The sequence below is a fragment of the Oncorhynchus mykiss genome, chromosome 11, assembly GCF_057628025.1.
Source record: "Oncorhynchus mykiss isolate SJ-2025 chromosome 11, ASM5762802v1, whole genome shotgun sequence".
Taxonomy (NCBI): Eukaryota; Metazoa; Chordata; class Actinopteri; order Salmoniformes; family Salmonidae; genus Oncorhynchus; species Oncorhynchus mykiss.
Genome location: NC_143032.1, coordinates 23,939,954 through 24,012,042, shown reverse-complemented (window position 1 = coordinate 24,012,042; position 72,089 = coordinate 23,939,954). Strand labels below are relative to the sequence as shown.

The 72,089-nt window shown below is 41.9% G+C and overlaps 4 protein-coding genes across 13 annotated transcripts in view; 2 read left to right on the top strand and 2 right to left on the bottom strand.

The window, feature by feature from the left end:
• The window catches only part of pde1ca (phosphodiesterase 1C, calmodulin-dependent a), a 111,197-nt gene extending 105,643 nt beyond the window's left edge, over positions 1-5,554 (top strand). For both annotated transcript variants that reach the window (XM_090189768.1, XM_021620554.3), the window contains one exon: positions 1-5,554. This exon is cut by the window's left edge and continues 230 nt beyond it. The gene's annotated coding sequence lies outside the window, so the exon portion shown is untranslated.
• Positions 5,555-10,052: 4,498 nt separating this feature from the next.
• On the bottom strand, positions 10,053-11,742 carry ppp1r17 (protein phosphatase 1 regulatory subunit 17). 2 transcript variants are annotated; one of them, XM_021620551.3, is made up of 4 exons: positions 11,645-11,742; positions 11,078-11,232; positions 10,504-10,680; positions 10,053-10,241 (listed from the first exon to the last, which is right to left on the bottom strand). In XM_021620551.3, exons 2-4 carry the CDS (start codon positions 11,154-11,156, stop codon positions 10,171-10,173), a joined length of 327 nt encoding a protein of 108 aa, XP_021476226.1. In that variant the 5' UTR covers positions 11,157-11,232; positions 11,645-11,742; the 3' UTR covers positions 10,053-10,170. The 2 variants fall into 2 exon arrangements, with proteins under 2 accessions (XP_021476226.1, XP_021476227.1); XM_021620552.3 differs by having other exon boundaries at positions 11,078-11,196; positions 11,645-11,715.
• Positions 11,743-25,458: 13,716 nt separating this feature from the next.
• On the bottom strand, positions 25,459-49,803 carry itprid1 (ITPR interacting domain containing 1). 8 transcript variants are annotated; one of them, XR_016484427.1, is made up of 16 exons: positions 48,568-49,803; positions 40,762-40,807; positions 40,444-40,484; positions 38,525-38,578; positions 36,702-36,750; positions 35,582-35,659; positions 35,115-35,317; positions 34,199-34,707; positions 33,945-34,005; positions 30,610-30,722; positions 28,611-30,386; positions 27,586-27,713; positions 27,196-27,307; positions 26,586-26,909; positions 26,397-26,451; positions 25,459-26,092 (listed from the first exon to the last, which is right to left on the bottom strand). XR_016484427.1 is itself a non-coding variant. In XM_021620548.3 (16 exons), the coding sequence occupies exons 1-15, from the start codon at positions 48,686-48,688 to the stop codon at positions 26,404-26,406; spliced, it is 3,642 nt and encodes a 1,213-aa protein (XP_021476223.3). In that variant the 5' UTR covers positions 48,689-49,803; the 3' UTR covers positions 25,459-26,092; positions 26,397-26,403. The 8 variants fall into 8 exon arrangements, 6 of the variants coding, with proteins under 6 accessions (XP_021476223.3, XP_021476224.3, XP_036791108.2 ...); XM_021620548.3 differs by having other exon boundaries at positions 26,607-26,909; XM_021620549.3 differs by having other exon boundaries at positions 25,459-26,451.
• An 18,385-nt stretch (positions 49,804-68,188) lies between these two features.
• On the top strand, positions 68,189-71,589 carry neurod6a (neuronal differentiation 6a). The gene is made up of 2 exons (XM_021620546.3): positions 68,189-68,372; positions 68,840-71,589. Exon 2 carries the CDS (start codon positions 68,844-68,846, stop codon positions 69,906-69,908), a length of 1,065 nt encoding a protein of 354 aa, XP_021476221.1. The 5' UTR covers positions 68,189-68,372; positions 68,840-68,843; the 3' UTR covers positions 69,909-71,589.
• The last annotated feature ends 500 nt before the right edge of the window (positions 71,590-72,089 follow it).

Below are 72,089 nucleotides of genomic sequence, written 5' to 3'. Positions count from 1 at the left end.
ACACTACACTCTTAGAAAACAAGGTGCTATTCAGATCCTAAAAGGGTTCTTCGGCTGTCCCCATAGGAGAACCCTTTAATAACCCTTTGTGATTCCAGGTGGAATGCTTTTGGTTCCAGGTAAAACACCTTTCCACAGAGGGATCTACATGGAACCAAAAAGGGTTCTTCTATCTATGGGGACAGCTGAAGAACCCTTTAGGAACCCTTTTTTCTAAGAGTGTAGTTCCACTTGTGTCTGTCTCTGGTGGAATCCTTCTTTTCCGTCCACTTTTTTTCTCCCAAATCAAAGTGGAACTTGCCGGTCCATGTGTTACCATGGTAAATGTGCTGGTTTCAAATTAGCACAAACATTGCGACCTTTGCCATTTCCTGAGCCATGATGGACCTATTGGCTCTTTCTTCCAACTGGAGAGGGGCAAGCACATGCACAGGCTGGTACATGAGAGGGTAAGGCTAAAGGACAGGACAGTGCTGCCCTGTGTTGCCCTGGCCTCCACACTAGCTAGGCCCTCCCAGAGGAGCTTTCAGTTTGATCTGTGTATCTTCCTCTGCTCCTACTCATCACAGCAAAGTTCTGGGGGATGGAAGATTGGCCTGGTTTGCATTTGGACCTTCAGACCTCTCTGTGTTTGTACAGGATGTGCATCTGTGTGTGTCGAGCAAAATGTAAACAACGGCGAATTTAAGAAGGGTGTTGAAAGATTGGTGACATAGAACTGTTTTTATTATTTCCACCAGTGTAATAAATTGTTATTTAACTAGGCAAGTCAGTTAAGAACAAATTCTTATTTTCAATGACAGCCTAGGAACAGTGGGTTAACTGCCTGTTCAGGGGCAAAATGATAGACTTGTATCTTGGGGATTTGAACTTGCAACCATTCAGTTACTAGTCCAATGCTCTAACCACTAGGCTACACTGCCGCCCCAATGAGAAATGTACATGAGTAAAGTACAACGACATTTGTCTTGTTTATATTGCATACATAAAATATATAAGATAAATGATTGTTAGATTTGTTTCGCTTTTCCATTTAATTTTGCAACTAGAATGCACTTTCTAACTAGCACACATCACATAAAGTGAAATGAAGTCATGGTTACCCGTTAACATACAATCTAAATATGAAATCTGAAACGTATTGGCTTCATCATTGAAACGTCTTCTTAGAGAGAAATAACACAGATTTAGTAATACTAAGAAACAATATTGTGTACGGTAATGTATATAAATATAATGATGTATTGTGTTGACCTATGATTCTCTAGCATTAGAATTGCCATATGTTTATTGTAAATCTAAAGAAATAAGTAATGTCCAGAGAACCATGATTGATTCATAAGTTGTCTCTAAATAGTATGTCATGTTATTATTTTTTACAATGTACTGTAGGTGATTTATGTTTTCCACAGTGCAGGTTTGATTGATTTCCAACCATCAAAACGTTATTGTGATGACATCATTCGACTGTTATTAAGCCAGGCACAACAACCATATTCATTTTACGGGGCGGGGGATATAAACCGTTTATAACATGTTACAATGCCAAAATATACTGCATATGTGTGCTTAGGTTTCGTTGCTTACTTTTCTCTCTAGTTCGTGGTATTTCTAGCTAGGGGAGTTCCCTGGTTGCCAGAGTATAATATGTATTTATTGTACATAACATTTCTATGTTATTTATGAATTATTGTGTATAGTTCTCATTTTGAATGTCTTAATGTGGTCGACAGAGAGAAGTAACGTTTCTAAGACTTCTGATGTACAGTGTCTCTGCTGAATCTCTGCTCCCCAATGACATGGATGAGTGGGTTAATGTTTCATTATTTCAAAGTAGTGTGAATTTGTCATTATGAGTTGGTTATTTGCGCTTTGCACTTCAACTCCAGGACTTCTTCTGACTTTACTTTAAGAGACTGCAGCTCAACACAATATCCTCATATCCTCAAGTCTTTCTTTATCAAATGCATTGGTGTATACAACGCATGAGAGTTTTCCAGCATGTGGATAAGAATTGGGTTGAGAGAGTCAGTTGATTCCCACTCAACGTTCAACTGTGATGTGAAAACTTTGTTGAACAAACGTGGAATCCGATTGATCCATCTTGATTTACCAATACATACGTTTTCTACAAATCATTCACAGCATGTAAATATAATTTCAGTTTTTTTGTGTTAATAAATTAATTTAGCATTAACAGAATTATTATATCTCAAAAACAAAGTAAAACACAGAAAACAAAACAAACAGAACAAACTCAAGGTTACTACACGTAATGAAATGTAGAAAGTAAAGAATCAAAATATTTAATGTTGTGTTCAAGAAGCAGACTTATAGTACATGTACAGTATTGACTGGGTCATCTTTGGGGTTTTCCAAAATGGCCTCCAGGTTCACTGTGTAGAAATTCCTGTTGCCTTGACCAAAGATAGAAAAACAACAGATATTATAGATATGCTAGAGTTCAAATAAAACTCAATCTACAAAAGGGTAAATACTTCTGTTTTAAGCTCCTCAAAATGATTTATTTTGCTCCAGAAGGAAGAATCTTTGCCTTAAAATAGATATGTCTTTACTACTCACTTCAGTGTTGCCCTGTAGAGCAGTCTATATGTCTCAATCTAGCTAGCTTGCAAGCTTTTGTGACATATTTCAGCACAAGATCTTGTCAGTGTTGAGTGATTGTAAATACTCTGTGGCAGCTATCCCTTTCCATGATTTCTCCATGTTGTTTCTTGTGATACAAAGGGATAGGGTCTGTGTTACCTTTTTTTTTTTTTTTACCATTACATATATTTGTATCTGACCGCTACCCTGTGGTACTAGTTCTGTCATTCGAAATCGTACTTAGTCATGCCTGTTATCTGGACTGTGGAACAATGTCATAGTGAAGAATCCCTGGAGAACGTAAAAACATGCACAGACCCATTCTTATGGCCCCATTCTCACGCCTTCGTTTACTATTTTATGACATGCAATCTTTGTGAATTTGCGCTCCCTTTACTTCAACTCAAAACCAGCAATCTCATGCCTTCCTGAAACAGCGTCATATATTGTCAGATATTAACATTTTGATCGGTCAACATACTGTGTGTGAAGGGTTTAAATGGACATGTGTAAATGAGGATAAGCTGATAGGTGAGTATAGAATCTATAGATCATAGTTTTTTGTGAATTGGTGTGTGAGTGGGTATATGAAGTGCAGTATGCTTCTATGTTCTATTGCTAGGGGTTAGTATAGGTTGATATCGAAGTATGGCGTTATTGATAACAACCTATTGCCAGTACAGTAAATTTGAGGCACACGGTTTAGTAGTGCCAGTATAGTCATTTCTGTGACCCCCACTTTCTCTATGACCAACTCATCAGCAAACCCTGGGATGAAATCACCACAGACGAAACCATGTTCATCTCGTTTTGTTTTGTTTCCGACATATATCCCCCTTATTTCAGTTTTTTTTACTGTGCCGTGAAATACTATTTGCCCTGTCTGATTTTCTGCAGTATTGCACATTTTCACAATGAATTTGGTCAGATCTTTTTGTGGGTTGTAGTCACAGGAGGTTGGTGACACCTCAATTGGGGAGGATGGTCTCGTGGTAATGGCTGGAGCTGAATAAGTGGAATTGTATCAAATACATTAAACATGTGTTTGATTCCATTCCTTTTGCTCCGTTCTAGCCATTATTATGAGCCGTCCTACCCTCACCAGCCTCCGCTGGTTGTAGTGGTATATAGAGGGAGTCTGAGAGAAAAAAATGAAGTAACCAAACATGCACTCTTCAGGTGTGAAAAAGTTATTGCCGCCCCCCAGTTAATTTCACCCAATTAAAGGGATAATTACAGTCAGCTGTTTGAGTCCTTCGGTTAACAACCAGCCCTGATTTGGGCCAGCACTGCCTAATATAAATCTGACTAACTTTGGTCCTTACCATCAGATTGAATTTGTCAGAGCACAGGTTTTAGAGGCACATCATTCCACGATCAAAACAAATTCCTGAAGACCTCCAGAAAAACGTTGTTGATGCTTATCAGTCTGGAAAGGGTTACAAAGCCATTTCTAAGTCTCTGGGGCTCCACCGAACCACAATCAGAGCCATATTGTCCAACGGGACAATGTTTGGGACAGTAGTGAATTTCCCAGGAGTGGCCGTCTTGCCAAAATCTCTCCAAAGAACTCTAGAAAAACATCCAGGGATATCTAGCCTCGGCTAAGGTCAGTGTTTGTGATTCCACCATCAGAAATACACTGGGCAAAAATGGGATTCATGGCAGAGTAGCAAGGTGGAAACCATTGCTCACTAAGAAGAACATGAATGCTCATCTCAAGTTTGCCAAAACATTGCCTGGATGATCCTCAAGAGATCTGGAACAATGTTCTATGAACAGATGAGTCAAAAGTATAACTTTTTGGCTGACATGGGCTTTGTTATGTCTGGTGAAAATCAAACACAGCATTCCACATTAAGAACCTCATACCAACGGCCAAGCATGGTGGTGGTAGTGTGATGCTTTGGGGATGCTTTGCTACATCATGACCTGGATGCATTGCCACCATTGAAGGAACCAGTAATTCTGTTATATTTATTTTATATTTTTCTACCCCTTTTTTCTCCCCAACTTTGTGGTATCCAATTGGTAGTTACTGTCTTGTCCCATCGCTGCAACTCCCGTATGGACTCGGGAGAGGCGAAGGTCGAGAGCCGTGTGTCCTCTGAAACACGACCCTGCCAAGTCTCCCTGCTTCTTGACACAACGCCCGCTTAACCCAGAAGCCAGCCGCACCAATGAGTTGGAGGACACACCGTATACTTGGCGACCATGTCAGCGTGCATTGTGCCCGGCCCGCCACAGGAGTCGCTAGTGCGCGATGGGACAAGAACATCCCTGCCGGCCAAACCTATTGAGATGTGGCAGGACCTGAAATTAGCTGTTTATGCTTAAAAACCCACAAATGTCACTGAGTTGAAGCAGTTCTGCATGGAGGAGTGGGACGAAATTCCTCCACTCACTGTGGGAGACTAATTGATAACTACAGAAAACGTTTGGTTGCAGTTATTGTAGATAAAGGTGGCATGACCAGTTATTAAGTATAAGGGGGCAATTACTGTTTTGCACGGGGCCATTGGGTGTTGAAGCGTTCTTTAATAAATAAATATGTCTAAATGGTTTATTATTTGTTCACTCAGGTTCCCTTTTATATAAAATTAGGTTTTGGTTGAAGATCTGAAAACTTTCAGTGTAAAAAATATGCAAAAATACAGAAAATCTGACGGGGAAAATACTTTTTCACAGCACTTACTTTATGTATTTGAAGCCATAACAATGTTGACTTTTTTTCTGTGAGTATTGCTTAAAGGGGTTTCATTTGGTAATCATCAAACCGGTTGTCCTCATGTTTTTTCCCACTTTTTTTGTCTTATTTTGTTTGAATTGAAGATTTTATTGATCACACACCAAGAACAAACTGTGCAGCAGGCCATGTGGTGGTGTTTGTTCCAACGCTACGTTAGTGCACTGTTGTGACAATAAATCTGAACTCAAAGGGCTCAGATCATGACTCAGTGTCTTCATTGTGTCCAGTTCAAAACTTTTTGTAAAACCTATTATGTAGTAAGCACACAAGATGTTTGTATTGTCAGTACTGTATGTGTGAGGTCTAACACCAGACTACCTATAACAGAATAACCCATAAAAGTACCCTACAATGGTTTACAAAATAATAGAATAAACAATAGATAGCACCACATCAGATCTGGGTTCAAATACATTTGTGTTTCGTTATTTGTTATTTAACAAATTATTTGCTGTGTTTTTTTAGTATTTTCAAATAATGTGGACTAAATCAACTGCTTATATTGGAAATATTTGAAAGTATTTTCAAATAATTTCCTATAAATAGCCTCCTATTTGAAAGTATTTTCAATGACTTATTTCAAATACTATTTTCAAATGTCTGGATTTGAAAATAGGAGTGTATTTGAGTCAGTGTTTTTAAGTATTTTCAAATACTTTCCAGGTGTATTTCCAAATACATTCCAGTATTCAACTACTTGTCTTTCAAAAAAAAAATACTTGAAAGTAATTGAAATACCTTAAATAGTATTTTAACTCAGGTTTGCACCACATACACATATACTGTATCTGCATATGAGGATAGAGATGTGACCATGTATAAAAAATAAAAAATAAAAATAAACAAAATAAAAACCTTGACGATGGTTTTTCCCTGACAACTGACATGGTGACCTTTTCTCTTGCAGACTTGTCAGGCTCGGAGGGATATGACCTGATTCGCTACTACAAGAGACCCAGCTACTGTGCCAACTCTCACCTGGCACTACCCTCCAGAGAGAAAGAGAGGGAGAGAACCGAGGGCAGGCCCATCGACCCCAGGAGCAGAGTCAGGAAGCTTCAAAGCATCTCCCTGCGCTGGAGTAAGTGACATCACAAGAAGTGACCTCACAGGAAGAGACCTCACAGGAAGCGACCTCACAGGGAAATGACATCTGTAGACGTTGCAACCCACGTTGTTCTCACTTAAACTTATACTGGTGACAAGGCAAAGCTGTACGTAGACAACAGATTATTCAATTAGGATTTTATATATAGTAGTTAAAGAGGAAGTGACAGTGTTTTAGACCCATTCAATCTTGTTAAAATATGTTTATCTACACCCCCCCTGGAAGACGTTTTCATGTTTGGGAATGACGTTGAGTCAGGTATTTGTGAAAATTTGGGCAATTAATAGACTCCCCTGTAAATAAAAAATAATAAAAAAATGTCAATCTTGTCCAGGCCCAGACTCTACACAGACCTGTGAACCATAACCAATCTGAGCTACAGTCGGCCTATATGCAAATAAACCATTGCCATATGAGGGGATTCGGTTAATGCCACGGGCATGCCCCGCCCCCCTGGGTGAACCTGGTTAGCATTGATTGCAATCTATTTGGAACCGGGCTGCCTCCCGGGCATGAGCCATGTGAAAACAAAAGTGACATAGGTTAACTAGAGTCGTGGCCTGCACAAAAATCAAATTAGCATAATAAAACAATCCCCGTCGCAATCTGTTTAAGCTAGATAAATCTTTTTTTTTAGCATGGGCGCGGCTCAATCCACCACATCCACTGATGTTGGCCTTCCGCTACTGCGGTGGAGGGTGGCAGAGCTACAGTAGTGTTTATCAGACCAGGAGACATCCCGGAAATCTGTCTGAAACATCTGCAGAGTACAAACGGTTTAGGCTAGAAACGAATGTACACCACTATGGAAAGCTGAGACACTCAAGAAAAATGATGATGCCCACTGGGCAAAAACTTGCTGAATCAACGTTGTTTCCATGTTATTTCAGCAACAAAAATGCAATGTGTTGACGTTGAATCAATGTGGAAGACTGATTGGATTTGAAAAAAAGTAAATCAACATAAGGAAATTATGGCTTTTTTTCACCCAACTTTGAACCTAAATCCAACGACATGGTGAAATTCTTTGTGGATTTCACATTGAATTAAGGTTATTTGTAAATCAAAACTAGACCTGTGTTCTCTGTTTTGCTCTAAGACCCCCACAAGCTTCACGGGACTTGTCTGAAGTTGGTACCACAATGTGCCAACTTCTGTCTGTAGTGTCCGAACTGTTTGGGCTACCCCACCATTGAAAGCTAAGACTATCGCAAACACGTACAAGCCTCACAAGACACGACTTAAGGGAACCCAGTTCAGAGCCAAAAAAATGAATGGAAGTCAATAGGGCATTTCCACATTAAAAAAATGAATCCTGAGCTTTCTTATATCTCTCAGATATAAGACAGACACTTCAAAACATATTTTCTTTTCATTTAACTGCCAATGCGTCTCTATGGGCTAATAGCAATAAGGACCAGGGTTGCTACAAAACATGTGGTGAGCTGGCATTTGCCCCAGCACTTTTCATTTAATTTAATATTGACAAAATAGGCACAAAGTGCTGTTTTTTTAATATTTTTTTTTACAGATTTTTGCTTCATGGTTTGTCTACTCATGCACAATTTGTCCTTCACATCGGAGTGCTGCGTGCCTGTCTAGACCAATCAGATTCAAGAAAATTGCAAGGTCGCGCGGGCCAGGCACAATGCACAAAGCTTAAGGCGCTCTCCACTTTCCTCCGGTATTCATTTAGCAAAGGGGATAAAGCATCACTCCAGTCAGACACAAGCAAAAACTCTTTACAAAAATGTTGTAGCTGCCTACACCTAAACATTAGCGATCTGACATGCTGTGTTGCATGCATGCTGTGTTGCAGTCTGATCAAATGTAGGCTACTAACAACACCAACTGCATACCGTCTACTATGCCCTGTCCCTCTGACCAGGGTAAACTATGTGGGAATATTTTCTATTTATGGCTAATTTGTTTGTGTTACAAAGAAATGTTAATGAGATCAAATTTGGTAAATATTCAAACATGGGCTGACTAGGCTACCTAGACTTTTTCCCCAAAGAAATATTAACTGGAATAAAGCAATAAACATAATAGCTGACATAGACTGTGAGTAACTTTTTTATTGGGCCTACAATTGAATAGTGCAAGCCTACGCAATGCAAATCTGAATAAAGCAAGCGCAGCCCTGTGAGTTCTATTGTCCAATTATGTTGCTGTCTCTGTGCCTGTATCAGTGATGGCTGGTGGGAGGAGCTAGAGGAGGACGGGCTCATTGTAATAGCGGGAACGGAATCAATGGAATGGTATAACACATCAATCATATGGAAACCACGTTTGACTTTGTTCCATTTATTCCATTCCAGCCATTGCAATGAACCTGTCATCCGGTAGCTCCTCCCACCAGCCCTCTACTGGTCTGTATGGAAGAAACCCCCCCCCCCGTTAGTCTAGCTTTAAAGGCACCCACCAGATGTAATTCCTGCCCTAGATATTGTCTATTATATTGACAAGATAGTCAAGTGATCGCTCTAACAATGGAAATATATGTCAAAGATGAAACACATGGGAGGAGGAGAGATCAGATGGGACCATTCTAGCCCATGAGAGGACAGATAAGCGCATGAACAATAGGCCGTAGAGGACTCGTCTTTGCATCTGTGCCTTTATAGCATCTGGGACAGCATGGGCAGCACCATTGAGGCTCTCTCTATTTTAAAGTAGTACATTTTCTTCTTCATTGGCTGATTTCTCTGGCTCGGAATAGCGACCCAGTTGACTATTTTAAAATTGTGGAAGTCCTCAATGGAAATGTCCATGCTAAAACGGCTAGATCCATAATGAGTCCTCTATATACTGTATCTCTATGACAACAAGCACAACTCTGATATTAACACATTTTTTTCAAAGTGGCCTAAATCCCACATGCGTCCACTTACATCAGTGCATTCGTAACAACCTAACCATTATGAAACTTCTATTAAATCAAGTAAGCCTCTTGTAGCAAATTAGCGATGACATTTATTGTTGTCCAAATTTGATACTCTTATTGACTTCCATACAAAAGTTATTCAGTTCGTGGACTTATTTACACAAACAGATTTGGGCAGATTAAAACCTCTCGCTTTGCCTCTTCCTCTCTGCCCTAGAGCAAGAATGCTTGTTTAGGTTGCACCTCTGATGAATGAGGCAGGCTACTTATACATGTTTTAGAATTGGGGGTGGGAAAGAACGTCATGGTGATTTCGACGTGGACTGGAGAAACATCAAGAAATAGGGAACTGACAGCTGTCAGTGTAGATAGCTAGCATGCTAACCTTAGCTAGCATCATCTGTTGTTGCTGGGTTTTTTTCTAACTACACCATATTCAAAAGAATAGCCAGCTGGCTAGGCTGGTTCTGGAGCTGGATTTGACATAACCATTTAGGGAAAACTTTGCCACAGATGGAAACCAGTAACTTTGACTTTTCATTCTATTGTTTTCTCCAACGTTTTGGCATCTTCCATAAGACATATGCTATTTTTTACATTGTAATGGCCACGGTGCAACCTTTGGCTAGAGACAGTATATTACATTGAATGCATGCATTGACAACATCTTTATACCTTGTTTATGAAAGATAACAGCCACACATTGTAGAGCTACTTTTAATAAACATGTATAAGCTACATATTAGTAATGTGACAACAGGAAACAACGATGTCAACAACAACAAAAATTGTAGGCAAGAATCTCTCCTCCAATGACTTCTAGTTCTTTCCATCCTTCTCTTCATCCTCCATGTGAATCATTCTCTTCTCTCCTTTCACCATCCTCACACCTGATGAAGGCAAGTGACTCAACACATAAAAAAGAATGGTAAAAGATTCATACTGAGAATCTGTTACGACACCAACATCAATTTACAAGGTCACAATGTACAGAATGTCACCCGTATAAATACATTACTGTCCATAATTTAAGCATAGAGGTTACTTACACATCCTGTACATTACGTCAACATATTAAGCCAAACCACTATTTTACAGTTCACTTCAAGTCTCATTTAGTCTCTAACAGTAACACAAGAGAGTGAGACTGACCTGGTATGAGTGGAGGAGTGTTGAGGACGGGCGTGTCTTTCCTGCGTGGTTTCTTCAGTTCCTGCTCATCTGGCTGCTCCTCGGGGTGCACTGCCTCAGGACAGTGTTTCCCCTGCACAGCTCTGGTCATCCCTGCCCCCTCCTCTAGCAGGGTCCTCACAGGCTCCACCATCTGATCTGTTACACAGAAATATAACATACATGTTATTTATATTTATACAGTAACTATGAGATATGTGTTGTTTTGTTGCTATTGATGAGTTAGTCACAAAAATGGCACGGAAACTTGTGGTTTCAAAGAATAGTATTGCGTATTCGATTCCATACAGATATAATGTTGTGTAAAGTGGTGGTATTTCATAGTGTGTGTGTGCGTGCGTGCGTGTGTGAATCTACACATACATAATCCCCATCACGAATACACAGAGGCATTGTGTGACAGTAAGCAGACCTGGCTGCTGTCTTACCATCTGTCACTGTGTTGGTTGGTCCCAGTGGAGATCTGCTCTCTCTCTCTCTCCTTTTCTCTCCTTTCTCTTTCCCTCCCCCTCCCCTCTGTCTCTCAGATACTCACAGTGGTGCTCCTGTCCACCCGTCAGTCTGTGTTCCGCTGTCTCCGGGGGCGACCTCACACAGCCACAGCCTGTAGACATCTTCTCCTCCTCTTCTCTCTCTTATCCTTTTTCTCCCAGTCTGGACCCAGATCAGATAACACAGCCCAGTCTCAGTCTGGACACACATAGATCCATTATTTATGCTCATGTCAATAAGGGACTTCAACACATCAGGGAAACTGTAGTCTGAGATTGTCTAGCTTTGAATGATTCAGTTAAAAGTAGATTTTGACTGATAAAACCCCTTTCTGTTAATGCTATGCTCTAGTTTGCTCTAGTTCAACTGACTGTTGCAAGTGGATAAATTGGTAAACTGGCGAAAATCTCCTTGCCAATTAGAAACATGAATATAAATCACAATTGCATAAATACATCTGTAATGTTATAAAAGACTCACTAAAACTTTTCACAAGCGCTACAAAGCAATGATAATGCCATTCGGAGGAGAGAGTAATAAACACAGAATAGACAGAGACAGACAGGAGCTATAGAGAGAGACAGATAGAGATGTAGAGTGTATATCTCACCTCAGCTGTGCAGTGAGCAGACAGGACAGAAGGAGTGAGTGCCGGGCCAGATCAAAGCCATGGTGTTAAGTAGCTCGGAGGAGGAGCATCATCACCACCCATCCGCCCAGTCCACCGTCTCCATTAGCGCCCGTTGTCACGGTGACGGGAGCCCTCTTATCCTGTGTCTGCTGGACCGCTGTCCAAATGGTATGATGAATTTGAATGGGATCTTAATTAGCAAACTTCAACAGGTTCAATGACAGCAGCAGGGGAGGGGGGGGGGGGGGGCGGGGGGGGCTTTATGTAGGAAAGCAAGGGAGGAGGAGGAAGGTGGAAGGAAGAGAGGGGAAGAAAACAGAGCAGAAGAAACGGAGAGAGGAATAGGAGACGGGACAGTGGCAGAGGAAAGAATGAGACAAAATTGGAGGAAAGGGAAAATTAGGAGAATAAAAAAGGGTGACATGGATAGGTGGAAGGGCAGATAAGTTAAATGAAGAGCAGATGTTTTATATAACCAGGCAAGTCAGTGAAGAACAAATTCTTATTTACAATGACAGCCTAGGAACAGTTAACTGCCTTGTTCAGGGGCAGAACGACTCATTTTTACCTTGTCAGCTCAGGAATTCGATCCACCAACCTTTCGGTTACTGGCTCAGCGCTTTAACCACTAGGCTACCTGCCACCCCAATGGAGAGCAGATCGGTTAAAGGAAGATCCCAGATGTCATGGAGTAAGCTTACGCTACCCGTTCAACCAACCCCTGCTTTTCGTTATTGATATCCGCTGGATCTCCTCTGTCATCCCATGATATTATCTTTCGATATGAGATCAGTGATATTTCCCCTGGGCACAATACTACATGCGATATGACTAATATCCCGTGTCTAATTTCACAGCGCTAAATTATTCAATTTGATTGTTTTAGTCAACTTTATTTTGCAATAGCTTGGTGGCTTTTCTGATTAAATGTACATAATAGTTCTCAATTTCATCCAGGTTTCAACTAAATATCTGCAACAGTGCTTCAATGTTTGTATTTGGTGTTTTATTTGGATCCCCAGTTAGCCGCTGCCAAAACACAACAAATATAATACATAAAACGACATAATTCAATGCTAAAGACAAAATGCACACAAAAAAATACATGCAATTTATGCACATCTAGCAAGTGGATGGGTTATCTTGGCAAAGGAGAAATGCTCACTAACAGGGATGTAAACAAATGTGTGCACAAAATGTTTGTTTTTTGTGTGCATGGGACCAGAACTACTGCGTTAATATTTTTTGTTCAGTATATATATATATAAATGTCTGTCTCTTCACAGTCCCCGTCGTGCCTTAAGGTGTTATGTTATCTGGTTTTTGAATCTTGTTTTATTGCTAATTTGAGTTACCTGGGGTGACAGAGAATTCCGTCTATTCATGGCTCTATTTAATACTGTGTGTTTCCCAGCCTCTGTTCTGGACCTGGGAACTGTAAAGAGACATCTGGCTGCATGTCTTGTGTGGTACAGATGAGTGTCTGAACTGTGTGCCAACTGCTTGAACAGACAGTTCAGTACCTTTAACACATCAACACCTCGCACAACGACCAATAGTGATGCAGTCAATCTCTCCTCAACTTTGAGCCAGGAGAGATTTACATGCATACTACTGACATCTAAAGTGCAATATGTGCTGCTCTGTTCTGTTACATTCACATGTCCTTTGCCACACAACTGGGCAGTAGTCCAGGTGCGACAAAACTAGGGCTTGTAGGATTTAGATCAAGAAAGCAGAGAAATGCCTTATCATGGACAGACCTTTTCCCATTTTAGCAACCATTGAGTCTACATTTTTGACCATGACAGCTTGCTATCTAGGGTTACACCCAGTAGTTTAGTCCCCTCAACTTGCTGAATTGCCACATGCAATAATACATCTAAATGAGGTTTAGGGTTGTGTGAGTGATTTGTCCCAAAAACAATGCTTTTAGTTTTTAGATAACACCAGCCCACTGATAGTTACCCATTCTAAAACTGTCTGGATCTCTATGTTAAGGGTGTCAGTGATTTATATTACTGTTGTAGCTGACATGTATACAGTTGAGTTGTCAGCACACATAGACTCACAAGCTTTACTTAACTTCACTAGGGTAGGGGGCAGCATTCTGAATTTTGGATGAAAAGTGTGCCCAAATTAAACTGCTTGCTACTCAGGCCCAGAAGATAGGATATGCATATAATTAGTAGATTATATAATTGGTAGTCTGTGAGTATCACAGAACTGATATGGCAGGCAAAAATCGAGGAAAATCCAACCAGGAAGTACTATTATTTTGAAAGGCTGTTTTTCCATTGAAAGCCTATCCACCATACAAATACTTAGGACCCAGTTCAGTTCGGTCTCTATGGCTTCCTCTAGAGGTGGCCAGTCTTTAGGCATTGTTTCAGGCTTTTACTCTGAAAAATTAGGGAGATACAGCACTTTCAATCAGTGGCCAGTTCAATCATCAGCCATGCGCCTGATCGGGAACGCGCCTTTCTCATTTCTCCTTTCCTATTAACAAAGCTTTTTATTGATTATTTATGAGAAAATCAACCGGACGATTGATTTTAAACAGCGTTTGGCATGTTTCTACTAACTTTTAGTGTAATTTAAAAAAAAAAATTGTCTGGACTTGCCCTTAAGCATTCGGATTACTGGACAAAACGCGAACAAAAAGGAGGTATTTGGTCATAAAGAGGGACATTATTGAACAAAACAAACATTTATTGTCTAACATGGAGACCTGGGAGTGCCACCAGATGAAGATCATCAAAGGTAAGTGATTAATTTTAATGCTATTTCTGACGATTGTGACACTCTCCTTGGCTGGAAAATGGCTGTATGGATTTCTGCGGCTAGGTGCAGACCTAACAGAATCACAAAGTGTGCTTTCTCCGTAAAGCCTTTTTGATATCTGACAGCGGTTGCATTAAGGAGAAGTTTATCTATATTTCCATGTATAAGACTTGTATCGTTTATCAATGTTTATGATGAGTATTTCTGTAATTTGATGTAGCTCTCTGCACTTTCACCGGATGTTTGTTTGAGACAATGCATTTCTGACCATAACGCGCCAATGTAAACTGAGATTTTTGGATATACATATGAACTTTATCGAACAAAACATATGTATTGTGTAACATGAAGTCCTATGAGTGCTATCTGATGAAAGGTTAGTGATTAATTTTCTCTCTATTTCTGCTGTTTGTGATTCCTCTTTGGCTGGAAAAATGGCTGTATGGTTTTCTGTGACTAGGTGCTGACCTAACATAATCGCATGGTGTGCTTTCACAGTAAAGCCTTTTTGAAATCGGACACTGTGGTTGGATTTACAAGAAGTGTATCTTTAAAATGGTGGATAATACTTGTATGTTTGAGGAAATTTAATTATGGGATTTCTGTTTTGAATTTGTCACCCTGCAATTTCACTGGCTGTTGTCGAGGTGGGACGCCCACTTCTACCAGAGAGGTTAAGGTCGGTGGAAGGTCATTAGTACACACAGAAAACAATAATGCCCCAAGTCAGCTGCCCTGTGGTACACCACACTCAACTGAATTTTTTTTAGAGAGGCTTCCATAAAAAAATACACTGTGTTCAATTAGATAGGGAACTCTCAATCCATGATAAAGATGTAAATCCATAACACCTACGTTTTTTCAGTAATCAATGATATCAATAGCTGCAATGAAATATAACAAAACAGCTCCTAAAATCTTCTAATAATCAATGTCTTTCAGCCAATCATCAGTAATTTGTGTCAGTGCCGAGCATGTTGAGTGGCCTTCCCTATAAGAATGCTGAAAGTCTTAATTATTTCTCTGTAAAATATCATTGGTTGATTGAACTTCTGCTTATTTGTAACTAAATCTAAAAAAGCAATGGACATTTATCTGACATAGTTGCCCAGTTATGAAAAACAAATGTAAATGGTAGGTTGTGCCACATGACCCTACATAATCCTTCTATAGGGGATACCATTGACTACATTACCAAGTTGCTGAGAGCATAGAAGCCTATTCTATTTGTAATAAATGTATTACATAACCTGTTGTCTGCTTATCACAAATAAACCACTCATGTTTCAATCAGGCGGGGCCCTTTGAAGTCTGATGGGAGACTGGGTTGTTGATGTGTTCTTGTCACATGGCATTTTCTCCTCTAGTATCAAGCACTGTGCAACTATGAAAAAAAAAATCCCCCAGATAAAATTAATGAGGCTACGCTGTACCACTGTTTCCGAGTTCCCTAGAAAAACACAGATTTGTTAACGCTATTCTTGCACCATTACTACAGCAAAAATAGATTTTGTCTAGCCCAACAAGGTGAAAATAAAAAAAATATCGTCCTATAGAGACAGAGTAATTGCATCTTTGTAGGCACCAACTCCACCATTGTTCGTTGAACAAAGCCTATGTAGAAATGAAATGGCATTTTTGTAGGGTTTTTGGATAAATGCCAAAAATACGGTCTGTGGTTAACATGAGCTTAGGAGATTTTATACGGTTTGTGCAATCAGATAATCGTCATCAGCTAACGCCACTTTGTGAATTTTTAACCATTAATGTAATAATAAAAAAAGCACATGAAGGCTTCATAATTCATAAAGGTCAGGCTGACTGATATTCTCTCATGGAACAAAACATAAGATCTCCTAAGATTGGTGTTAACCTCAGAACCTTATTTTCTGTGTTTCTCTCTAAACCCTATAATAGAGTTTTTAAACCCTGAGGCGCAACATCGCAAGACCTCCGGGAACACGTGTGTACCGTAGACCCACGGAGCCAGGAAGCAGGTGCATATGGTGAGTTACAAAACGAGAGAAGCGTCTGGACATGAAAACGGAACCAATACTGCCTGACTCTACGGAGTGCTAGATAAAGGGGAAGTAATTAAGGGTAATGATGAAGTCCACGTGTGCGAAATGAGGCGAAGGTGTGCGTAATGAAGGTCGCCAGGTGTGCGTCTTGATGGGTTGCCAGTACCGGTGGTTATTAAACCGGCGAAGTCAAGCGCCGGAGTGGGATTAGACGTGACTTTTCCCCCCCACCCCCTTTCCCACCAGTGTGCGGCTCCATCCGCAGGACAACGCAGGCCAGGGAGAAGTCCACAAGGGCGAGGACGGGAAATATCTTGGATGACGTTGGGATCTAGAAAGTTGTCCACTGGAACCCAACACCGCTCCTCTGGACCGTACCTCTCCCAGTCCACCAGGTACTGGAGGCAACCCCCATGACGTTGGGAGTCCAGGAGGGGAGGGGTGGCGTTCTGCCTGATCATTCTGATGGTAGAAGGCACGCTGGAGCCTCAGGTGGGTGGCGTTCATACCCCCTCTGGTACCACTCGTCAACTGCAGGGGCCTCGGTCTGGCTCGGAGTCCACGGAGCCAGGGCCAGCGGATATCCCAGGACGCACTGGAAGGGAGTCAGCCCGGTGGAGGAGTGACAAAGTGAGTTCCCACTCAGCCTGTCGGTCCTGGTGTTGACTCCTTAGGAACCCTCCCCAGCTTCTGGTTGGTCTTCTCCACCTGCCCGTTAGACTGAGGCTGGTACCCGAATGTCAGGCTGACCGTGGCCCCCAGCTTCTCCATAAAGGCTTTCCAGACCCTTGACATGAATTGGGGACCACAGTCGGAAACAATGTCCTCCGGAACGCCATAATACCAGAAAAATAGTGCTAGAATAGTGCCTCAGCGACCTGGAGAGCAGTAGGTAGACCAGAGAGGGATAAAACGGCAAGATTTGGAGAATCTGTCAACATCCAGAATAGTGGTAAAACCATCAGAAAGGGGGAAATCTGTTACAAAGTCTATGGACAGATGTGACCAAGGCCACTGATGGAGGGGAAGGGGGAGTAGTTTACCTGCTGGAGCAAGTCGGTGAGATTTGGATTGAGTACATACCGAACATGAGTTGACATAGTGGGCAACGTCCTGCACCAAGGTGGGTTACCAGTGTTTATCGGATAGGGATTAGATGGTGCAGGTGATACCTGGGTGTGCCCAACCCAACGGCAAGGGATGTGTGCACCCAGGTCAACAGCCGATCGCTCACCCCGTGGGGATGTAGATGCGCTCTAGAGGGCAGGAGCGGGTTCCCTCTCCAGAGTCTGGCGGATGTCAACATTCCTAAACACGGGGCCAATGATATGTGAGGATTGCTTGATGGGCTGGAGGACACTCACAGGACCCTCCACCGATGTTGAACTACAGGGTGTGGGAAAGCAGTTCCTCCAGCATCCTGGTCCCCAGGCGGTGATTCTCATCTTTGACCAGGAGATGGTGGGATTATTGAGTTGGAGCCATGGGAGGCCGAGGCTGACTTTGTGTATGATTGCGGCAATGATGAAGACGGGAAGGTTGTCCTGGTGCTTGGGTCCCACGGTGAGGGGTGCTGTGATGTGAGTAATTGTGCCGGATCCCAATGGTCGCTGTGGTATCCCGGGAGGTCTGCCCCGGAGGTTGGTGATAAAGGAGAGGAACGTGCTGCGACGTTGGCTCCCTCTGCTGGGAGTACACAGGCTGGTCACCCCGACCCTGATGGCTCCAAGTAGAGGTAATTAGGGGAGAGTGCCAATCAGCCATGCAGGCCACATATAGGGGGCACGTGTCACACCGCGAGGAGAGACAGACACGGAGCAGAATCTGAGATGAAGGGCTGAGCCAAACCTACATTACTTTGATGCTACGTTTATTTTGTTGTCTAGTGAAGTCGTGTTTTCTGACTAGAGCCTCCATGTCTCTGTATTAATCTCTGTCCACTTAACCCAACACCCCCCGGTTTACCACATCACATATCCAGGAAAAGGAGACCAGAATGAAGTTATGTTCAGCGAGGTGGAGAGGGCCAGGTTGATGAAGTTCCTAGCAGCACCGGAGTCCACTAGAGCTATAGAGACAACTGATAAGGGACAGCCAGTGAAATTGACACCAGAAAGGGTTTGGCGGAAAGTGATGATGGAATACTCACTCCTACCCTGGGAGATGGAAGGTCATGGGGCCACCCCTCTGCTTTAGTGGACCCCGGGTTAGGACGCACCGGCACCGCTGAAGCCCCTCCTGGCCGCAATAGGAACAGAGCCCCAGCTGTTTCTGGCAATGCCGCAGAGAGATGCATGGCCTCTTTTTCAGGAGGGATGGCCTCCTCCAAAGGAGGGATGGCCATCGAGATGAGACCGTCCAAGACTAGGTTGTCATCTCGACATGCCAACTCCATCTGGACCTTCTTGCGCAGTCCACTGCGGAATAGAGTGCGGAGCTCTGGCTCATTTCATCCGCTGGAGGCTGCCACAGTCCGAAAGGTAAGGGCATACTCCACAGTGGTCTGGGCACCCTGCTGTAGTTGAAAAAGTTGCCCACCTCCCTCTCTGCCGTCTGGAGGATGGTCGAAGACTGCCCTGAAACTCTCATTGGAATCCAACTCATCCTCTCCTCCTCTCCTCTCTCCCAGGTCGTAGCCCACTCCAACGCCCGTCCGGTCAGCAGGGAAATTACCGTGGCAACCTTGGACCTCTCGGTGGTGGGTGGGAGCTCCCGTCTGATAGGGGAAATAGAGGGAGCACTGGAGTAGGAAGCCACAGCATTTCAATGGAGTACCGTCATACTTCTCCGGAAGGGAAAGTCAGGCATCGCTGACTTGGTTGGAAGGCTGGGTAGGCTGGGGGACTGGCTCACTGTGACAACTCATGGTAGGAGGCTTTCCGTCAGAAGTATGGAGAACTTCACTGGTGGTGGAGAACGCGGAGGACCGCCTTCATGGTCATATATAGTAGAGCCAGCTGGTCGTGGTATTGATAGAGTAAATTAATCAGTTCCTCGACCATCTGGAAGATGGTGTAATCATCTCCTGCTTCCATCATTTCTGAGGCAGTATTCTGTAAATGTAGACGCAGGGAGTCAGGAAGCAGGTGTAGATGGTGAGTTTAATAATAACAAACATGGCGTGATACAAAACAAGAGAAGCGTCTGGACATGAAAACTGAACCAATACTGCCTGAAGAGTGATGCTAGTTAGTGCGAGATAAAGGGGAAGTAATCAGGGTAAGGAATGAAGTTCAGGTCTGCCTCATGATGAGGCGCAGGTGAGTGCAATGAGGGTTACCAGGTGTGCATCATGATGGGTTGCCAAGACCAGTGGTTAGTAAACCAGCGATGTCGAGTGGGGTAGCGGGAGTAGACTTGACAGCTTGCGAAGCAGACCAAGCCGGGGTTTGGGGTTGGAGAGGTGAAATGTTCTTCCTTAGTTGTTCATTCTTCTCAAAATCTAAAGGCACAACCTAGATTCGAGCCAATGTCTTAAAGTAGTAAAGCATGTTATTACTCCAACCTTGTGAAAGTGACAAAATGACACATTTTCATTTTCGTCAAAAACAACTTCATATCAAGGGTGTGCATTTGATATCACGGCTTGCACATGCACAGTTCTGCACGAGAGACTGCATTTTCGCATCCAGTAAATTATTTGAGAGCAGAGATTTTAGTTCGCCTGAAATACATGTCAAGACTCAAGACTCAAGACTCAAGACTCACAAATACACCGGGTCACCACACAGGCATCTTTTCTCCCTCTGACACCAATTTTCCAGTTGCTCTCCAAAATCCATTTTGGAGAGCAACTGATTACAATAATAATTCCATAATGGGGTATTTCTAGCCAATGAAAATAGCCTGTAGCAGTCTACGGAAACACTTGCCATGTTTTTGGACAAATCAGGGCTTGACTGGTTTCTAACCAAATTTTGGAACATAGAGATGAGGGGACGGTGAAAGGTGAACGATGGCTGACAAAAATAGAGGTACGTTCAATAGTTTTTCAAGAGAGAAACTAGCTCTCCAACTAGCTAGCTAATCAACTATGATTTCAATATTGAAATAGGTAGTTATTTAGTCTATCAAGGAAGCTAACTAGCTAATGTTAGCTAGCTAACTAACGTTTAGCCATGTGTTTTAACTGAAGCCAAAGCTGCTGTCTATTAGTTAGAATGATGATTCAATACTGAATGTGTGTGATAGGCATAGTTTCTCTACTGAAAAACGAATCAAACTCATCTCTTTTTGTCAGCCATCGTTCACCTTTCACTGTATGGTCAAACATGTTAGAGAGCAGTCAAGCCCCGATTGGTCCCAAAAAATTCAGTAGACTGCTACAGTGCCTTGCGAAAGTATTCGGCCCCCTTGAACTTTGCGACCTTTTGCCACATTTCAGGCTTCAAACATAAAGATATAAAACTGCATTTTTTTGTGAAGAATCAACAAGTGGGACACAATCATGAAGTGGAACGACATTTATTGGATATTTCAAACTTTTTTAACAAATCAAAAACTGAAAAATTGGGCGTGCAAAATTATTCAACCCCTTTACTTTCAGTGCAGCAAACTCTCTCCAGAAGTTCAGTGAGGATCTCTGAATGATCCAATGTTGACCTAAATGACTAATGATGATAAATACAATCCACCTGTGTGTAATCAAGTCTCCGTATAAATGCACCTGCACTGTGATAGTCTCAGAGGTCCATGAAGAACAAGGAACACACCAGGCAGGTCCGAGATACTGTTGTGAAGAAGTTTAAAGCCGGATTTGGATACAAAAAGATTTCCCAAGCTTTAAACATCCCAAGGAGCACTGTGCAAGCGATAATATTGAAATGGAAGGAGTATCAGACCACTGCAAATCTACCAAGACCTGGCCGTCCCTCTAAACTTTCAGCTCAAACAAGGAGAAGACTGATCAGAGATGCAGCCAAGAGGCCCATGATCACTCTGGATGAACTGCAGAGATCTACAGCTGAGGTGGGAGACTCTGTCCATAGGACAACAATCAGTCGTATATTGCACAAATCTGGCCTTTATGGAAGAGTGGCAAGAGAAAGCCATTTCTTAAAGATATCCATAAAAAGTGTTGTTTAAAGTTTGCCACAAGCCACCTGGGAGACACACCAAACATGTGGAAGAAGGTGCTCTGGTCAGATGAAACCAAAATTGAACTTTTTGGCAACAATGCAAAACGTTATGTTTGGCGTAAAAGCAACACAGCTCATCACCCTGAACACACCATCCCCACTGTCAAACATGGTGGTGGCAGTATCATGGTTTGGGCCTGATTTTCTTCAGCAGGGACAGGGAAGATGGTTAAAATTTATGGGAAGATGGATGGAGCCAAATACAGGACCATTCTGGAAGAAAACCTGATGGAGTCTGCAAAAGACCTGAGACTGGGACGGAGATTTGTCTTCCAACAAGACAATGATCCAAAACATAAAGCAAAATCTACAATGCAATGGTTCAAAAACAAACATATCCAGGTGTTAGAATGGCCAAGTCAAAGTCCAGACCTGAATCCAATCGAGAATCTGTGGAAAGAACTGAAAACTGCTGTTCACAAATGCTCCAAAATACATCCATGTGGGAACGCGGCGTATTTGTGAGCGCAGTCATTTCTAAGTCTTGACATGTACTAAGTATTTCTTCAGGTGAACAAAATCTCTGCTCCAACAAAAAATATTTACTGCATGCAGAAATGCAGTTCTGTTCGCTCAGTCAGCAAGATCTCAAGTTTAATTTGCTCGCGCCATGCTAGCCTGCACTCGCGTCACCCGTCCTCTGCTCACTCGACCACAGTTCTCGACTCAATTGTTTCCTCCCAAAATTGTGTTTTATTTTGGTCACGGCGCCATATCGCGGCTGTTCGACTTTTGAATCTGAATTAACACCATATACACCAATATGGTTACCGGAGTGTGGGTGCATTGAATGGAAAGAAGTGCAAGTGTGAAAATGAGTGGGTTTGTCGAAAGCGGCTTGTTTTTTTTCCTTCCGTTTCTTACCACGCAACTAATATACATTGAGGTACAGTACCACTAGAGTTTAGACTTCTGTTTAAGCCAGAGGGTGAGTTTGAGTCGTATTTCAGCTTCCAGGAAGTGTGTACAAATCAAATTTTATTTGTCACATACACAAGGTTAGCAGATGTTAATGTGAGTGTAGCGAAATGCTTGTGCTTCTAGTTCCGACAGTGCAGTAATATCTAACAAGTAATCTAATAATTCCCCAACAACTACCTAATACACACAAATCTAAAGGGGTGAATGAGAATATGTACATATAAGTATATGGCCAAGCGGCATAGGCAATAGATGGTATAAAATACAGTATATACACACACATGATGAGTAATGTAAGATATGCAAACATTATTAAAGTGGCATTATTTAGAGTACATTGTATAAAGTGACTAGTGATCCATTCATTAAAGTGGCCAGTGATTGGGTTTAATGTAGGAAACAGACTTTCTGAGTCAGTGATTGCTGCTAAGCAGTCTGATGGCCTTGAGATAGAAGCTGTTTTTCAGTCTCTCGGTCTCAGCTTTAATGCACCTGTACTGACCTCGCCCCCGGTGATGCGTTTTGCAGGCCGCACCATCCTCTGCAGAGCCTTGCGGTTGAAGGCGTGATACAGCCCGACAGGATGCTTTGATTGTGTAACTGTAAATGTTTGTCATGGTTTTGGGTGACAAGCCCAAATTCTTCAACCTCTTGAGGTTTCTTCACAACACTGTCTGTGTGAGTGGACCATTTCAGTTTGTCAGTGATGTGTATGCCGGGTAACTTAAATCTTTCCGTCTCTACTGCTGTCCCTTCGATGTGGATAGGGGGGTGCTCCCTCTGCTGTTTCCTGAAGTCCACGATCATCTCCTTTGTTTTGCTGACGTTGAGTGAGAAGTTGTTTTCCTGACACCACACTCATGCCCTCACCTTCTCCCTGTAGGCTGTTTCGTTGTTGTTGTTCTGCAAACTTGATGATTGAGTTGGAGGCGTGCATGGCCAAGCAGTAGTGGGTGAACAGGGAGTACAGGAGGTGGCTGAGCATGCACCCTTGAGGTGTCAGCGAAGGGTATTTTGTTTCCTACCTTCACCACCTGGGGGCGGTCCGTCAGAAAGTCCAGGACCCAATTGCACAGGATGGGGTGGAGACCCATGGCCTCCAGCTTGATGATGAGCTTAGAGGGTACCATGGTGTTGAATGCTGAGCTGTAGTCAATGAACAGCATTCTTGCGACATGAGGCTGTGCATTATCATGCTGAAACATGTGATGGCGGCGGATGAATGGAGCAAGAATTGGCCTCTGGATCTCGTCACTGTGTCGCTGTGCATTCAAATTGCCATCAATAAAATGCAATTATGTTCATTGTCCGTACCTTGTGCCTGCCCGTACCATAACCACACCGCCACCATGGAGCACTCTGTTCACAGCGTTGACGTCAGCAAACCGCTCACATCGCCATACACACTGTCTGCCATCTGGCTGGTACAGTTGACACCGGCATTCATCCGTGAAGAACACACTTCTCCAGCGTGCCAGTGGCCATCGAAAGTGAGCATTTGCCCACTGAAGTCGGTTATGACGCCAAACTGCAGTCAAGTCAAGACCCTAGTGAGGATGACGAGCACACAGATGAGCTTCCCTGAGATGGTTTATGACAGTTTGTGCAGAAATTCTTTGGTTGAGCAAACCCACAATTTCATCAGCTGTCTAGGTGGCTGGTCTCAGACGATCCCGCAGTTGAAGAAGCCGGATGTGGAAGTCCTGAGCTGGCATGGGTACATGTGGACTGTGGTTGTGAGGCCCTTTGGACATACTGCCAAATTTTCTAAACCGACATTGGCGGCTTATGGTAGAGAAATTAACATTAAATAATGAATGGTGGAAAAATGATTGAAACCATTTACCTGTTTGACCACTATGTTTTATGGGTATTTTGACACCTCCACTATGGGGTTCTATTGGGCTGCAGCTACCATACTTACTTTCCAGAGCTCTGACGTCATGATTAGACTTAGTTTTTCTCCCAGTTGTCTTGAAAGCACCATGTTGAATGACAAATCTCTTGAACTTTGCCATCACAAACCTGACCTTTTTAAAGAGAAAGTGTGCAATTTTCTATGGAATCCATCTCAATAGAAAATAGTGTTTTTACACAATGTGGAAACATAATATTCCACAAATGACTTTAGCAACATTTTATTATAAACTAATGTACATATTACTTTCTAGGGCACAACATTTGCTTCAAAAGTAACAAGAATTCTTAGGCCCAATAGAGTACCACAGTATGAGTCATAATACCCATAAAATCTAGCAGTCAAACAAGGAAATGGTTGTAATCGTTTTTTCACCATTCCTTTTTCCTGTAGGGGATTTTACAAACACTTAAAATAAGAGCTGTGTTGTGTAGGCTTACCCTGGCGTGGCATTTTGATAACCATCTAAATCTCTCTAGGACAAGGTGACTCCCTGTTTGACCGTTAGGTTTATGGGTATTATGACACTTCCACTGTGGGGTTCTATATACAGTAGGCTGTATCGCAATAAAACATTTGTCTTTCTATATCTTATTTTCTGGTGTTCCTAAATGGCATGTGGTGCTCTTACATTTAAGTTGGGAGCACCAGTGGAGGGGGTCATGAAATGCATCAGGCTCACAGGCTTGTACTACACAGCTGCTAATTGGGGTCTGAAGAGACAGGAGACGTGAGCTAGACCACCTCTTGTGCTAATAAGGACATAACCCAGAGCGGGAGGGGGGGGGGGGGGGGGGGGTGAGACACATAGGAGCTCCTCTCTATAGCATACACATACTGCATGGATCTCATGTGGATGGGGATCTGTCTTACCCAGAGCATTGATGCAGGTAGGTAACAGAAGGAGACTTCATGTCATGTTGATACGTAGGGAATGACAATACACACACAAACTCTTTGTACAGTATGTTATGCATTGGCATGTTATAGATATAGAACAAGCACACATGATTTCATGCATTCATGCTTTTTATTCATCATGTGGACACTGGACTACTTTAGTAGTAATGGAATCCATTGATTACACCAGCCTGGTTTCATAGACTAGACATAGTCAACGTAAATCCAGGACACTCAAATTAATATGATATGGTATGTTTGGTAAGGTTACATGAGGCAAAAACGAAGGAGGGTGGTGGGTCGGGGTGGATAGGTGGGAATGTTGCGTCTTCCGATCTCATCACGGACAACTTGAGCGTTTAGGCTAATTAGCTATTTTGAAACGTACTACTTTTTGCAACTACTTAGCATGTTAGCTAACCCTTTGCCTAGTTAACGTAAGCTACTTAACGAATGTTAGGGTTAGCCACATCAAACTGGAATTTGTGACATATCATACTTAAATCGCAATTTCGTGACATATTGTACAAATTGCAATTCGTAACATATCATATGAATTGTTAAAACATAATGGATGATGGACATCCACAAAGAAATACATACCTTACCACACCTAACATATCATACTAAATGGAGGGAGACAGATTTACATTTATCATGTTACATCTACCCGAGTCCAGGTTGATTGGACACACTATAACTTAGACAGCAGATCATCTTCAGTTAGCTACAGCAGAAGCAGCATCTGTAAGACAGAAAAACAATCCACGGGTGGGTGAGGACACAGGCAGTGTTTTTTTCAGTCAAGTTTAGAGGGTATAGGTCTGGTATTCACGCGAAGGCGTGTTACAGAGCAGAGCACTATTATAAGACTTTTCAAAGGCACTGTACGTCTGAGCCGACATGCACAGCGTTTACCATGAACGCGATCTCTGCGAACGTCAGGGAAAATGCCTTTGAAAGGCAAATTGTCGCCTGTATTGTACGCTGCCCTAGGAAACGCTTAGGATTGAATCCTGGCCTAGATCTGTCAGTCAGGGCTACCCCACCTCTCTTTTACTCCAGTGAGTCAGTATTGACAGAGTGGCGTATGGACTCCTTCAGCTGAAAAACAGTAAAGAGATGTGACAACATGTCAATATCAAGTCAATAATGTAAAGCAATACGCAGGCAAAACATTTTTGTATTTTCATCCAGTAAACCTGAAACTACATTTTGATATGTGGTTGTGTATGTACCAGGGGTCAAAGGTCCCTTACTCTCTGGATGAAACCCACAATGTCCAGTTTGTCTGGCTTGGTGCCTGTAGAACCATGTTTTAGCCTCTGGCCCATAGAACTGGAATCTGGCAGAGCTGATCTGGACTCCAAATCCCAGGTGGCCTGCGATGAGGGGCGTGGCCTGGACATGTCCGTCAAAGGCAGCCAGGGCAGCAGGCAGCACTGAGTGGCCATGCTCCTGGAGGAGGCAGAACCAGGGGTGGATGTGGTCGTAGGGATCAGGGGCAGGAGCCTTAGCTGGGTGTAGAGGTGAGATTGTTCATCGAGTAGTCTGTGCATCTTCTATGGAACCGAACAACATCACAATTCACTATCAGTTCTCAGATATTTGTTTTGATGCCCATTTATGCTGTCGTCCATGGCTTTGAAATGCTTATTCCTTTGGATATTGATCCCGATCTCTAGTTTCTATCAAATGTAGTACACAATAACACATTTTTACTAACTGCTGTAATAGAAGGAAAGTGTAAAGGGAGTTATAGTTCTGAGGCAAAGTAGAAAAACGTAGCCAATGTTTTCATTTCTCATCAATATAAGCCACAGTAAGGGGTGTGTCTGTGTAACCTACCATTTTGAAGCTGTCGTCATAGCGATGAACCAGGTCAGTGAGCTGCAGTTCCAACTCTCCTGCTTCCTGTTTCACAGCTTTCCTCAGCTCCAAGATGTCTCGCACTTCCTCTCTGAGACAGGACACAGGGGTAGGGACACAGAGGACACAAAAAGGTGACACCATAGTATGTCAAATCGAAATCATTAGCCAACAAAACAGGGTTGAGTTCAGTCACATGTCAATTAAGTCATGACATGGAACTGACTCCAACCCTGCAGCATAAACACTAAAAACATCCGTCTCAAACTGTCCTCGTTATACCCAAGCCTGCTCAATGCTCACTCTAAATGAGATGATATGGGTGAGGTGAAGTAGCCTAAAGCGTCCGCTAGAGGGGGTATTATCTACCTGTCAGTGTCAGAGAGTGAGCTGTACACCGAGGCCTGGTCTTCTGACAGCTGTTCCTCGATGTCTGTCAGGACACAGCGGAACTTCCTCATACAGTGCATCATCCCCTCCAGCTCATCCAGTGAATACTGCACAGAGGATTATACAGAATAATATCATGAGAGAGGATAGAGACAACACAACGTCAGGAATACTGTACAGTGAATCAGCGCACAAGGGAGGAAAGGTCTGTTTTTGCCTATCAGCGAAATTGCAGTGGCAGTGAGTGGTTAGCTCAAAGAGGTTGATTATTAAGCCAATTAGAACAACCAAATGGACTCAATACAAATATGAAGGCCATAGATGTTTAACTCAGATGAACGCCATAGTGTAGATGTTCTGTTCTCAGAAGTATCAAATTCAGCTGTTCACAAAGATAGATTACAGTAGCCTACTCAACACATCATTTCCATCAGAGCACAATGGTGGTCACCTTCATAAAACCGGCATTACGTGAGAGACAGAAAGGGGTCTACTAAAGACTCAAGTAGCAACCCCAATCCTATTGACCATTCTTGGTGAATAGGACCTTTCATATAGTGTTCTTTCATTAGAAGTGAGCTGTGCTTGAGGCCACTAAAGAGCCAGAGAGAGAGAGAGTGGTGAACTTCCTCCTCTACTGCTGCTCATCACGCAAAACAGGCATTCACATGCAAATTACCACTGCTGCATATGAAACCAAACCACCGTCTTTAGAAGGGCCAATAAAGATTCTAACATGCAAAGAGGATTTGTTCATCATGTCAACAGGAAAAACACATGTGATGTGCCTCAATGCCTCCTCATCTAATATTCTATAAATATACAGATAAGGAATTAAATAACTTTTAATGATCGGATGTAGCCATAGAAAAGGGCACTTTTGTTGCAGACATTTTGATGAGTGAGGCTGCATTATCATTTAGTCTTTTTTTCCAGATATAATCCTGTGTGAATCAATTTAAGGTTTGCCAAGAGCGAGTAACTGAATTGTGTGTGTTACTTACAGGGAAAGCTGAAACGGAGGACGGTTTGAGGCGATTGTTCTGAGAACAGCAGCGACAGCGGTTATCACAGGAGCAGCAGCAGGAAAGCCCAGAGAACAGGGCTCGTTCCCACCGTCTATCCTCATCCCCCACTTCTTCCCCCACTTCCTCCTGCCACAGCCCAGTGTCCAAGGAGGTGGACTTCATCTGGAAACTTCCGGATCTTCGTGAACCGTCGCGAGACAGCCACCGATTGGACGATGACATGGAGGGGGAGGGGCAGGGGGACGGGAGGGATATTGTCTCAGGTGTCATGTCTGCCTTTCCCATGGCAACCGCAGTGTTTCTGTGTTCTGCAAGGTGGGAGACATCAGCATCTGACCACGCCTTCCTGGAGAAGGAGTTCCGCCTCTGCCGGAGCGTCAGGTCAGTCAGGGGTAGGGGCTCGAAGGAAGGACCGAGCGGGGAGGGGGTGTGGGGGACAGCACCTCTCCGGAGGGCAGAGTGGGAGACAGAGGGCAGGGAGGAGGGCATCTGGACAGACACAGATCGACCTGACCTGAAAGCACCACTGTGGGGGACGAGTGGGGTTGGGGCTTGAGATGGCGCTACGGTTAAGGAATGGGCTGATGGTGAGTTTGGAATTGAGGATGGGATTGGTGTTGTGGTTAGGGCTGATAGAGAATGGTTTGGGATTGGGGAATGGGATTGTGTTGGAGATGAGCTGGATGCTGCCAGAAAAGCTGAGGCTGGAGGTTGGTGTGGACATGAGGCTGGGGACGGAGATGGTGGTGGGGAATAGGCTGGGGATGGAAGTGACACTTGCTCTGAAGGTGAGGTTAAAGCTGGGCCTGGAGGTAGGTCTGTTGATGGGTTTGTTGGTTGATTTAGTGGTGGAACAGGCTCTTGGACAACCAAGCTTGAGGATCCCTCTGAAATCTCTGAGCCACCCGTTTCCCAGTGCACTGGGGGGGGAGAGGAGGCAGAGGGAGGCTCTGCTGGGGGGAGAGAGGAGGCAGAGAGAGGTTCTGCTGCGGGGAGAGAGGAGGCAGGGCTTAGCACTGCTGAGAGGTTAGGGTCAGATCCTAATAGAGGATCTTCAGAGGACCGGTCCTGACAAACAGATCCAGTCTCAGAGCCTTGATCTACCACCTCAGGAACAGCGATAGGACCCAACACTGGACCTTCCAAACCAGAACTAATCTGTACTTCCATCTTCATCTCCATCTCTTCCTTCATCTGCACCAGAGCCACCGAGTCCATCAGAGAGCCTTCATGTGACCCATAACAATCGGTGTCCTGATCACCAACAGCCTCTGTTCCTGTCTGAACATTACCACTTTGTTCCGCTATGGCCTTTTCCTCTCCTTCTATTGGAACAGCTTCCTCTGATTCCAGAGTAAAGTGTTCTGTTTCTCTATCTGTTTTCATGATAATAATAACGTGCCGTAACGGAGAGTCTGGCTTATGACAAGGTGCACAGCAGGCCGAAGAGAATCCATCTTCCTCAGTGACAGTGTTTTCCATTAGGCTTGGCCTGGCTCCAAACGCAGAGTTAGTCATCTCCAAGGCATCAGAGAGGAGGGAGTGGGGTGTGGGGAAATCCTGGTGTCTGGGTGTCTCCTCTGTAGGGCTTGTTGTCTCTGGTCTGTATAGAGGAGACTCGGGTCTTGGGTGGCACGTGGAGAGGGAAGGAGGGGAAGGGTCCAGGGAAGTGGATGGGGGGGACGAGGGGGGTGAAGCTCCTTTTACAGTGATCTGGCTGTCAGTGCTGCCTCCAGATATTCCCGACAAAGCCTTAAACAACAACCAAACACTGTCAGTTTAAATTAATGAATGACCTCTTAAATTGTGCACCATGAAAGACAGAATATCAATTCAATAATATATTTTAATATTTTGGGCTGGTGAAGTATATAAGTTAGTCGCAATAACTTAAAGTAAGTTTAAGTAAGTCAGTAGAACTAACTAAAAGTAACACGCCTAGATTGTTGCACTTCTAGAATGTTCTCCGTGTAACCTTCATGAGCTCGGGTCCAGGTGAGGGATGCTGGGTAAAGGACGGGATGAAGGGCTCTTCCAGGAAACCACTGCTGTCAGACTGGCAGCTGTTAGTCCTCATCACACACACTGCTACAGAGAGAAGGGGGAAGGGAGTAGAGAGAGGGGAGAGAGGGACAGAAAGAAAGAGTTCATGGAAAATGACATCACTTTAATCATATCCTTCAATCAGACTCATCATCTGAAGTATAAAGGAGAACTAAGACTCAAGGCAATAAACAGAACTTCACCTTTGCCTGGTGAATCAACTAAAAGGTATGACAATTTGCTTATTCAGTTAGCTACTCACTGAATTTCAGAAAAACATTTTAAAAGGTTATCCTTTTTAGATAAAACTACACTAAATATATTCACGTCACCAAATAACTGATTAAAACATGCGGTTTTGCAATAAACAGGTCTACAGTAGCCTCAACAGCACCCTGGTGTAGCCGGAGGACAGCTATTTTTCATCCTCCTCTGGGCACATTGACTTCAATACAAAACCTAGGAGGCTCATGGTTCTCACACCCTTCCAAATACTTACACAGTAATTATAACGACTTCCGGAGGACGTCCTCCAGCCTATGAGAGCTCTTGTAGTATGAACTAACATCTTGTCCATTCAATCAAAGGATCAGATAGTGAGTCTAGTACTGAAAGCATAAGCTACAGCTAAGTGTGGTGAGTAGGTGACTCAAAGAGAGAGAAAGACCATAGCTAATTTCTTCAAATTAAGGAGAAGCAGCACAGAGAGAGAGAGAACTACAGTGGCTTGCGAAAGTATTCACCCACCTTGGCCCTTTTTCTATTTTGTAGACTTACAACCTGGAATTAAAATAAATGTTTTGGGGGGGGTTGTATCAAAGTCAATACTTTGTAGAGCCACCGTTTGCAGCAATTACAGCTGCAAGTCTCTTGGGTTATGTCTGTATAAGCTTGGCACATCTAGACACTGGTATTTTTTCCTATTCTTCAAGGCAAAAATAAATGCTTCCCCTAAAACCACTCGAGTGTTGCTTTAGCAGTATGCTTAGGGTAATTGTCCTGCTGAAAGGTGAACCTCCGTCCATCTCAAATCTCTGGAAGACAAATAGGTTTCCCTCAAGAATTTCCCTGTATTTAGTGCAATCCATCATTCCAGTCCCTGCCGATGAAAAACATCCCCTCAGCATGATGCTGCCACCACAATTCACTGTGGGGATGGTGTCTCGGGTTGATGTGAGGTGTTGGGTTTGCGCCAGACACAGCATTTTCCTTGATGGCCAAAAAGCTACATTTTAGTCTCATCTGACCAGAGTAACTTCTTCTATATTGTTGGAGAGTCTCCCACATGCCTTTTAGCAAACACCAAATGTGTTCACTTATTTTTTTTCTTTAAGGAATGGATTTTTTCTGACCACTCTTCCGCAAAGCCCAGCTCTGTGGAGTGTACGGCTTAAAAGTAGTCCTTCGGACAGATACTCCAATCTCTGCTGTGAAGCTTTGCAGCTCCTTCAGGGTTATCTTTGATCTCTTGGTTGCCTCTGATTAACTCCCTCCTTGCCTGGTCTGTGAGTTTGTGGGTGGCCCGCTCTTGGCAGGTTTGTTGTGGTGCCATATTCTTTACATTTTTTAATAATGGATTTAATGATGCTCCGTGGGATGTTCAAAGTTGATGATATTTTTTTTTTATAACCCAACCCTGATCTGTACTTCTCCACAACTTTGTCCCTGACCTGTTTGGAGAGCTCATTGGTCTTCATGGTGCTGCTTGCTTAGTGGTGTTGCATACTCTGGGGCCTTTCAGAACAGGTGTTTATATACTGAGATCATGTGACAGATCACGTGACACTTAAAGTCCACCTGTGTGCAATCTAACTAGTTATGTGACTTATGCAGGTAATTGTTTGCACCAAATCTCATTTAGGGGCTTCATAGCAAAGGGGGTGAAAACATATGCACGTACCACTTTCCTGTTTTTTTTTATTTCACTTCACCAATTTGGACTATTTTGTATGTCCATTACATGAAATCCAAATAAACATCTATTTAAATTACAGGTTGTAATGCAACAAAATAGGAAAAACACCAATGGGGATGAATACTTTAGCAAGGCACTGTATATTTCATGGTATATTTTTCTCTTCTTTGTTTACCTTCCACTTACTTAGCTAATGCAGCTTATTTAGCTTACTCAACAACCTGACTCAGAGGAATGCTGTTTATGTTAGCTAGCTGGCTAAGGCTATCAAACACAAACTCTTCCAAGTCAAGGTAAGCTTTCACTTTTATAAATGTATTGCCACCAGGGGGCCACCGCACCGGTGTAACTGCTAAACTACTTGCTGTACTGCATGGCTGTACTGCATGATTGTACACATGAATTGGACCTGGATTTTTACAACAGTTTTACAACTGTTTGGACTAATGACTACACCCCAGTTTAGCTATTTCCAGACAAAAGTGTGCAAGGCCATATTGAATGTGCAACTGCTTGTCACCTTGATTACTCCAATTTGTCTCTCAACCGGTGCATATTATAAACTTTAATTTGTAGGCTAGGTTGTTGCAACCTCATGATGGGTATAGGGAACATTTGAGTATTTAATTTAACCTTTATTTAACTAGGCAAGTCAGTTAAGAACAAATTCTTATTTAAAATGACGGCCTACTCCGGCCAAATCCAGACGACGCTGGGCCAGTTGAGAGCCGCCCGATGGGACTCCCAATCACGGCCGGATGTGATACAGCCTGGAGTACCAGGTAGTAGCCTAAACCTATCGATGTTACATTGAGCTGGGTAAATGGAATATGAATGACAGTCATCCAATATCCTGTAATAGAAATAAGGCCATGCTCAAAAAAATTACATCTCCCTGATGTTAAACGGCACCAACCGCCACTGCCTGTTGGTATCGTGTTTTAAAACCCCTTATGAAAATGATGGCAGTCTAATTGCTACAGTATATTTGCATTTCTTCACCATAGGAGATTGTTCCATGCTGAAGGTAGAGAAAACTGGCATCGGAGTCAGGGCCAACAGAGTTTAAAAATAAACCTAGACATTGGATAAAGAGAGCTTTTATCTGGTCGAGAGAGAGAATTGTGTTTACAAAGCTAGAGGACTGTTTTAGTAGGTTACTTTTTAACACTTAACAGCAAGGCAGGGGAATACTTTCCATGTCATTAGCGCTCTTTGAAATATACACTAATGAAAGACAAGCTACTGTCTAAGATCTTCGTTGTAAACCTCGCATAAACCACTGACAAGAACTATAGAAACCAGGAAAAGGGACTGAAGGAATGTGAGTGTTAAAACAGTGGTGCCCATACCTGTGGTGTCAGATGCTCCCATGTAGCTCCCAGAAATACTGCCCTCATCAAAGCTCTGGATCTGACATGAAAGAAAACACAAATAATATAGCTCAATATACATATGTAGTACAACTACAGTTACACCGTTTAATCTGGAAGATGAAGCAATATAATGCAAGAGGTAATTCAAGACATTTCAGCATATTATACCCCTTTCCACAAACGTTGAACCACCAGTATTTTTTAACCTGAAGTGACACTTTGACATTTACCTCCTCCATCTCAAAGGACTCCCTGGCCTCCCCAGGACTTTTCTTTCTGGTTGGAATACCACTGGAGATCAGGGGTTGATACTCCTTCCCCACCTCGAGCCTGAGCGCACCCTCCTGGGGGACCGAGTGGGGCTCTGGTGCTTCCGAGGCTAGGCCTTGCTCCTCTACCAGTGGGGTCAGACATATACTCTCAGCCAGGCCCTGTCTGGCTCGTTTCAGCGGGGTCCGCCTGTCAGGGGGGCCGGCCAGGGGCTGCTGTAAGTGGGCTACGGGACTGTGGGGAGTTGGGTTTGTGTCCTGGGAGTCCTGGGTCTGGATTTGGGTCTGGCTGAGGGTTTTTCTGGAGACCCGGCGGAGCAGCATGCCCATCCTCTTCCTCTTCTCCCTGGCCTCGGCTGAAGCTAAAGCTGGAACTCCGCTCTCGGAGAGGGAGTCTGTAGACGCACCACCGACCAGGGATGAGAACGCAGTGGTAACCTGCTGCAGCACCTCCAACTGCCTGAACCTATCTGTGAGTGAGTGAGTGAGTGAAGGAGATTGTTAACATTTATCTGTGGTTGACAGATGCAAAGTTGGCAAACCAGCTAACCATGTTATCATTCTTATAGGACCGTCTCCGTCAGGTGGAATAAATGCACAGTGTTCTCACCAGAGACAGAGAGGACACTGGAAATACAACAGTTTCAACACATAAAGCACAAAAAGAATCCCATGACCATGTTCATGCCAGTAGTTGCCAAGGTTCCTGGAGGTAGAACATGTATGTGGCTAGCTTAAACATCATATGACAGCACATGACATAACTACAGTACAGTATTTGTCAAGTGTATAAGACATAACTACAGTATGTTTTCAGTGTTTTAAGAGCATATGACAGAATGTCTGAGTAGTACATTTACAGTGTAACATCACTTACTGCTGACATCAGGGTTCTCTATGTCCATGCGGTTCTTCTGGGCATCCAGGAACACCTGGATGTTGATTCCCCGGGCGCTGGACTGGTTGTTGATGAAGCGGGCTGGGATCCGTCCAGAGATGTCAGGCTCGTCACAGCCGAAGCCCAGATCTAGTAGGACCTCCTCTGGGTCATCACTCCACAGATTCAGCACATCCATTACACTGGGATAACACACAAATGCACACACTCATATAAATACACATGTGCTTGCAGACACAAACACACACGCAGGCAGGCATGCAAACGCACACACACACACAGGCATGCACTCACGGAGGGATGCACACTTTCTGTAAACGTACATCACCTCACGGAAGTTATCGCATCGTATGTTGCAATTGCAATCCAGCCTCAGATCCTCACCCCTTCTATTAGGATAAATACTGGTTAACAAAAGAGAGCCTGGAGTTGGCGACATGACTAACCTGAGTGGAGCCGACTGTGCTGAGAAGGCTGAGGTCAAGCTGTTCCACCTGGTGAGAACTGGGCTGGACCTGGAACCCCTGGACCATGACGGAGACACAGACATAATCATAGAAGGACAACCGTCTCTGAATCTAGACTCATTTCTTAGGTATGTGTTCCTTTAGCCATTTATTCTTCCAAAGGTGAAGACATGATAGAACACCGCTGCAAACAGTCTCCGATTCTCGTGTCTCCATACAAGCTAGCCACTCATCCTTCTACAGACAAAGACATGATAGAACGCTTTTCTGCATAATACTACAATGCACCATAACAGAATGGAACAATAATCTGTATTGACACTGGTCTCCAAAATCACACTGCTCGCACTGTCATCTCCACACACAAATTCCTTCATCTAAACCCTGTTTAGAGTTGTCTCTACTGTGCACTACGCAACAATAATCTCATATTATTCTCCTCCTCGTCGTGTCATATCTATGTCTATGTCATCACTCTTGTTTCATGCAAACCATCCCTTCATCCATGTCTGCGTCCCAAATGGCACCCTATTCCCGACATAGTGCCCTATGGGCCCTGGTCAAAAGCAGTGCACTGTATAGGGAATAGGGTGTCATTCGGGATGATTCCCATCTGTTTCTGTGAAGGTCAGGTGAGTCTCTTATATTTGCATGGTAAATAGGAGTCACTGGCAGGTGGGCATGTGTCATGTGAACATTATCCATAACTTATGACAACATCTGTCAATCAAGCCAGCTCCCTTCACTACCAGTCAGTTAATGACAAGTGACTGAAAATTAGCCCTGGGTGAGGGTGTTCAGAGTTTAAACATATTTTATTTTGGATCACATCAATCTAACCTCACTTTGAGAGAAATGTTAGTATTTTTATGGGGTCAATAAAACATTTTAACCCATTTATGCATAGTAAGTTATCCATAGTAATCATATATGCAAGTTATATATTGGATAACATCACATCAAATGTGAGAGACACAAATTATTTATACATGGATGTGTAATCTCGCCGTGTATAGACCCTCGGTTGCAATTCATTTCAAAGCGCCAAAATTTTGACAGCAACCAGCCGACAGGACAGTAGAGAGGGAAAGTTCCTTACCTCAGAAATTCCTGGACGGTCCTCACTCCCTGTTTACCATATAAAGATGCTGAGGAAGAGAAAAAAATAACAAGTCATCTAGACCTGAAAGCAAACAAGGCTGAATATTTGGAATATCTTGCTATGACTGACAACGAGCTAGTTATCCACTGTGTCTCTGCTAGTCACAACTGCTAATTCAGCACATCCTGTCTCTGGGATGGCTCTGTTTAGTATCTATATTAGGCATTAGTGTTCTTTCAGTCAGTGTTTTCTCTTGGCTGTCCTCTCTACCTCTATTCAAGGTTGGGACTCCATTTTACCCTGGCATGGTGACAGGGACAAAGTGGTCTGTGCTGCCGGCCGAAGCTTTATTTTATTTCATTTACACGGAACCTTTTTTTGTCCAAGAACGTATCCAAGATTCCAACATCCAACTCTTATTTTCTGTCAGGTCTCGTTCTGCAAAGTTCTTCCATCTGAAGAGGAGTTCTAAAATGAGTGTTTGGAAAGTTGGTGATGATGCATGCCATTCCATTGGGTTCTGTTCCGAGCTGACTCCCTAAAGTGCCATGTCATTTGGTGTTACGTAACCAGGTCTCTTAAGGTGGTGCTTTTCAAGGCCAAGGGGTACTGAACTGTATATTCCCATCTAACATCGGAGTTTGGGGTAGCATTCTTTTCAGTTGACTTACCTTTCTGTTGAGTACACTGGCAGTTCCTTGGAGGAGATAGAGTAGTCTGTGGGGTGGTCAATCTTTCCTTACGGTTTGGGGCAGCAGTCCCTTTTGGTTGACTGGCCTTTCTAAGTAGCCAATCCCTTTAATATCTTGAGTAGCCGGTCCTGGGAGGAGATAGTGGACAGCCTTGACCAATCTCTCCTTGGGTCAGTGTCTGGAATTGACCCCCTGTCCTCTCTGTAAGGACAGGATCTCCCTGTGCTCTCTGTCTCTGAGGAGAATACAGTGGTTCATGCCAAATGTCCTTGGCTGTCCCTTCTAAGACATCCTGTCTCCTTCTGCTTCTCCACTTTCTTCTCTTCCTTTACTGTCTCACTCCAATTGTATTCGATTCTGAGGCCGGCCTAAGTGATGACTAAGAAAGGATACTGTGGAAGTAATGCTACTGTACATGGATACGGGGAATCACACGCGCGCACATACACACACAGCCCCCAGTAGGTGTCAGTGAGGACTGGTGAGCATCAGATCCTAGCTGTGTTTGTATAAGATTTGCTGTGGTGTTTGCCAAAGCTAAGCAGCGTGATTTTCCTTAGCCATGTTTAGGGTGAACTGCCTGGGAGGTGTGTATAGTCCAGACCTGGGCTCAAATACTAGTTAATCATTTCAAATACTTTATCCGTGCTTGATTGCACTTGCCTTTCTTAATGAACCAATAGAACAGTCCCAAACCCAGAACACAAGGCATTCCAGGCAGGCTAGAGCAAACGCTCAAAGTATTTTGAAGGTTTTCAACCACTATTTGAACCCAGGTCTGGTATGGTCTTCTCCCTGTCTCTCTGTGGCTTTCATCCTGGTCTTAACTGTCCCTCCCTCTGTCTACTGCTGGATGCTCAGCCCTGAGATTAGCAAGAAGTACAGACACCACCTCTCCTCTGCCAATATTATACCCCCTCGCCTAAATATACCAGCCCTCAGCAACATTTTTCTCATTGTGTACCCACTCTCAGACAGCTCAAATGTTCCTCTGAGCACACAGTGGATAAATCATTGTGATGGTTTAAAACCACATAACCTGTTTTTAACTTACTCCTCTGTCCTCGGCTCTACCTGGTGTTCATGTCACCCTAAAAACAACGACTACAAGATGAAAGATCTATTTACCTTCGACGCCCAACGCTAAGTCATCCTCACTGCTGGCGTTCCTCTTTAAAAGCCCTGTAATATTTTAAACATAAAAACAGAAGAGATTCAGAGAAAACACCAAAGTGTTTTTACTATACCATATATTACACTGAACAAAAATATAGTGTTGGTTCCATGAGCTGAAATAAAAGATCCCAGAAATGTTCCATTGCACAAAAAGCTTATTCTTCTAAAATGTTGGGCACAAATTTGTTTACATCCCTGTTAGTGAGCATTTCTCCTTTGCCAAGATAATCCATCCACCTGACAGGTGTGGCATATCAAGAAGCTGATTAAACAGCATGATTACACAGGTGCACCTCGTGCTGGGGACAATAAAAGGCCACTCTAAAATGTGCAGTTTTGTCACACAACACAATGCCACAGATGTCTCAAGTTTTGAGGTAGCGTGCAATTGTCCTGCTGACTACAGGAATGTCCATTTCTCTACCACAAGCCTCCTCCAATGTAATTTTAGAGATTTTGCAGTATGTCCAACTGGCCTCACAACCGCAGACCACGTGTAACCGCACCAGCCCAGGACCTCCACATCTGGCTTCTTCACCTGTGGGATCGTCTGAGAAAAGCCACCCGGAAACTGAGGAATATTTCTGTCTGTAATAAAGCCCTTTTGTGGGGAAAAAAAACGTTCTGAGTGGCTGGGCCTGGCTCCCCATTGGGTGGCTGTGACTGTGAAAATGACTGTGAAATAGAGATTAGACAGAGCACAAACACAGAACGAGATAACAAACATCACCGTCTGATTCTTGAAATACCAAGTCTGACAGAAGAGGCAGACTTGGTATTTCTGTACTCAGCTTCTAACAGATACAAATGACCTCAGAAGAAGAAAGTGATAAAGGAATCAACAACAGCAGTCTTGTTTTGTGTGACATAATAAACCAGTGATGGCTAAGACCAACAGTAAAGGACATTTAGTGGATGTTTAGGGGCTGGTTGGTTACAGCACAGAGTTATTGTCACACCCTGATCTGTTTCACCTGTCCTTGTGCTTGTCTCCACCCCCTCCAGGTGTCGCCCATCTTCCCACTTATCCCCTGTGTATTTATACCTGTGTTTTCTGTCTGTCTGTGCCAGTTCATCTTGTTTGCCAAGTCAACCAGTGGGTTGCCAAGTCTCTGGTTTTCGTGTTCTGACTCTGTGCCCATCTGCCTGACCATTCTGCTTGCAGCCCTGTACTGTTTTGGACTCTTGACCTGCCTTTTGCTGACCCCTTGGACTATAATAAATATCGGAACTCAAACCATCTGCCTCCCGTGTCTGCATCTGGGTCTCGCCTTGTGTCGTTATGGTTATAACAAGATGTCGTTCCCATGGCTTTCACGGTCCTAGTTTGCATGTCGTTTGAATCTATCTGCCTTGCCGAGTCTCTGCCTTTCTAGCTACACAACCTCTTCATTACCCAGAGATAACACCCATGTATGGTGAATATGACAATTCCAAGTTACGTATACAAATACATTTCCATATATCATCTCTGTTATACTAAGGCTTGATTTTTAACCTTTACATTACAGGATGAGTTGATTGGTTTTGTAATGACTTGTTGTGTATTGTCGTGTAACATTTCTTACACTCACATTTTCCAACAGTTTCAATCTAGCTCAACTGGTAGTATGTCATGCTCAAGTTTAAACTTGACTTAAATCCAAACATCTTTCAGTAACCACTGGTCTATGGCTAATATTGAATGTACTTCACGGTGTTAAGCTGAAGTGTCACCAAAATAACCACAATGAGCAACTACACTGTAGATAGAACTCCTACTGTACCAGCACTAACAACAAATGACTCATGAGAAATGACTCAAACATTTTTAGATGAACCTTCTTGGTATTAAACTTCAGTAAATCAAAGTAAATGTCTATGTGCCGTACCTGCTGCAGCTTCTCTGGTGTGGTCTGGTTTTGCATCCGCCCTGCAAGTAAACGTCAAGCGCTATTTAGGAGGGGTAGTCAGGAGGCTCACACCAACCCAAACAGCACACAAAGATGTGGGAAATAAACAGGCAAGGAGTGAGCTATGAAATCCCAATCAGTTATCTGCAAATGAACTCTGTTCAATAAACTCTATTATAAATACAACTCTATTCATTCAAAGTCCACTATGTAGACATTGGTGGAAATGAATTCTAGATATTTTCCATCAACAAAGCAAAACATCTGTCACATGTAAGTAGACTTCCTAATACTCACTCATGACTTCTAAGCCACTGCTGGACGTTGTTCTGTCTACAGATTCCTGTACAAAAGGCATGGAAACACACATGGAAACATTCATCAGTTTTTTTTATAGGATGTGAAATCATACCTGGGATGAGTACACTCTTAGAAAAAAAGGTTCCTTATCGAAGGGTTCTGTCGCTTGCTTCATATATGGAACCCCTAAAAGTTCTATACGGAACGCTTTTATAGGGTTCTTTGATCAGAATCCTAGAGGTTCTTCTTCACTGAACCAAAATGGTTCCATATAGAACCCTGCATGGTGCCTTTTATGAATTATGGCTATTCATAGCCTCGTGAAGTAGGGGTGCTGATAAATTAGGGGGTCGACAAAAAATATGCAGCACCCCCATCCCTAAACATTTTCCTGTGGCCATGTAGCAACTACTATTAATAAAAGAGTCATATTTTTAGCTATGAATATAATTTAATACACAGTTAAACAATGGACAAAAGAATAGCAGCATACTTTTTTAGAATTTATTGGCATTATATGCAAACATAGCTTGGAAATATGCACTGGTATATAGTTTACTTTTGTCATGTTCTTCTTATTTCTATTTCTTGTGTTTTTGTTCTACTTTACTTAATAACACTATATTGATATTGTTTGTTCTACTTTACTTAATAACACTATATTGATATTGTTTGTTCTACTTTACTTAATAACACTATATTGATATTGTTTGTTCTACTTTGTAGCACTATGTTGATATTGTTTGTTCTACTTTACTTAATAACACTATATTGATATTGTTTGTTCTACTTTACTTTATAGCACTATATTGATATTGTTTGTTCTACTCTACTTTATAGCACTATATTGATATTGTTTGTTCTACTTTGTAGCACTATGTTGATATTGTTGTTCTACTTTACTTAATAACACTATATTGATATTGTTTGTTCTACTTTACTTTATAGCACCATATTGATATTGTTTGTTCTACTTTACTTTATAGCACTATATTGATATTGTTTGTTCTACTTTACTTTATAGCACTATATTGATATTGTTTGTTCTACTTTACTTTATAGCACTATATTGATATTGTTTGTTCTACTTTACTTTATAGCACTATATTGATATTGTTTGTTCTACTTTACTTTATAGCACTATATTTATATTGTTTGTTCTACTTTACTTTATACATCTGTACAGAAAGCAGGCATTCCTGGTTTCTCTGGTTGCCTGGAACATACTAGTATGATTTGGCACCAGATCCAAACAGCTAAGAAGGACAAGAGAGACCTCTATGTCATCTTCCTCGACCTGGCCAATGCCTTTGGCTCAGTTCCCCATGAACTCCTATGGGAATCCTTCAACTTTTTCCACATACCAGAACCCATCACTACACTGGTAAAGGCCTATTTCCAAGACCTGCAATTGTGTTTCACAACACCTGACTTCACAACAACATGGCAGCGCTTGGAAGTAGGCATAATGGCAGGCTGTACAATTTCTCATCTGGCCTTCACTATGGCCATGGAAGTTATTATCAGGGCATCGAGACGGGTGGTCGGCGGTGAGAGAACTAAGGAAGGGCTCCATCTCCCACCTATCCGAGCATACATGGATGACATGACTACACTGACCACCACTGCAGCATGCACCAGGCGGCTACTTGCAAACTGCAGGATAACATCAAGTGGGCCCGGATGAAAATCAAGCCAAGCAAATCTCGAAGCATTTTCATAGTCAAGGGACAGCTTAAAGATGTGAGGTTCTGCATTGGAGATGACCCGATACCAACGGTGTCTGAGCAACCCATCAAGAGCCTGGGAAGATGGTACAACGAAAGCCTCCGGGATAAAGATCAAGTGCAGCAAGTAAGGCAGGACATCGCCGACGGTCTTGAGAACATCAACAAGACCCTACTGCCTGGGAGGCTCAAGCTTTGGTGCCTACAGTTTGGACTTCTCCCCCGGGTAATGTGGCCACTCACCGTCTATGAGGTCCCAATATCAACAGTGAAGAAGATGGAGCGAACCATTACCTCATACGTGAAGAAATGGCTGGGTGTCCCACGATGCTTGAGTAACATCGGCCTCTATGGCAAAGGGGTCCTTGAACTACCTCTTACAAGTCTAACGGAGGAGTACAAGTGCTCTAAAGTAAGACTTCAGATGACATTGAAGGACTCCAAAGACCAGACCATTAGCAAGGCTGCACCTCCCCTACAAACTGGACGGAAATGGACATCATCCAAGGCTGTGCAGCAAGCAACATCAGCCCTGAGACACCAAGACATTGTGGGGAATATCCAGCATGGAAGAGGAGGCTTTGACCTGGCAGCAAGCAAACCAACGTTCCATAAGGCAACAACATCTGAACGCAGGAAGCTGGTGGTCGAGGAGGTGCGCAGACAGGAGGAGACTGCAAGAAGTGCAAAGGCTGTCTCTCTTGCTAAACAAGGGCAATGGACGCAGTGGGAAGGCCTGGAGAGGAGAAAGATCAACTGGAGTGAGCTTTTGCAAATGGAGGCAAGCAACATCAGCTTCATCATAAGAGCTGTTTATGATGTGCTTCCATCACCAAAAAATCTACATCAATGGTATGGCGAGGACTCGACCTGCCCCCTCTGCCCAGCTCCAGCGACTCTCAGGCATATAATGACAGGTTGCAAGACCAGCCTCTCACAAGGCCGCTACACCTGGAGGCACAATCAGGTCCTCAAGAGCCTGGCTGCAGCACTTGAGACCAAGAGGAGTGCAACCAATTCATTACCTCCAAAAACAAGCAATCCCGTCAAAACAACAACATTCATCCGGGAGGGACAGAAAAAGCCCAAGTATCCACCTACAAAGCCAGAAACTGGACACCTAGCCATGGCCCGGGACTGGAAGATGCTTATCGATATTGGCCAGCAACTAATTTTTCCACCTGAGATTGCTTCTACCAACCTTAGGCCAGACATGGTACTCTGGTCCCCTTCGCGAAAGGCTGTGTACATCATAGAGCTCACAGTCCCGTGGGAAAACTCTGTTGAAGAGGCCTACGAGCGTAAGAAACTGCGTTACACAGAGTTGGCAGCAGACGCAACTCAGCGTGGCTGGAATGCAAAAGTCTGGCCAGTTGAAGTGGGATGCAGAGGATTCGTGGCTTCTTCCACCATCAGGTTGCTGAAAGAACTTGGAATCCATGGACAGGCTCTGCGGCAGACCGTCAGAGCAGTTTCTCAAGCAGCTGAAAGAGGCAGCCAGTGGATCTGGATCAAACGGAAGGACCCTTGCTGGGCTATAACTTCATGACCCCCCACCCCCACCTGAGAATCCAATTCAGATCTCTCCAACTTGAGGAGGGCATATGAGGTATGCGGTCAGCTGTAGGACTGGCTCAGGGAAGAGGACGCCCCTGCCTTGCATAGTCCCGTGGGACATCTTAATTGGGCATGGGACACAAGCTAAGGCTTGATCACCCTTTAGCTGGCCACCTTTGATGAGAGTGTTTAGTGATTAAAGGCCGAAACACCCACTGATTCGAAGGCACACTACTGAGGATGTGTCCCAAAATTGACATCTTAACCCAGTCTAAGAAATAAACCTCCCATGCCACTCTGTCAACATCACGGCAAATCTCATGCGAGTGCATTCCATCTATTGGCACAATGGACAGTTTTTAACATCTCGTCCCGTGTTTTATGATTCTATAGCACTATATTGATATTGTTTGTTCTACTTTACTTTATAGCACTATATTGATATTGTTTGTTCTACTTTACTTTATAGCACTATATTGATATTGTTTGTTCTACTTTACTTTATAGAACTATATTGATATTGTTTGTTCTACTTTACTTAATTGCACTATATTGATATTGTTCGTTCTACTTTGTAGCACTATATTGATATTGTTTGTTCTACTTTACTTTATAGCACTATATTGATATTGTTTGTTCTACTCTACTTTATAGCACTATATTGATATTGTTTGTTCTACTTTACTTTATAGCACTATATTGATATTGTTTGTTCTACTTTACTTTATAGCACTATATTGATATTGTTTGTTCTACTTTGTAGCACTATATTGATATTGTTTGTTCTACTTTACTTTATAGCACTATATTGATATTGTTTGTTCTACTTTACTTTATAGCACTATATTGATATTGTTTGTTCTACTTTACTTTATAGCACTATATTGATATTGTTTGTTCTACTTTACTTTATAGCACTATATTGATATTGTTTGTTGTACTTTACTTTATAGAACTATATTGATATTGTTCGTTCTACTTTACTTTATAGCACCATATTGATATTGTTTGTTCTACTTTACTTTATAGCACCATATTGATATTGTTTGTTCTACTCTACTTTATAGCACTATATTGATATTGTTTGCCACATTGTTGGGATAAAAGCTTGCAAGAAAGGAATTTCACTGTACTTGTGCCTGAGACATAAAAAACTTGAAACTTGGTGTCCAGGGAGGCATCTCTTTACTTAAATGATGGCCTATGTCAACAGTGACTGACTTTCCAGTACAATACAGTCCATTAGTTACAGCAAACAACAATGTGTCTTGGATGGAGAGCATGTTGTGTATTTTTTGAATTGTTTTTATTATTTGAAGGGACTTGCTCAAGGGCCCAATGGTGGGGGAATGCTTTGAGGATGTGAACCCAGTAGCCCTCCAGTTTTCAGAACCCGGCCCAGGATTTGAACCGGACACTTTTCGGCCACAGGTACCACTCCTCAGCCGCTGGGCCACTATTAAAGTACATGCAACTTTCACGTGTTCTACTGCAAACAGTCATAAACAAATCTCACAAGTATCAGGCATCACAAGCTCCCAACTACTATGTAATGGAGTACCACAGTATGAGTCATAATACTGATAAAACCTAGTGTTCAAACAGGGAAAGGTTCCAATTCTTTTTCCACCATTCATTTTTCCCATAGGGTTATTTAGAAACACTTAAAATAAGGGCTGTGTTTCATGTAGTCTTACCCTGGCCTGACGTTTAAATGACTGTGTAAATCTCTCTAGGACAAGGTGACTTTTATCAATATAATCCCTGTATTTACCCCCCCCCCCCAAAAAAAAAAAAAGAAAATATGGCTATCATAAAGAACTACAAATACCATGATGATCTGGACAAGACCGCCAAATAGAGGCAAAGGTAAGAATCTCTGGTTGAACTATTTAATTTTAGCTAAATGTAGTAATAAATAAATTGGCTACATTTGTTTAAATGGACAATTATGTGAACTCTCCATGCCAAGTTTTAATTTGACACAATACCTGTTAGCAAATGTGTCAGCTCGAGATGGCTTGCAGGGATTTGTAGTTTTGCATTATATCCAAGTTGATGCTAATTAGCCTTTTTGAATCTGAGAGTAAATAGAGCTCAATATATTGATGAAAGTCACCTTGTCCGAGAGAGATTTACATAGTTATCAAAACGTCCCGCCAGGGTAAACCTTAGAGAAACACAGCCCTTATTTTAAGTGTTTCTAAAATCCCCTATGGGAAAAATGAATGGTGGAAAAACGATTGGAACCATTTCCCTGTTTGACCTCTAGGTTTTATGGGTATCATGACATCTCCACTGTTGGGCTCTATCAACTCAACATTGACAATATCCCACCACTGGTTAGCCACTATTGGCTTAAATAGCCAAGTCTAACACAATATCTGCCAGTTAATTTCCAGCAATATTGCCCATCTGTGTGGTGCGTTCGTTTGTCTATCACTCTGTGTGTAGCCAGTTTATATGATAAGCGGTCTTGTGGGTCGACAGAAATACTTCCCCCAAAACCTTCTCAATTAAATGTTAACTGCAAAGTAGGCTTACCTGGCAGAAGTATATCATGAGTAAGTATATCATTTGTATCTATTATTTGTTATTTGCAAACTTTGCCATGAAACGAGCAGTAGCATTACAGAACCAGCACTAGACCGGCACAATAGATGCACATTCCTCACTTGCTAGATGCACAATTAAAGGGCCAGATGCGCAATTAAAGGGGAATTACTCTCAAAATCCAAATTTGTTCCAGACATTCTTCCAGACCTAAAGAAAAATGTATTATGTGATTTAAGCATTGACATGGACTTAGAACATCCAATTTCGTTGTTACTCTATGAACGATTGCAATTTTAAGATTGAAAAACAAAAAAATCTAAAACCAGGAAAAATGTAACTGAAAACATAATTTGGGAAAATATAAAACATTATTTGGGGGGGGAAATTTATTTTATTTTATAGGGCCCTCAGAGTTGAGGGCCCTCAGAGTTGTTTATGAACCATTATTTTACCAGGTATATTGGCAGAAAACATAGTGCACTACTTTCTCTTGTACACTAAGGACAGCAGGGAAGAGTTGCAAGGGTGAGGAGAAGAGAAGAATGTACCTCTTTGAAAGCTAGAAAAAAATGTGTAGCTTGCCAGGTTCATTTTTTGTAAGTAGCTCCCATGCTAGAAAAGGTTGGAGACCCCTGTTCTATATAGAACCCCTTTTTATCTAAGAGTGTATGCTTTTATTGAACACAGAATTTCTTTCCTCTTTCTTCCAGATAGCATTTAGTTTGCAACAGTACGGGTTTGTATGAACCTTGCTGTTTGCCACTCAGACCTCAACAACAATGTTAATAAAATATGAATTTGATCTTCCCCCACCAAAGAGAGCGGTGTCGGATGTCAGCTAGCCATTGTTCTGACCAGGTGAAATCATACAGCAACATCATTCATATAGATATAAATATCAATGCGAAATAGCTGAAACAAATGAAAAGTGAATGTTAGCTGTCATTTCAGAGTTTGATGTGACTGGGTTAGCTCTTGTTAGTGATTGTTTTCAAAAATTCCCATTCAACTCTGGGGTAGGGATAGAACCCTCTAGGTTCTTTGTCTTCACTGGTTGTACAAAACATTAGGAACACCTTCCAAATATTTTGCCCTCAAAACAGCCTCAATTTGTCTGGGCATGGACTCTACAAGGTGTCGAAAGCGTTCCACAGGGATGCTAGCCCATGTTGACCTCAATGTTTCCCACTGTTGTATCAAGTTGGCTGGTAGTGGATCTCTACTCAGAATAGCTCATTCCATTTCATCCCACACAAGCTCAATTGGATTGAGATCTGGTGACTGGGCAGGCCACTGCAGGAAGCTGAATTCACTGTCATGTTCGTGGAACCATTCCTGGACAATCCTAGGCTGCAGTGTGGCAGGCCCTGATCGCAAAGATACTATACTTTTATAAGAATTTTATGGCAAGTGTTATTGAATTACCTTATGTCTCACTCATTATGAAAATATATTTGTTTGTCATTTTGAAGCTGTAAAAGTGGTCTACTCTAATGTTGAGGTGATTCCATCTCCCTCATGAATTTATAGACTATAGGCTATATTACGATTCCTATCTAAGAGCCCTCCAAAAGATGTGGTTATGATCATGTATTTAGACTAATTCAACTAACTATTGTACTGTTTGGTTCTTCTTGAAATATTTGTCAGCCATCAAATAAATACTTTTTTTGTTTACCTTCAAATATTATTTGTTTTTTTGAGACATTTATTTGAATATCAAAGAAAATAGTTGCATTTTAGTTGAAACTCTATATAAAATATATTCGACTACATTTAGTATTTAAAAAGCTGGTATTTTCTGCCGAGGTCTGAGTCAAATACATAGATATAGAGATTCTAGACAGTTCCAAAAATGTAATCTACAGTCTCTAATATCGCACAGTTTTCTTAACAGTGTCATATTCCTCAAATTGAAAATCTGCAATCTACAGAACAATAGACTATAGGAAAGAGGTCTTACCAGCTCTGTCACTGCCATGTGACCGTTCTGGTGCTGACATAGGTACGTCATCCCTGTTACTCCACATGACTTTAGATGCCACCAAGTTGGCTCTCTTCTCTGTGGCCCCTTCAGCTGCCATCCTGGTGTCTCTCTCTTAAGATCAGAACCACACAACACCGTCCGTCAGTCAACCTGAAAATCCACTGCAACATGAGGCTCAAGCAAACACCACAGGATTGGGTTGCACCCAGGCATCCAGGCTACACTATCTACACTAGTAAACACACCAGTCATGGAAGAGATGCAAATGATGTCAAAACTTCAACAGCGAACACATCACAGCTCACCCCTGCTTCTCTGACACACACAGAAATATTGTTTCCTGCTGGCTTATTTAAATGCTTTCACCGTTTCCTGTCCCAGTGTTTATCGGTTACGAGCAGCTCCTGCCAAAGGGATGTGCTTTTTCAGGAACTCTATCTCAAGTTCAACCTCCCCCTTCTATTCCCAGCAGGAAGTAGAAGTCAATCAGTCCAACTGGATGGTCTATTTTCTGGCATAAGCTATAGGTGATAGTCAAAAGCCTCAGTCACTTCTATAGAAAAAAGAAAATCATATTATATGTATGTTATCAATTTATATGACAACTTCAATGATTTCCTTTTTATTGCATGGTTCAAATACCATATGGTGGTTTGTCTTACTGTAACTGGGTCAGTATTCTGGACACTGTGAACTGTAAACTGCATTGGCAAATACTTGATACATGAAACAGACTCATTTCAAGACATATTCCAGGAGGATTTGGGGCTTTTATAATGCCAGTCACTTCCACTTAAAGTAATTTATACTCCATGTGGATTATCATGTTTCAATACACTTTTTAAACATTTTAGTTACTAAGAGGAGATTATATTTGAAATCCAACACTTGCAAAAATGTCCAAAACACCGCTGACATTCATAACGTAGGCTAGACTCACATCCTTCAACCAAGACACATAAATTGGCTGACACAGTGTTGGCTAAGTCCCTACTATGGTTAACAGAATACTAAATATACCCTAGGTCTTCATAACGTTTATAGTACCTATAACAATGATAGCTCAATTTCATTCAAACTGTGACAGTCAACATAGATTAGTATAACGGTGAAGAACAAAACTGCACATCGTGGTTCATTGGAATGAAAGGACTCACCTTTGAATGAAAAGACTTACATGATGCATCCGTGGCCATCACTGCATTCAAACTCAGTGCACCCGATGACAACAGTCCCTGTTGTCCGCAGTTTGTACTTTGCATAATTGTATGCTATACATTACAAGCTACAGTTCAATTTGGTTTCTCAAATGAAAGTCACATGCAAATAGGAACTCGATTTAATCCTCGGTACATTTTCTGACAAGGCACATCTTAGGACCTACGTGACACTGAAAATCATTAAAGAGGAAATTGATATTTGCTGCATACTGGCCCGACAAGGAAAAACGAAGGCCTAGAATAAAACACCAAAGTGAACCCCTAGTTGGTTTCAGTGTGTTGGATTCAGTGTGTGTGCACAGCATATTATCCAGGTTTAAATCAACACTGACACTAACCAGGTTTCCATCCAACCTTTATAAGCGAGTAAAGTACATGTCAGATAAAAACTTTCATGACATGCCTGATAGAAACACAACATTTTTCTGTAAACTTTCCAAATGTTGATAAAACAAAATATACTAGACAAGGTGTGATCTTTTTGTGTCGGGTAAATTGAATTATCCGAGAAATGTAGGTGGAAACGCTTTTATGCGCAAATGTTGATATAATAACTTGGAGTCATGCCATGACATGTTGTGTGGTCCTCCCACTACGACTGGTCAGGAAAGCATGCAGTTTATTAGGCTACAGATTAAACAAATGATGATAAACGCCACAGGGTGGTGAAAGTGCAAGGTGATGAGCTTGATGCTCCTTTCCAATACATATCGAAGGTCTTATTCTGGTGACATGATCATCGATGCTTTGCTGCAGTTTGACAAATAAAAATAATATTTTTTTTAGAAGAAAGAAAATATGTATGTTATCAATTTATATGACAATTTCAATGATTTCCTTTTTATCGCATGGTTCAAATACCATATGGTGGTTTGTCTTACTGTAACTGGGTCAGTATTCAGGACACTACACAGTGTCCAGCCAACAGCAACCAGACACAGTAACTGGATAGCCAACGGCAACCAGACAGCAACCAGATGGCCAACAGCAACCAGACACAGTAACTGGATACATATACTGTATCTGAGCGCTGTTGACTAAAGAGCACCTGCCAATATTGGAGTGGGTACACTCGCTTTTATCTGCAACAAGCCAATTTGATGGAAACATCTCTGATGGGAAAATGCACGTTTTGTTTTTATGCAGATTTTAGAATATTGGCATGAAAATCTGTTGCCAATTGGACGGAAACCTAGCTAGTGTTAAATTTAACACTGGTCCAGTGTCTGAACAGGTCAACACTTTTCAGTGTTGAATTAACACACTGAGGGGGTTTGTTCATCTAGCCCACCTTGCCCCGGTGGGAGGAGTTTGAACCAGGTTTAAAAGTGATCGTATTTGTTTTGGAACATAAGCACTGGGAATGATGAGTAGGATTATGTGTTTTCACATGTAAAAGTGATTGCTTTAAGTTAAAAAAATGCTTTATCTGCCTTCCCAATGAAAACTAGTTTGAATATTCAAACATTTACTTTATGTAAAAGAAATATACTGTATATTTCTGGATGATGCATCATGTTGCCTTCTTAACAACATGACAGAGCGGTGCAGATTACTGTTTGATTTGAGGGCTCTTCTCCCACTCCGCTTTCGCCCGATGACGTGATGGGCCATTGTCCTGTACAACACGGACCAGCGTAATTGAACTCCCTGCCTTATTTGCATATTTCCCAGAGTGCCTTGCCTTTCGAGTGAATTTTAGAGATACCACTCATGACTGTATTTGTTAGAAACAGAGACATTGTCGTGACAGGCTGTTGCATTCATCGATTTTCAGTCCTGTGGCCTTCACAAAGTGAGATCCTAAGTGAAAATGTTATCATTCAAATTAAATGATTTAACAAAATACAACAAGTATTAAATAATGCCTTATTTTGAGGGCCTAGTTTAACCCTAATACAGTGGCCTGAAAGTCAAGGTTGTCAGACTTGTAAGTCACATTATGATGTCTTGCAAAGCAATGAGTAATTCCTATTAGAATCCAGCCAGAGTGGGGATATCCATCATTTGGAATATTTATTCACCTGCATCCTGCATTCAGAATGACTGCCAGGTTGGGAAGATTAAGATATGAAACTACTTAAAGTTCAAACTATGTAAGCTGGGACAACCATTTCAGTAATGAATGCAACAGTGGTGTGTGTTCATGGATGCCAAGAGAATCCAGGCTTCACTAAATATTTGACCAATAAAAAAAATGTAAAATAAAAAAAAAAAAATTATTTAATGTCTCTGTGTTTTCATCATGTTCCGTCAATTTGCAAGTGGCTGAATCTCACCGGAGAAGTCTTCCCGAACGAGGGAAACAGCAGCCCCTCTGTCTCAGTATGTGTAGCCCATGTCTCTGATGCTGTCTGGAACAAAAGAGTATGACATGTTGCTACCGTAGCATTTCATTGATGCCAGTAAGCATTTGGCCTCCCTTGATAATGTTTTAAAAAATAATTAGCCAATCAGCATTGAGCTGAGCTCAACTGTGGGTTGTCCTGGCGCAGCAAACACCCCCCAAAGGAGACCAGGTTGGATTTAGCTTCATACCAATCAAATCACATCCTAAGCAAAACGTCATCATTGTCAGAAAAACAGGTCTGCTAGTGTTGATTTCCTGCAGTGGCTAGCTTGCTAAATCGGCCATTTCCTAAGCCATGGATTGATATGTGGATTTGGACTTGTGGTTTGACTTAATTCCCTTCACAGGCCACAGGAAGTTGGTGACACCTGAATTGGGGAGAACGTGGTAGTGACTGGAGTGGAATAAGAGGAATGGTATCAAATTCATCAAACACATGGTTTCCAGGTGTTTGATGCCATTCCATGTGCTCCGCTCCGGCCAGTATCATGAGCCATTCTCCCCTCCTGTGGTACAGGCCAATGATTATGACACCGATTCTGATCTAACCCTAAATGATTATATTGTGTCACTGGACTGAGATGATTGAAGTTCAATATGTAGCCTAGTAGACTCACGTTAACTAGCTAGCAAACTTAACTGGTTCATGTGAGAAAGCTAGCAAGCATTTTAGCTATGTGGGCTATGAAAACCAAAACTTAAAGTGTACTGTATGACAGAGCCATAGACCGTTTTGCCAACATGAACGAGAGGAGGATGGCATTGACATTCAACTAGCCTACAAGTAGGTTGAGTTAAAAATATATATATATACCTGCGCACATACACACACAGAAAGAAAGAAATCAGTACCATGGACTGATTTTATTCTTAGCAACATTGATTGGACAATTTTGTTTTCAGTGTATACACTAAGCAGCTCCGGACCTAAATAGGCGTCTCCTTCCTGAGCGGTATGATGGCTGCATGGCCCCATGGTGTTTATATTTGTATACTATTGTTTGTACAGATGAACGTGGTACGTTCAGGAATTTGAAAATTGCTCCCAAGGATGAACCAGACTTGTGGAAGTCTATGATTTTTTTTTCTGAGGTCTTGGCTGATTTCTTTTGATTTTCCCATGATGTCAAGCAAAGAGGCACTGAGTTTGAAGGTAGGCTTTGAAGTACATCCATAGGTACACCTCCAATTTACTCAAATGATGTCAATTAGCCTACCAGAAGCTTCTAAAGCCATGACATCATTTTCTGGAATTTTCCAAGCTGTTTAAAGGCATTGTCAATGTAGTGTATGTAAACTTCTGACCCACTGGAATTGTGATACAGTGAATTATAAGTGAAATAATCTGTCTGTAAACAATTGTTGGAAAAATTACTTGTGTGAATTATAAGTGAAATGATATGTCTGTAAACAATCGTTGTAAAAATTACTGCACAAAGTAGATGTCCTAACCGACTTGCCAAAACTATAGTTTGTTAACAGGACATTTGTGGTGGTTGAAAAACGAGTTTTAATGACTCCAACCTAAGTGTGTGCAAACTTCCGACTTTAACTGTATATATGAAGTGCCTACAGTGCACGTATCAACTTTCACAGTAAATGCTTTTGTTTAATGCGTTTTGTGTGAATGAATTGAACATCGCCAAACGCATCATTAAAACATTGCGCCTATTTAATGCAACCCTTATTAATAGATCCCAAAGCAGCATACAACCGTAGTAAACATTTGGAACAAATTCACTTTCTCATCCATATCCTAAAAACTGATAACATCGGCAAGTTAGCTGAAGGCTGGGGGGCATTTAGGACGTCTTCTACTGCAGATCGCTGACATATCCTAATTATTATCAACACACTTCCCCAATTTAAATATTATGGCGACATTATACCAAAGTTGTTTTGGTATGGATTTGAATTCTTGGGAACCAAACTCGAGTTATCAGTGTAGTTTGAAATCGCCTGGAATATCTTCAAGTCTAGAAAACAAACTCCAGGCTTCCGTAATAGCTGTCGAATTATAGAAAAAAAGAGAGAAGGTTCTCTAGTAATACTAGTCCGGTGCGAATAGGGCTATACCCTTAATAATAACGCACGCAGAATTAAGCATTTCCTGCAGTAAAATTATCCACCAAATGTAGGCAAAATTTGGACTTGGGAACAGGAGTGGAAAAATATGATTTATTTATTTTTGCATCTTGAGAGAATGGAATGCTAGCTAGATACCATTTGTATATGTGCTGTCTTTATCATAAAAACATTATAAAACCCAATATTAGGTCTATTTCAACAACATAAAATATGCATCGAAGCCGAACTGAACACTTATCAGAAACAGTTGGGTGGTTTTCACACCTTTCTTTTTTCTGCGTTATCTTATTTTCTCCCTATTCCCTAAACTTCTTTGCTCCCGAAAGATGACAGAGAAAACTTTACCTATGTCAACTAGATTGAATAGTGAATTATATCGATCTATTACATTATTCCGTTGAGCAAGAGTTTGTTTAGTTTTGCAGGGCAACATATAATGTCAAAAGAGAAGCTACATGTATCTAATTATAGACAATTGACTAACAAATAGCCTACCAAAATGTCGGAAATTCTAAGCAGAAACATATTTAAATCAGGCAACAACAAAAAATCCTTCTGCTGACTTTGACTGTAGCCTATAGCGCATTTTCTATAATTACGGATTTAGCTTGGGCGATTTTCACCTTATCACATATAGCTGGGCGGTTCCGAATGGATTATTAGCGATTGCGGGTGGGTGCGGGTGAACATACAGCTGACCCGCGCACCACTATTGCGTACAGTTATCAGGAACTGTATACACCACGCCACACTGAGCAAAGTTGCACCCATAGAACTAGAATGATTCTATTAATATGGTTGCACCATTCCCTTTACACCGTTAGGTGTCACTGACAGACTAATCTCATTGAAATATCCCCAGTGCTGAGATGCTAACCCTAAAAGGCGTAATGCAGAGGACGTGCGAATGTATATAAAATCCCCTATTTGTATCAAGTCTATTTGTAACGGTGATGGTACAGTTTCTTAAAAGCAGCTAGATTAACACCTACATTAATTGTGAATAACTAACACCTATCGACCAATCAGATACCTGGCATGCTGTTACCCTGATATGGGCCTATATGTGCAGATAAAAACAGCATATATTACCTATAGCCTAATTAAGCGGCATTATATTAGGTTTACGTTTAATGGTATACATTCTCCACGATGAATATCTAAGCAGCTAGCAACCTGCCAGTCTAATCACGCAACATCTGGCGCGGTTTGTTAGGGCTTAAAAACACATCCTTTTAGACATACCACTGTAGCTGTTAATCTACATCAGCAGTAAGCCTATAAGAACGAGGGATTTTGCTTAGGATAGGTGTAGGATGTTCAGTTAACTATTTGTATAAAGACATAATACAGCTGAGAAATAATATGTATCTTTTACAGGCCAAGTTGGCCTTTTCTTTCTTTTACTTTTTAAACATCAATGCTCAATTCTGAGACCTGGGCCTGTATTCATAAAGCGTCTCAGAGTAGGATCAGTTTAGCTTTTTACATCATAACAATATGGACATGTGAAACCTGATCCTTGATCAACATCCCTACTCTGAGACGCTTTTGAGACCTGCAGTCGGTATCCAGTAATAACAACCGAATACAAACTAGTTATTTGTCTCAACGGCTCATTATGGAATGCCATTTTGGGTCTTTGCGTGCCAAAAAAGATACACGTCAAATAACGCTATTTAATGCGTCAAATAAGCTTGTTGACCAATCAGGACTTGAATATGACTGTTATCACAAAACCCCTAGGTGCCTTATTGTTATTGGAAACTGGTTACCAATGTAATTAGAGCAGTAAAAATAAATGTTTTGTCATACTTTTTTTGTGGAGATCAAGTTTATAAATTGGTGGTAACTTGTGGAATAGACACTGGCTGGAATGCTGTTTTAACCAATCAGCATTCAGGATTAGACCCACACGTAGTATATAATACACATTATACAAGGGGTGAGTCAAATCCTGAATACTGATTGGTTAAAACCGCATTCCAGCCAGTGTCTATTCCAGAAGTTACTACCAGCTAAATCTATGATGTTAAAATGCCTATTTACTCGGTTCCATCTGACTGCGCAATCCACTGTCTCATCAGCCCAGCCAGGCAATTTATACACTTGATCTCACTATAAAGAGCATCTAGACATAATCTCACATTTCTTTTTGACTAACATTTCATTTTCAACAGTGGAGATTTGTATAAACCTGTCTGTCTCTCCAACTTTTGCAACGTTGTTTCAATGTTCAAATTCCATCAACAGCTGTCCCGTAGTAATGAAAGAGTGGGGAGTCGGGACAAGACAGACAGGCAGACAACGTTTCTCAGCCAGTCAAAATACTGAATCAGATGGCATAATTTTATGGATATATACAAAGAAATGTCAATTGAAAAAAGGTAAAACGAAATTAAGTGCAGCTAGTTTGCAGTCTTTCCAGCTTCAATTTGAAATAATTGTGATAGCTGTGTTGTTGGTTAGTGAGCACATTTTCTATGCCAGGTGAAATCATGCCTCATTATCTCATTGCTATGGATGTCTCCAAATAAATTTCACTAGAATACAGCTTAAACAAACGCAAATGCGGCTACTTTGCTGTAATTTTTGCTGCACTTAAATACTAATACTTTTTTTTTTCCCCCAATCTTGTCTCATCGCTGTAACTTTACAACTGACTTGGGAGGCAAAGGTTGAGTCATGCGTTCTCCGAAAACATGACCAGCCAAACTGTGCTTCTTAACACATACCATTTTAACCCGAAAGCCAGCCGCAACCAATGTGTCAGAGGACACCCCCGTTCACGGCTAGTTGTGATACAGCTCAGGATCAAACCCAGGTCTGTCGTGACGCCTCTAACCCTGCGATGCAGTGCCTTAGACCTCTGCACCAATTGGGAGGCCCCTGGCTGCACTTTTTTATGTGACTAAGCTAGCTGTAGTTGGCTAGCTAGCAAGCAAGGGATAAGAGCTGGCAACGGAACATTTAGAACTAACGACTGGGTCCGTCCATAGATACAGAACAAAAAGACTGAATGACTGGGTCGCTTCTCTAGCAACCGAACCGATTAAAGAACAACTAGCCGGCTTGGGTAGCAACCCTAGATTTGTGTAGGGACTATATATTGTGGAAGGATGAAACTATGAATACATTTAAAATAACGTTTTTAATGAAAATATGTCAATCATTATTTGAATATGTTGGTAACCCTGTTGTATAAAAGTTATAATGCCCGAGAAGCCGGTGTTTGAAGAATATACAGTGCCTTGCGAAAGTATTCGGCCCCCTTGAACTTTGCAACCTTTTGCCACATTTCAGGCTTCAAACATAATGATATAAAACTGTATTTTTTTGTGAAGAATCAACAACAAGTGGGACACAATCATGAAGTGGACCGACATTTATTGGATATTTCAAACTTTTTTAACAAATCAAAAACTGAAAAATTGGGCGTGCAAAATTATTCCTGTAACATCTCACAGCAAGAACTGGCAAATCTGGTGCAGTCCATGAGGAGGAGAAACACTGCAGTACTCAATGCAACTGGTGGCCACACCAGATACTGACTGTTATTTTTGATTTTGACCCCCTCTTTGTTCAGGGACACATTATTCCATTTCTGTTAGCCACATGTCTGTGGAACTTGTTCAGTTTATGTCTCAGTTGTTGAATCTTGTTATGTTCATACAAATATTTACACATGTTAAGTTTGCTGAAAATAAACTAAGCATAGTCACTTTACCCCTACCTACATGTGCAAATTACCTCGACTAACCTGTACCCTTGCACATTCACTTGGTACCCGCACCCTCTGTATATAGCCTCACTATCATTATTGTGTTACTTATTTATTTTTTACTTTATTTTACTCTTTTCTTAACTGTTTTCTTAAATCTGTATTGTTGGCTTGTAAGTAAGCATTTCACGGTAAGGTTGTATTCGGCACTTGTGTCAAATAAAATAACATTTGATTTGAACACTTTTCTAGAGGAAAAACAATACAACGTGGTGTTTTGGAGTCTGATAACTCCGAGGAGGACTTTGGTAAAAAAGCACTTGGGTACTGAGTAGACTGATGCCATATTTCATTGATCACAAATCCTTAAGTAAGAGTGTACAGTGCAATATGAATGTCAATATATGCACAATAGGCTGACTGGGGAGGCAAAGTCCCACCGCCAAAGTCCTGCAATGAGCTACTATGCTAATATTTGCGTAAACTCTTCACAGTTGTGTTCTGTGGGTGTCACCGAATAGACTGATACCCCATTTCATTGCTCAACATTCCAACACTCCAACCTTGTACCTCTTAAGGATCAGACCCTTTTTTTCAATTTTCGCCTAAAATTACATACCCAAATCGAACTGCCTGTAGCTCAGGACCTGAAGCAAGGATATGCATATTCTTGATACCATTTGAAAGGAAACACTTTAACGTTTGTGGAAATGCAAAATTAATGTAGGAGAATATAACACATTAGATCTGGTACAAGATAATACAAAGAATACATGTTTTTTTTTGTTTGTTTTTTTGGTTCCATCATCTTTGAAATGCCAGAGAAAGGCCACAATGTATTAAGCACAATTTATATTTTGGCCACTAGATGACAGTAGTGTATGTGCAACGTTTTAGACTGATCCAATGAACCATTGCATTTCTGTTCAAAATATTGTATCAAGTCTGCCCAAATGGCCTAATTGGTTTATTAATACATTTTCAAGTTCATAACTGTGCACTCTCCTCAAACAATAGCATGGTATTATTTCACTGTAATAGCTACTGTAAATTGGACAGTGCAGTTAGATTAACAAGAATTTAAGCTTTCTGTCCTGGGAAATTTTCTTGTTACTTACTGCCTCATGCTAATCACATTAGCACAAGTTAGCTCAACTGTCTTGCGGGGGGACACCGATCCCGTAGAGATGACCATTATCTAGTCTAAATATGGCATGATTCCACCAATTGTAACCATTTGCATCACTTTCAAAGAGGGACTTATTTTGAAGGTCAAACGCTAATTCCACTATGGTGGTTAATCCTTATTGTGGCTAGCTTCACAACACATAACCCGGTCCAGCCAAGACTCACTCGCCAGATGAAGCTAGCTGGATGCTTATAATGTTACTTTGGGCAACAGGGTTACGTAGCAGGCTAGCTAGGTATTTTCAAAAACTGAAGTTCGAGTTTAATAGGAGTACAACAAGTGGCTACCTAGCTAATACTTACTCACATGGATCCCTAAATCATTTCTGAGAATATTGAAAATGACTGCAGTTTCTGCTGGTCATTGTTTTCAGGCTGGTTGCATTGGTGCTAGCTAGGATGGTACCAAGCTAAAGCTAGCTAGCTACCCCAAAGTTTCTAATAACATATTATTATATCTAATAACATAGATATTTGCACAATTTTTTATCCTGCTCGTTTGATCTTGATCTTATTTAAAATGCTCACACAGACGGTGTGTGTGCTTGTTTGCAGACTTGTTTTTTTGTACATTTTTGACAGTGCTACTGATCGTAGTGGTGACACCTGGCTTGCTTGTGCAAATTTAATAGTGTATTTGACTTGTACCTTTTTTTGCATGCAGACCCAAACAGCGTTCTATAGCTCATAGGGTAGTTCATCTCCTTCAACACCATTCTTCCATCCATATTCATTAGCCTTATGGCACTGAATGCTTTTAAAAGTGAAGGGCCATATGTGACTTATTGTTGTTCAACTTCTTGCTGTTATTCCATATTCCATGGTGGTTCACGGTGTTCCTTCACAGCCACACAGTACATCCCTCCATCCGTCCGGCCGCTCAGGCCTAGCTCAACTGGAAAAGGCCGGGCAGTGGGCACAGCAGCCTGTCTGTGGGTGGCATGAACACTGCCCACTGGACAGACCCCAGAGAGACAGGCTGGAGGGTGGGCAGTGGGCAGAAGTGGACACGGCCAGGCCAGGCCATGACTAACGCAGCAGCAGCCCCAGAGCAGGCTGACCAGATGGGCCTATCAGATATCAGATCGGCTGTGAACAGAGAGAAGAGAGAGAGAGAGATAACGTTCCAATGGGCACGACAATAACAAACCCATGCAGTTCACTGGCTGCTTAGTGTTACATCATGTATTTACTCACAAAGTGAGCAGCATTTATTAGGGGATTAATGGAGACTATATTAGCATTTTGCCAGGAAGCATCTGTGATAACGATGAAGGGATACTCTGAAATTATACAGTCAGCTTTAATTCATGCTGTTTTTATTTTGAGACAATGTGTAGATAAGTAGACACATAAGTAGATAAGATATGTAGATAAGTAGATGAACCTGTAACTTTTAAAACTATGCTGTTGCTTGTTTCAGATGCGTAGTGTAGTTATACCAGTGGAGGCTCCTCAGAGGAGGAAGGGGAGGATCATCCTCCTCAGTGAATTTCATAAAAATTAAAATAGTGAAACATTAAAAATGTTATATTAACCTATATTAAAATATATTCAAATCTCACTAAATATTGATTAAAACACTGTTTTGCAGTATGTTTTAGTAGTCAACTTGTGGCAAATTCACTTGAATGGACATGATTTGAAAAGGCACACACCTGTCTATATAAGGTCCCATAGTTGACAGTGCATGTCAGAGCAAAATCCAAGCCATAAGGTCGAAGAAATTGTCTGTAGAGCTGTGAGACAGGATTGTGTTGAGGCACAGAACTGGGGAAAGGTACCAAAAAAATTTCTGCAGCATTGAAGGTCCCCAAGTTTGCAACCACCAAGACTCTTCCTAGAGCTGACCTGTCGGCCAAACTGAGCAATCGGGGGAGAAGGGCATCGGTCAGGGAGGTGACCAAGAACCCGGTGGACAATCTGACAGAGCTCCAGAGTTCCTCTGTGGAGATGGGAGAACCTTCCAAAAGGACAACCATCTCTGCAACACTCTACCAATCAGGGCTTTCTGGTAGAGTGGCCAGAAGGAAGCCACTCCTCAGTAAAAGTCACATGACAGCCCACTTGTTTGCCGAAAGGCACCTAAAGACTCTCAGACCATGAGAAACAAGATTCTTTGGTCTGATGAAACCAAGATTGAACTCTTTTGTCTTATTGCCAAACGTCACGTCTGGAGGAAACCTGGTACCATCCCTACGGTGAAGCATGGTGGTGGCAGCATCATGCTGTGGGGATGTTTTTCAGAGACTGGGAGACTAGTCAGGATCGAGGGAAAGATGAACGGAGCAAAGTACAAAGAGATCCTTGATGAAAACCTGCTCCAGAGACTTCAGGACCTCAGTCTGGGGGCGAAGGTTCACCTTCCAACATGACAACGATCCTAAGCACACAGCCAAGACAATGCAGGAGTGCCTTTGGGACAAGTCTCTGAATGTCCTTGAGTGGCCCAGCCAGAGCCGGGACTTGAACACAATCAACATCTCTGGAAAGCCCTCTGCAGCAACGCTCTCCATCCAACCTGACAGTGCTTGAGAGGATCTGCAGAGAAGAATGGGAGAAACTCCCCAAATACAGGTGTGCCAAACTTATAGCATCATACCCAAGAAGAATCAAGGTTGTAATCGCTGACTAAGGTGCTTCAACAAAGTACTGAGCAAACAGTCTGAATACTCATGTAAATGTTATATTTTCATTTTATTTGTAATACATTTGTAAAAATATATATATATAGAAACCTGGTTTTGCTTTGTCATTATGAGATATTGTGTGTAGATTGGATTGGTGGTTGGAAAAAAAACATTTAATCCATTTTAGAATAAGGCTGTAATGTAACAAAATGTGGAAAAAGTCAAGGGGTCTGAATATTTTACGAATGCACTGTACATATTTCTCTTCCCCAGTCTCTAACACACGGCCCATCCTTTAATGGCTCAGGAAATTAATCTCCACAACCATCCCAGATCACAGAGTCAAGTAGTGGTCCGAGTTCCCTCGGTAGCAGCACTGTGGCTGGGTAGATTAGTTTAGTCAACAAGGCGGGGGAGTGGACGTGGTGCCAGGCCCTTGTTTCCAGTCTATGAATGCATCTTATCCACCAGACTGGAGGGAGAGGAGGGGTGGGAGGAGAATATGAAATTAGAGTCTAAGTAGGGACAGCTGTCTGTTGAAACCAAGGACATTTAACCATGTCCTGAGGGTCCAGAGACCCAACTAGACCAGCACGCCTCTCTAACCAACCCCACTCCAAGCATCAAGTCTCCCAGCACTGGTACCATTCAACAGAGGTGAAATGAGTTAAATCAAGCAACTCATTAGTACAAACCAACCAGATGGTATTTGTGCTTTTATTTGACATGTGCATTAACTTTCTGTAACGTTGAAAGGTGTGTTGGTGTTATTATGAGTTATGTGTTTGAGCATGTTTCACTGTTTGTTTGTGTTCATGACATACTGTACATAGCTACGTACATATCTCTGCGCGTATGTATGTGTACATTTTACAACCCAACTCCATTTTCCTTTTCCCATGGCACACCAATCTTTCTTTACAGGAAGAGCAACATGAGTAAACAGTATGTGTGCGTTCAGTACAACGTCTCGACGGCCATTAGCGTCGTAGCAAGCTGTGTCATTTGCATCTGATCTCTCTCTTCTCTGCCGAAGCTCCTCTGTTTTCACACGGGTCATTAGCAACCCCTATTAGAATGTAAGAGTTCTATTAGTGTTAAAGTGTTCAGCGATATGATGCACTTCCATTGAAGAACACATGCAGATGCCACCGAGATGGTTTCTGTTCGGGTTATAGAAATGGCAGAAGTGGTTCGTATGCATGTGCCTATGCATTCCCATCCATATCCATCAACTATCATGTCCATCCATCTATTCATGTATTAATGTGATCTTGATGTGATTTTTTGTAAAGGATTTCCAGGAAAGCGTCCAAAACAATATTTGCCTTAGTGCCTCACTGTACAATAGGGTGCTGTTCCATTCCAGTTTAGACAATTAGATTGGCTTTGGAACAGAGGTTTGATGGCACGTGATAAAAATGACATTCCCACAACCAGCTGGGGCCCCACTAACTAAGCCATAACCTTCCTCTAACATTACTGAAATGCCACAACAACATGTAAGTCATATTACTGTATTTTAACTATAGTATCCAGTAAATATTGGACTTGGCCTGATACCACCCGAAACTGTACAAGCAACCTAGTACTGTCAGCGCTCTATTTGATTTATTAAACTAAATGTGCTGAAATAGTTCATATCTGGTAATATCTATGCTTACTTTGAGTACAATTTAAATGCTTCTTCTCCTCCAATCAAACGTGTATCTAATTGTCAGTGACAGAACATGTACTTAACACTCATTAAATGAATAGAAATTACATTTCAAATGTCAAAGGTGTTGCACGGTGAGCGACAGATTTGTGAAATAAGAAGTGTCATTCCTGAATCCTGGCACATGTCTTACACAGAGGAAGCCAACACCTCCGTTGGAGAGGTAATCACTAGGCTCAAACTATATTCACTTTCTATTTCAAAGGTTGCAATTTGTTCATTTGTTTACACCTGCCAGCGGGGACACATGAAGGTGATTTTCATCATCTGAGAAACTGGGCAGAAGTCCAAGTTTCACGCCACAAAATAACAACCTTCATTGTGATGCCCTTTCCACCAACCAACCACCCACCTCATATTATGAATAATAATGGCAGGTGATGTGACTCACCTCTGGGGATGCTGTCAATAATATAAACCTGTCTTTACCTCCACTTATGAATATTGATTTTCCTTTAGGGATCAATAAAGTATTGGTCTATCTAATCTTGGCACCAAGAACCAAGTCTATCCATCTATTGTTATTTATTTGTTGTGAGAAAGTCCACTGGTATACCTGTGCCAGTGATAGACTCATATTCAGAAGCTGTCCTGTCTTCATGAATAGTCAAGCAGCTTAACTAAGAACAAACCTTCCAAGCTCCAGAGCCAGAGCCCGAGGAGGCAAGGTTCCCTAATCTGGACTGGGCATCGCCTGCAGGGAACAATTGGCTAGAGAGCTGCCTCAAGCAGGTGGGGAGATTATTTATTTAAACTTCATTTTACCAGGTTAGTCAAGAGAGACCTGGAGGAGGCAGGGGAGACAGGGGGAGGTGGGTAGGGTGACAAGGGGAGGTAAACTGGGGAAGGGTGGCAGGGGGAGAAGGGAGTGGCAGGGGGCTGCATGTAGGCAGGACCGGATTACCGAACAGGCACGCAGCGCATGTGTCCTGGGCCCCCCGAACTCCAGGGTTGGGGCCCCCCTGGAAGTCTGGAAGGCTCTAGATAGCAACATTTGTAGAATTTCAGGAAATTTGCTATAAAACAGCAAAAAATCCATCCCTGCCCCATGGCAAAACGTGTAGAATTTCATTATAGAGTTATAAAAGGGGAAGGTACTGGAGGCAGGGGGAGACAGGAGGAAATAGAGGGGGACAGGGGAGGCAGGGGAGGCAAGAGGAGACAGGGGGAGGCAGGGGAGTTAAGTGGTATGGAGACTGTAGGAGGCAATGGAGGTAGCCAGATCCCTTGCCAAACCCCCCTCCCCCTCCCCGAGTCCCCAGACTCAGTCTCTGCCAGCCAGTCTCCCCACAGCAATAACCACCAGAGGTAAGATGTAGGGTGGCTCAGGGATGTTCACACAACATGCATCCTGCAGGAACTCAGGTGAACTAACAGCCAAAGGGCTGGAGCGAAGAAAACCCTGGCCTGATCTCCAAATCTGGCACGGCAAAGATATTAACAACACTCAAATCAACATAGCTGGCATCCACTCACCCTCTGCTCCTCCCTGGTCTCAATCCCTTGGTGACATCGTTGGCTGAATTCAACAACAAAATGTAAAATAATTTGACACATCAACCCTGCTGGAACTGAACAATACTTCATTTTCATAAATTATTGGAAGTCAAACCTCTGAATCCCTCCTAATATCTGGCGTAACACGGAAAGGTTATGATGAAAAATAAATGTTATATTGTGGCCAGAATATGCATCAAATGCTGTTTGCACTCTAAATGACATGGGGTCAAATAGAGTATGAATTTATGAAAATACCTCAGTAGACAGGAAATTAGCTCATTCTATAAAAGCCCAAAGTAGAATGTTAGATTATGATCGTAGTACTTCACCAATTCCACCCCTTGCTATTAAGATTAACAACAAATAATCAGCAAAATATTAGGTTACAATGTTAAAAATGTTGGTCAAATAGAGTGAAACACTCATTTCTTTGAAACAGTTCCCATTGCACCAGAGCTTCCCACCAAGGTAACCAATTAGCATTCTGATTTCTAAAACATTAATGAATTATTCACAGCTCCATATTTCCATACCATTAACAGGCTATGTGTCTTACACCTGGGTACCTTTGTATGTCAACACTTCTGTTTATTTTTTATCCAAGTTTTCAAACTGAGACAGAAGTAAATTAATATTTTCACACAGGGGATATAGAAACAAACTCTTTAAGCGAACTACAGCTCTGAAATGAAAGTGTGAAAAGTCTTCACTTTTCCAGGGCTGGGCCTTTTGGTATCCAAGCTTTTTGTATTCTATTGCAATTGATCGTTTAAATATTTAAAGTATTGATATCAACATAAAACAGACAGTCAGTAAGAGAGACACCAAGAATACCTTTGATGCTATTAGAGTTCTCAATTACATTCTTTGTTTGCACCTTGTCTGTCTGAAATATGTAATAATTAAAACGCTGGATGACATTCTACACCAAGCATGGTATAAATACAAAGGATGATATGTTCCCTTTTTATAAAATGTTTTTTAATCACAACCCCTTAATTTAATTCTTCTTCTTTACAACAGTAGTGAGCAAGCGTCTTTTTATATTTTTAATTTAAAAAAAAAATGTAAGTAAGCACGTGCACTATTTCGGAGCTGGGGTGTGTATTAAATGTTTTATGTGAAATGGGATGGGTCTAGTCTCTCTCCCTTCTCCTGCACAATGATTTATGGCCCAAAAAGACCAGAGAACTAATTAACAGAGTAATTAATTAATATAAATTTGCATATTTGCATTTGCAATTAGTGCAGTCAAGTGATTAGTCTGAAATGGGAAGTTTGACTCATCAGATGTTGGTGTGTGTACTGGACCGGAAAGCTTGTCGCCAGCTGAGGCATCTATAGAGGGGGGCGAGGTGGGCAGGCTGAGATGGAGGTGTGTGTGTGTGTGTGTGTGTGTGTGTGTGTGTGTGTGTGTGTGTGTGTGTGTGTGTGTGTGTGTGTTTGTCCGTGCGTGTGTGCAGACTCATAAACATGAGCATGGGCTGATACATACCAATCAAGCATGAAACATCTAGTCAACCACCAACCAGAGATGCCACCCACTCAAATGTTAGTTTTTTTCCCTAAATCCCGAATGTAAATACTAGTCAATCTACGATGCTCTTTAACAAGTATAAAAATGTTATTAGGTAGAAGCATGTGGCTTTCTTGGTGTCTCTGAGTTGATTGGCACCAGTGAAATTTGTCCTCATGACCCTCATTTTCCACAGACCACCAACAGACGTATCATTTTAATGTTTTCATCTTTCACAAGAGATTAGCGAATGAGTGGCTTGTTCATCATATCTGATAGGACTAAAGCAGCTATGGAGGCAGCCCAGTCCCCTAACTGGTATTTGAATGCATGGGAGTCATGTCCTTCAAATTAACAGAAGAATACAGGCAGATATACAAGCCACCTCCCAGATTAACCCCAAATCACCAGACAAGGAACAAAAGTGTTAATGCTTGGTCATATGGTTCAATAAAGACATGCTATTCATATTGTCAACTCATATACATAAGTATGGACTGATACATACCAATCAAGCATGAAACATCTAGTCAACCACCAACCAGAGATTCAGAGATGCCACCACTCAAATGTTAATGTTTCCCCTAAATCCAGAATGTAAATACTAGTGAATGTAAATACTAGTGAATGTAAATACTTGTCTCGAGGACCACAGTGGAAATAAGTTCAAGAGGTTATTGTGGATTATCCTCGATGATTTTATTCATGTATGGATTTTTCAAGTGTTATGTGTGCTTGTTTTTGTTAAACGGTCTAAATTAATAAACTCAACTAAACTCAAAAAACCTTTGATCTCAATCAACCCTCCATTCTCAGTTATCGTACAACAATTGAGTTTACTCTACGGTAACAATAAACGGTTCATATTGAAAGATGTTGTGTGCAACTATGGAATGAGGCACACTAGTATGATTGGCCTCTGGGGGCCTATTGGTAGGAAGCTGCATTACTCAACACATCCATAACCGGTGTTAGTGCATATTAATGCTAGCTAATCGCAGGTTATTATTTTTATGACACTCCTCTCCCAAAAAGTCTACATTTAGGAGAGGCCTTGGGAATCTCCTGATCGGTGCAAACTCAGCCAATTGGCAAACGCCCTTGACAACATGACCCAAAAGACAGGAGCTATCAATCATGTCACTCTAGCTGTCACTCATTTGTGTAACCTAAGCAACTTCTGAAGTGGGTATTTCTGGCTTGTATGCATTACATGCATTTCATGTAATGTTTTATGTACCTTCAACATAGCATGTCATCAACATTGAATTCAATACAATTGCTTAAAACTACATCCTTAATTCCCCCGTAATTGCCTTGCTTTTATCATTTAATATCCACACATTACCATGCCCTGAGACAGAACATGGATATTCACATTGAATACATCTATTCTTTGGAATTTACATGCATCTGTTGTATTATCTGTTCTTTGTGTGAGGTCCCTACTGGTTTCCTCCCGTTCCTAAAGAAGCTATAGGGAAGCTTTACGATGTTTCCCAGAAGCAAGAAGCATGCCAGATGATCAGGGAGAAATTCAACAGTCCCTCGAGACCACACCACGTGGCCAACGCTGCCAGGTGACGTCATCAGCAGATGGCATGGGTACCAGCTCTGGCGGTTGGCATCGGTGTCATTTCTCAAAGAGAGAGAGAGAGAGAGGGGGAGAGAGAGAGAGAGGGGGAGAGAGAGAGAGACAGACAGACAGAGAGAGAGAAAAAAAGACAAGGAGAAGAAGGAGAGTAGGACCACTCTGGTGCTATCTCCCATCGCGATAACAAAAAGGTGCTGGCGCGTAAAGCTACCTGGAAGGCTATTGAGAAGATGTGCACTGTTTGACACAGGATCCAGGTGAGGGAAAACATGCATGGAGACTGAGTGTGGGGAAAAAAAGAATGCAGTGGTGTCATGTTGTGGGATGGAAATTGAATTGAAATCAAAGTATCTAACAAAAGGATAGTTTATAATTAGGGTTTAAAAGGATGCTCAGTTGAATGAATGAATGAATTAATTAATTAATGGTATGGTGTCTAGGCTACTGTCCTTATCATTGGATTATTATCAGTAATAGGCTAATCATGTAAAGATGTATACTAAAGTCATACAGATGCATACCATCTATATGACATAGACCTTTATAGATATATTTCAAAAAATTTGAATGATTTAGCCTATAATATTCAATTCGGTTGGATGTCAATTTGTCCAGATAAGGCCATGGGTAAAATATAATGCTAAGAATGTTAATAAATGTCTAATGATAAAATCACAGATAACATCGGACTAATCAGCCGTATCTTCCCTCTGTCACGCTGAAGAAAGATGTTGACCTTACCGTTTGATGAGCCAGCAATGAGGCCAGGGACCGGGACCCAGTTTGGGGCCAACTTCCCTCTAGACTGCGTGCGCGAGATCAAGGTCAGTAAACAAGAACCTTTCCTAAAAGCAGCCGATACCATCTCCCAGACCCACATCAAAACCACGGAGGATGAGTTAGAGTCGGAGAGGGATGAGGACGAGAGAGAGGAGCTAGGCCAAGAAGACGAGGACGTGGACGGTTTACCAGGAAGGAGGAGAGGCCCACGTAAAAAGAAGATGACCAAGGGGCGCGTGGACAGGGTGAAGATTCGGCGCCAGGAGGCCAACGCGCGCGAGCGGAGCAGGATGCACGGGCTGAACGATGCGCTGGACTGCCTGCGCAAAGTCGTGCCCTGCTACTCCAAGACGCAGAAGCTGTCCAAGATTGAGACTCTCCGACTGGCCAAGAACTACATCTGGGCGCTGTCGGAGATCCTCAGCACCGGCAAGAGACCCGACCTATTGGCATTTGTCCAGGCGCTCTGCAAGGGACTGTCTCAGCCAACCACCAACTTAGTGGCGGGCTGTCTCCAGCTCAATGCCAGAAATGTCATCACGGACCACAACGGAGAGACATCTTTCACTGGTAGGTCCCCATTCGACGCTATGTACCCTGCGCCTTATCACAGTTCCACCGAGGCTGTGGCGTCTTCAGGCCACGGCAGCAGCACCATGGACAGCGCCAAACCTTTCAGACCATTTAGCTCCTACTGCAGTGCCTACGAGTCCTTCTACGAGAGCACGTCCCCAGAATGTTCGAGCCCTCAATTCGACAGTGGTGCTCTGAGCCCTCCAATCAACTTTAACGGGATATTCTCCCTAAAGCACGAGGAGCCAGCGGACTATGGAAAGAGCTGTCATTACGGTATGCGGTACTGCGCGGCGGTGGCGGGTCGCAACTCCCTCGGTCAGAACTCAATGTCACGGGGGTCCTCTGACATCCGGGATATCCATGTCCCCTATGACATCCACCTCCGCAGCCAGTTCTACCCAATGCAGGAGGAACTAAACACGCCTTTTCATAATTGATAAGAGAAAAGTCAAATGTGACCAGCTTATAGCGGAGTAGCCTAATTAGGCTAAAATACAGAACCCACACATGTATTATTGACAACTTGGCCCATTTTGGGCACTTCCCACTGGGCACACACTGGTTGAATCAACGTTGTTTCCATGTAATTTCAACGAAATTACGTTGAACCAACGTGGATTAGAAGTTGAATTGACGTCTGTGCCCAGAGGGTTGGTTGTGGTGTGGGCCATCTGATGTATAGTCACTTATTCATTGTAATTGAATGTTAATTGTCCTGAGGGTAAATACGTTTTGTAGTGGGATCATTTTAGGGAAAACACACCATGCAGGCAACGGAAACAAACAGAGGTCTGGGAGATTGTCAAATAGCGTTCAGTTAATAGGCCCACTACATCTCCTGTAGGAGTCAAGAAGTAGGATAGGCTATGTTTATTCACAAATTGTTATGCAAGAACATTCTTTTTGGAAATAATTTGTTGATGCCCTTACACATTAAAGTAGTTTACCAAACTATACTTATGCTGAATATGCTCTATTCCTAATTGTATTAATCCAAAGGGTAATGTGACATGGTGGAGTTCGGCCTAGTGATGCAACGTCTTAAATAAGACAGCAATAAAAGGCGAAGGGAACTACAGTATGCAATAAAGAACTCCATGCAGTCTGAGACAACTCTATTATTACCCACTAAACGTGCAGGTCAGTAGGGCACCAGTCAGCTGGAACAAATGAGCTATTAGAAGACGCTTCAGACAATTCCTATACGTTTTCATTGCCTCAAGTGTTGCAGAAATTGTTCCAAGCCAGGCTTGTATTTATTTGTAAGTTATTTAATCTGGATTTATTTATCTAGATATCATTTGTCTATGGATGGTAGACATATGTAAATAAATGTTCACATATTGTGTGTTTTCTACAGTGTCAAACGTTGTGTTAATTATCAAGTGAAATATGAATCGAAGAATGTACAGTTATCCTATTTATAAAATATGAAATACACGTGTCACTGAATAGATGTTTGAAAGGGGGAACACAACCCTTTGTATTTATAACATGGTTAATGAATCTCGTTATTCAGGTTATAGCCTATCTCGTTATTCAGGTTATAGCCTATCTCGCTGTTCAAGTTATAGCCTATGCCTTGTGACAAATTAATCAATGTAGGCCTACACACATTTCTGATATTGGAACTGAACACGCTATCTTTCTTATTTCTTGCAACAAATCAATGCACATTTTTGTATATAGTGGGCACATTCGATTTGTTACCGAGGACTATTGTTTACATGTTAATATTTTGTCTATTCATATGCAACTATGGAGAGAATTTTAGTCTACTTTATTTCCTAAATTCTCATCTTAGAAATATTGGCCTATTGGCATAAAGCTTATTTTAGCTCTTTAGAAATTGAATACTTTTATAACAATAATGTTAGGCAAATTATTAACATCTCTTTATGGAAAATTCTCACGTAATAATTTCGTTTATTTGAACAGGCTGCCTTAATTTGAAATGTATATTTGGCACACACCAATTATCTAATTATTGTATTATTCAATGAAGTGTTCGTGGGGGTATAGTGCGCTTCTGTTTTTTTCCCCTTCTTTCAAATTTGTATCTGGTAATGGGATTGTTTTATAAACAACATAACGTTGAATAAAAAGGAATTAAAGAGCCTCCATTGTTTTCCGTGTTTGCCGAATATAGAAATCAATGCATAAGGTTTTTCAGTGATAATGTGACGTTCAAATACATTATTGAAGACGAATGACTGATGGCTTTTGTAATAATATTATATTTCAGAGTTTATGAAACGAACCTACCTGAATTTATTGTTAGTCACACAATCAATGTAATCATGATATTATTAAGCAATATTTAGTTGCAAATGTAATTGAATTAATTCATTATACTGTCCACACGACCCGTTTGACCTTTCGATTATAGGCTGGCAGCCCATGTCCAAAAATCACACAGAAATTGATACATTTTATTCACCCGAAAATAGCTTGTATTTCTTGGGGACAGAAAATGTATCTCTACTTAATTAATAAATCAGTTAGAGAAAGACAACATCTAAATGTGTGTGTTAGAGAGCGAGAGAGAGAGAGAAAGCGAGAAAGAGAGGGAGAGGTGGGCATGCGTCCATTGTAAGCCTGTGCCATAAATGTCGCCA

Coding starts and splice junctions, on each gene's coding strand:
- ppp1r17 (XM_021620551.3), bottom strand. CDS start 11,156: ATGTCTACAGGCTGTGGCTGTGTGAGGTCGCCCCCGGAGACAGCGGAA. Junction 10,681..11,077: donor GGGTGGACAGGAGCACCACT/GTGAGTATCTGA, acceptor TCTGTGTAACAG/ATCAGATGGTGGAGCCTGTG. Junction 10,242..10,503: donor CACTCCTCCACTCATACCAG/GTCAGTCTCACT, acceptor TGCCTTCATCAG/GTGTGAGGATGGTGAAAGGA.
- itprid1 (XM_036935213.2), bottom strand. CDS start 48,688: ATGGCAGCTGAAGGGGCCACAGAGAAGAGAGCCAACTTGGTGGCATCT. Junction 34,708..35,114: donor AGAGAACCCTGATGTCAGCA/GTAAGTGATGTT, acceptor ACTCACTCACAG/ATAGGTTCAGGCAGTTGGAG. Junction 26,910..27,195: donor ATGACGACAGCTTCAAAATG/GTAGGTTACACA, acceptor TCGGTTCCATAG/AAGATGCACAGACTACTCGA.
- neurod6a (XM_021620546.3), top strand. CDS start 68,844: ATGTTGACCTTACCGTTTGATGAGCCAGCAATGAGGCCAGGGACCGGG.